The sequence below is a fragment of the Fulmarus glacialis genome, unplaced genomic scaffold, assembly GCF_000690835.1.
Source record: "Fulmarus glacialis isolate BGI_N327 unplaced genomic scaffold, ASM69083v1 scaffold13854, whole genome shotgun sequence".
NCBI classification, from domain to species: Eukaryota; Metazoa; Chordata; class Aves; order Procellariiformes; family Procellariidae; genus Fulmarus; species Fulmarus glacialis.
In genome coordinates, this window is record NW_009210018.1 from 1 (window position 1) to 72,089 (window position 72,089).

The 72,089-nt window shown below is 39.8% G+C and overlaps 1 protein-coding gene across 1 annotated transcript; it reads right to left on the reverse strand.

Moving 5' to 3' along the window:
• Positions 1-1,741: 1,741 nt before the first annotated feature.
• LOC104069572 (CD166 antigen) lies at positions 1,742-17,456 on the reverse strand (the record flags this gene model as incomplete). The annotated part of the gene is made up of 7 exons (XM_009577038.1): positions 17,331-17,456; positions 14,338-14,557; positions 10,222-10,286; positions 9,695-9,782; positions 8,664-8,846; positions 3,613-3,740; positions 1,742-1,871 (listed from the first exon to the last, which is right to left on the reverse strand). Coding segments are annotated over exons 1-7 (868 nt in total), but the record flags the coding sequence as incomplete, so codon positions are not given.
• Between the last annotated feature and the right edge of the window lie 54,633 nt (positions 17,457-72,089).

Genomic DNA, 72,089 nt, shown 5'->3' on the forward strand with positions numbered 1-72,089 from the left:
AAAAATATGTAAGTACAGTAGACTCAGAAAGCACTAAAAATCAGGGGGTTATGCTGAAAAATTAACATGAAGTAAGCAACTGAAAAATGGAGGAGGCTATTACAAAGTATCTATGCATTTTATGATTTTTTCACAGGAGTTGCCCTCACAAGAAAACATGCTGCAGAAATGCTTTAGACCAGCATAAGACAAGACACCAAAGTAACTTTAAGACAGATTGTCACACAGCTACAAAGGTCTGGGCATTCAGGAAATTACAGAACCACTCCAGGCCACTGTGCCTCACTAAGCAAAGGCTTTATTGCAGATAGAGGTGTTTAAGAAAAACAAAACAAAATGAACCCTAAGTGAAGCGAAGCAGTAGGGTACTAGGTTGTACCTGTGAGTTCAGAGTAGCTGCACTAGCTGCCAATACTGGAAAGACTTCTGTCAAGAAAATACATGCTTCTCTCGTGTAGTAAAGCTGTTCTGACATGCAGACAAAATAGCAGAGAAAGGAAAACTGGCTTGTTATAAATAACTTGGAGCTGAGGAAGCCATTCTTTAGAGTAACTATTTATGGAAGTACAAGTAGACATGCAATCCACTTGGAGTAAAATAAAAGGGTCAGTTATACCACAGCAAACTACCTTTGATATTGGGCAGCTAGCAGCAGTAGTACAGAGCTCTCTTCAGATCTTACACACCCCGACTCTTAGCAAAGAGAAGGGGTGGGTAGGAAAATAGCAGATGACCTTATTAAATGCAAAATATTCATTAAATGGAATAATGGAATAATTCCACAAAAAATGAAAACAAACAAAACCAAACCAAAGTATAGGAACATCAAGTTTCTTTTTACGTAGTATAACTACTCTGGAAGCCTTTAAACTTCATTAAAATCCATCATGTCCTTCTGAACCTGTAAACTATTAAAGGTATTTATGCTACTGGGAAGGCTACAGACTATCAATGTTTGTAGGGGAAACCTAGTACCATTGGACTGGGTCTCATTTCACAGCCTGTGATAGTATAGCAAAGTTTGAAAGAGTTCCTGCTCTTGTTTTCTCACATAAAGAGATTAAAAGCAACTATTGAAAAGCAACTGTTGCTTCAATGGTTCAGCCAGTTCAATGGCTGCTTTTAAAGTGGTGCTGATAAAGTGTGAGTAAATACTGTAGTATTTATCCAGCTAAAGAAACTTTGCTGAGCTCTGTAGCTCTCATGATTCTGGGAAAAGTGAAAAAAGCAACTTGTCCGACGTGAATTCCTAAGTCTCTTCTCTAGACTCCTTACATGTTAACCTCATTGAGATAAGATGAAAGGATATTAGACTAACGTGAATTTGGCTCCGAAGAACGACCTTCAGTGATACCAATGTGGGCCAGTTTGTGTGTTTGAGTACATTCTAAGGCACAGCTGGAGCAGAGTAATTTGCCATATATATGTCCACATGAGTGAAACATAAAATACCAGAATTTTCACTGTATGTGACAGTGCAAGAATATCATATACTATACAAAGGTTATAAAGTGAACCTGTATCTAAGCCAATGAATTGAGAAAGTTAAGGTTTTCAAACAGAAATACATGAGAAAAAGTAAAAACAAATGACCTGACACTACTTTAAACGAAATACATCATTCAGTTCTCCTGTAGGTTAATTGGACTAATCTACCTAAGTAAAGCAGAGAGAGACCATCCCAGAAGGTGCAAGATAGGTTTGTATCCTAACTGGGAGTGCAAAAAATGCAATGACTTACAGTGCACAGTGATGGTGGTTGAGTCCATCATGCTTTTGTCAGTCAGAGAGCACTTGTATTCTCCTGTTGCATTTCGTCTCACATCTGTCATTATGTAAGTATCTGAGCTTCTTATACCTTCTGCTTCTCCCTGTGGATGGAAAATAAAACATTTATTGTATATGGGCATGCTAAAAACATTCATTTCTGTTGAGTTTTTTTATTATTATAAGCATCTGAAATACTCCAAAATATGTATAGACACAGCATCATTGAAGTGTAGTTGCCTACTAATAATGTTAAGGTTTATTTCCTGCATGACAGCATATTTTTAGAAAACACCTACAATTAAAAGCTTACTCTTTAATGACTAACTTATTTTAAGAGGACATTAAAATACAAAATCTGAAATTTTAGCAGAAAGAAAATGGGAAGAAAGCAAAAGACTGAAACAGTCTACAAATAAGAGCGTCAGAGAAATCACAACAGCAAAACAAGTTGTCTTTCTAAATCTGTATCTGAAATGATATATTCAGTTTAGGAAAAATCATGAAATGAAGTGTGCTGCATTAGATGTTTTTAAACAGTACAAGCAAACTTTGCTCTACCCATATCACGGTATGAAGCCTGTAAGGGTATACACTGACTTACATGCAGTTACCTGCAGAAACTTGTGTTTTGAATTAGCCAGAAAGTGTTGCTTTCTGGCTGTCCAGTTCCCCAGTTTCCACCTGACTACAACTGACTGACTTAGATCAGCTTTGAAACAAGCACAGAATGAAACCCTAATTCGTATCTCTTAATCCAGAAAGAGATTTACCAGGGTTGTCACGACACCCCTAAGTCTTGCAAAGAAACCACCAATTCCAGCTCTCCTTGAGAGAAAGGACTAGTATTATCAGGCAGCAGGGAAACTGAAGACAAGACAAACTGGGGTGTTTAGCTCACTCACTGTGATCCTGGAGCAAGGAGAGATCTTTTCCCTGGCATACAGTGAGTTCCTAGGGTGACTCACTGAACCTAAATGTCTGTTCTGAGATAAGAGGACTTCAGCTCCTAGTTTCCCTTGCTGCTCTTCAGCAATTCAAACATGCCAGGAGTCCAAAGTAGATGAAGATTACGTTCAAAGGGCGACATGCAGTTTTTGAAATACCTGAAAGCAGGCCACTGCTTTTGGCCTCTCTCAAGATCAGCTCTGCTCACTACTGCAGCAGGAACAAAAAAGGGATATAAAATAGGAGAGAGAGAAGCAGGACATGGGAAGCAGGACGAGGAATCTCAGACTATAAAGCCACATCTGTCTGTGGATTTCACCAATATTAAGAAGATTAATGGAACCAAAGCCTTTATTTTTTGCAATTTGCATCTTATACATTTGACAGATTTGTCCTACACTTTCTCCTGTGCTGTTGCACAGGTGTTGTTACGCCACCAAACAATTAATTAATTAATTAAAAGACATGAAGATTCATCTGTGAAAGTCCAAAAAAAGCTGAATTAACTTCCTGTACTTTAATTGCTGGATCTTTGGCTGTTATGACAATAGGTGAGGTGATTTTATTCAAGGTGCTAAACCCCTTTTGTCAAAACTGCTTCTTATCAAAATATCTGATGTTGGGAAATGAAGCCTAACAATTTTTAGTAGGTCCAAACCCCAAAGAACTTTGGGCCGGGTGGGGGGAAGGAGAGGTTCTTTCAAAATTTTTTGCCAACTCGGCTGAGGCGTTCTCAGAGAGTCTGATGTAATGGCCAATGTCTATCATCAGTTTTAGTCACATGGAATTCCTTCCTTCATTTGTTATAAAATCACGTATAACTGACACATAGCAATGTCTGTAGAAAGGGATGATACAGAATATTTCACGATGCAGTGACAGCGAGGCAGGACTTACTGGAATGTAAAACAGAAACTCCTGCGGAGGAGGGTTGCCATTTCCTGAGCACTTCAGAGTGATGTTATCGCCTTCTTTAATGGTACCACTATGTGACAGCACTTGAATAGTCACCTTCTCTGTTGGATCTGTGAAAATAATGTACACATTTAATAGCTTCTGCAAAAAAACAGACAGTGACATTATACCTATGATATTCATGGCCGAAGAGTATGCCATTTTATCATCAAGCAGGTATTTGCATGTGTAGATCTTTTTATAAAAGAGCTGAAGTTAATCACACTTTCTGTATTTTTGCAAATGAAGTAAGTGCAAAGAAGTCATATGATATAAAATTCATTCTTCTTCACCAAAATACATGTAACTGAAACAGCAATGATTACAACCATATCACGTGCTTAAAAGAAAAAAACCCTGATCAGTATGAACAGTTTCATGGTGTGATTTCATTATGAGGGATTAACTTCTCCTCTGTGAAGCTCGCTATTTGGAGGACTGCAGCAATCAGAAAAACAACTGACGCTCTCAACGCCTTGCGTTAGTACTAGATAATAGCCTTCTTGCATTAAAAAGAAAGAAATATGAACTAAGCGACTATGTTCAGCCTATTCTATATGCTGATCACTACAGGCTTTCAGAAAGATGAATTTGGTGAACATAATAGGACCCTTAGCATAGTCAACAGAACTGTAAATGTAACATACTTCTGTCATGTTCAGTGAAGTTGAACTATAACTTACATTTCACTTTGGTAATTTTTTTAAGGCAAAGACTATTCTTTCTAAGTAGAAGCCTAAATATAATTTTTCAAAACCAAAGTAAAATGAACAAAATTAAAGGAAATAATATGGGCAGATAAGTCTCACTGTTTTAATTTCAATGAATAAATAAAATTCTACCAAAGATGCCAGTCTTGCATTAAGACATAGTACAGTGCTCCTTATCAGACACTAAAAAATTCTACACAGCAGAGAAAGCCTTGCCTGACAGTTGATTTTTGGGTGTTTAGTGAAGTGTGTGCTCTGCAGCCCTTCTGACCCTTAAGGCATTCATCATGTCTGTCTTCTGCTATGGGATTTCTCAATAACAGGAGCTGCATTCTGCTGTGGCCTCTCGATGACTGAGAGCCCTAACACGGCTTCTCACTCCTCACAGGAGTGGTGGCACTGGGCTTCAACAAGCCACATCCTCCCTCCTTCAGATGCAATAGCCTCGGCTCCCTTCCATGTCCAAACAGCTTCCAGCTCAACACCTTCAGACCTGAAGTACAACTTTGCCTGCTTAGGAAAGGGAAGTCCAGCATCTCTGCTGGTGTGGAATAGAACAGATGCGATGAAGTAGCCGGCCAGGAATCACATGCATGCCTCTTGGTGGCTGCTGGGCCAAAAAACCCAGTTTCAGGGGCTGTCTGGTGAGCTAGCCTGCTGCAGAAGCTTGTCTCTCCCTCCGTCAAGTTTATGTGAAGGTGAACAAACGTGAAAAAGTTTTCATGAAGGATGTCTAGATATACCCTGAAATTGTTTAGGCTTTGTCTCAGGACTGAAAAGGGATGAATTACAATGAGAAAGACTTTAGGACTTTAATTTGGAACAAGTTTTCCCACACAGATGAACTGAACTCGATTAAAAATGGACACAATTAAACAAGAATGACACTCTTGCAAACCACCATACTTTCCTGTGGGAATATCTTACCCTTCTATCTACTGCAATCAACCAGGAGAAAATTTTTAATTTCATTCTCTAAACTGGAAAAGAAAAATAGATCTACAGAAGTAAATAGCAAATGACTAATTAAATTGTTCTCTAAGCTGAACAGGTCACCCTTCTGAGGAAGACACAACCTGATGACTGGAAGACACAGTGTTCAACGCAATGCTGAGTGCTGCTTAGCGTGAGTAACGTGCTCCCCTGCTTTCACTAATAAACAGGAGTAGCCTAGTGAAGGTACATCTTGCCTCTCCATGGCACATATCCCTGGCTTGGCCCATCTTACCTTGTGTTTTTGGAAACCTGAGACTTTGTATCCGCTTTCTGCAAGAGCAAAATTCTGGGAGCCAGCACCAAAAGGCAGTTATTTAGTAAATGAATGCTGCTATCCCAGACCCTCCATGGCCACAACTGACATAATTCTGCATAATTTCAAGAAAAATACCAATCAATGCTGGAAGCAGCATGAGTACAATGTGTCTTTGAGTCTAATCTGTTATGTAAAGGAATTTATCCATAACAAGACAGACGCTTAGCAACAGGGCATGATTGGAAAGTTTGCCTGACAAACATTATCTTTTTTACACTGATTAATGCTGAGCAGAGCCCAACACAACTGGAGTCTAGACAATTTAGATATCTGAGATACCATCTAACCATCCAGCTCCAGGAGTTCTCTTGCATTACTCATGCTACTTTTGGTAGCTTGCTTGCTACAGCTGCAAACCAGAGCCCACAGGTAAGTACTGATAACTACTCCTAGATGAGCTAAGTTATCCATTTCCAACTACCACCCAGCTCGGCAGGAGCTAATTCACTCGTCTTCTTATACTACGTTACAGTGGCTGGCTGTTTCCAGGATGACAATTAGCTATTAAACACTTGAGTACTAGAGACTGCACTAACCCAGAGCTAAAAAAAACAGTAAAACATTTCTTAAATCCTGACTGAACAGGTCTTTAAAAAAATCTTGTGCAGGCATAGTTCTAAGCTCTCCCCATTTCTTTATGATAAATGGGTAAGTCGCAAGGAATCTCACTAGATACCAGAATGAACAGCAGGTCTTCTTTATTTTTTTCTACTTGTTTCAGAGATGCAAAACATGATAGTTTTGACAGCCCATCTGAAAAAAAAAAAGGCTGAAAGAAAGACTTCAATTTCTTAGAGTTGGAGTCTGCCATTTTTTTAATCTGCATTACATTTGACTCATAAAAAAATCACATTTATTAGAAAGAAACTAATTAGGATCACTGAACCAAATTAAAAAACAAAAACAAACCAGACATGTCATTATCATCAACTAATATCAGTCAAGAAATCCATCTGTTGAAGCTTTGGATGTCTGTTAATAAAGAGTTTCAAAAATTCATTTGGAGATGTGTTTGAGCAGAGTAAGGAATTGAAGTTACAGCAAATGAAAATACTCAGAAAGGAAATTGGATAACCCCATACTCTAAAGCCAAACAAAGTTGATACTTGAGGCCTTTTCAGTGCTGAAGGGTGTGCCTGCCTCCCACTGTTGGCTAATTAGCAATACAATGATACCCATCTCTGGAGGAAGAACTACCTTAATTAAATTGTGTGTTACTAGACCAGGATTAAAAGAGCTAGTCTAGCAAACATTAAATCTTTAATACGGAGTGCACGTGATATCTGGCGCGTGACTATTCTACAGTGCTGTGCAGCCTTCTTTTTCCTTCACGTTGGGTAGTTCTTAATTGCAAGTGCACGTAGTACACGCATCACAGAAATCTGCAAGAGCCTCATCCTCAACAGGTGAAGTAGCCTAATGCATGAAAGTGGTGGCAGAATGGCGACAGCAGAGCATCTCTTGGCAAGTAACAGCAACAAGTGCTTTCTGGTCATTACACTTTTGTGACACTACTGTGAAATCTGCCATTCACAGTACGAGTTATTGACGGTCATGGGGCTCCACAGATGACAGAAAAAAACCCCAGTGAAATTTGGTACCCAACTTTAAAGCAAAACAAAAAACTAAAAAAAAAACCCTCTTGCTTTAAAGTGAGGGGATAGGTGTCTGCAGGCTTGAGATCTCTATGTTATTTCCAAGGATAATGGTTACTGTCCCAGACGTTTTTTCCTCCATTAGTTCTGCCGGTTGTCATTCTGGAGAAACAGCTGGTGAAAATAAGGCCTTAATTTACTCCGGCTTCTCTAGGTGAAAACAATGAGCAACTGCTCCAAGGTTTGATTTGATTTGACCAAGGTCAAAACTGATCCCCTACTCTGCTGCTCAACAAACTTCCCCTGTGAAGAAGCAACTAATCATCTAGGTAGAACATACCCTGCCACTTCAAGCCTGCAGCTTTCGTTTTCAAGGCAATGGAGCACACCTGCTAGCTGGAGAAATCCAGGCCTTATAATTTTCTTCGTATTCAACTGGATTACAGAGTTGTCACACAATGTATACTAAGACCCAATTAGATGTCTGGACTGCATACTTGGACCCTATCATTCCCAAAATAGGGACTTCTCGTTTATAAGCTGAGGTAATACTTGAAGTGTACAGAAAGATAACACCTGACTGGATATCTTGCAGATCTTCTTCTGTTCCTCTTCATTTTGCTATGACCTGTTGCCTTCTACAGGCCTTCAGAAGTGTCATTTCACAAGACTTTGAAATGCCTCTTCTCCCCTCTCTAACTGCTACCACCCCCTCTGACCTTTCCCTGCCAACTGCCTGTTTTGTTTATTCAAAGGAGAATTACAATTTCCACATCAGTCAGTAACACAGTAAGGGAGTTGCTTTAGGACTTAGGCCAACTAGAAGTAATTTCTTACACCAGTTCTCTACTCAAAAGTCTACCAATATTCAAATGACACATTTTAAATGTAAAAATCTGCATCTTACAGCTGTAGAGAAGCTACTGCATTTTGTGCACGGCAGTCCGCCAGCATTAACTGTTTGGTGCCGACTCTGCAAAAATGAAAAACATTTGAGTATACTAAAAAGTATATTGTGTATTTATTGCATATTTCAGGGGGCACAGACAGTCACTCTGATCAACCACTCTAACTTCTGTTAAAGTTCTGAAAAGCCTATTTCACTGTAACTTTTTGTGGATACCACTTTCCTCTTGTCAATGCAAGCTTGATATTCAGTATTCTACTGTTAGAAGGAAAGAATTCTCAGGTAAACCTGAAGGTAAGTAAAAATTACACAGACACTGTACTCGGACCTTCTTGCTACAAACCAACTTTGAAGAAACCATCTCGACAGCCAAGCAGCAATGTCTCTGTAATTTTGTAATCTGTCTCTGATTTTGCTTTTTCCCCATGAGGTAGACTTTGTATAGCAATAGACGTTTTTTAATAACTTACAGTGAACATCGAAGACAACTGGTTCAGACTCTATTGTTTTCTGGCCAGATGGTCCATAATATGTCACAATGCAAGAAAACCTGGCATTTGCATCTTCCTTTGTTGGCATGTACTGAAGAGATGATGTCATGGTGAAGAGTCCAGTTGATCTGTCCACAATCTTTTGCAAATTTATGACCACAACTGAAAAGGAAATACTGCTTCAGTGTCACACAGACAGAATTTGCAACCTTTTTCCTACATTTTGTTGCCTGCTCTGTATTTATTATCAGGCTGCAAACATGCAAGCAACATGACAAATTACCCGAGAGACTCTACGAACAGTTTTCCTTCAGTGTTGCCACTGACGTATACCAGGAACGTTTTATCAACAACATGCTCCTAACATACTGTACATTTAAAATAAAAAAAAAAAACAAACCTAATTGCAAACTGGTCGGGTTTTTTAATATAAATCTCAGCTTACTTTGTAAGCCAGAAAGAAGGCCTCAAAAATGCTGGCAAAAACAATTTTTAGGATCACATTTATCACTTAATTTTGTAAGCATTCTCTATTTTCTGGAAGGTAAAATATTGTGGTCTGATCAGCCTGTCAAAATCAAAGTTGAAAGGGAGGGGGAAAAAAAATGTTTTTCCTAAATATCCTGGAGAGTAAATACCTGTATAAGGAGACAGTGATCTACACGGTCTAAAACACAGTATTGGACAGGTGTGAAACTGGGACAGTTAATACCTTATAAGAAGTTGGGTATTAGATACAGGTTTCTACTAGCTACATAGGCTCAGAATAACTTTCCAATAGCATTAACAAAGACAACCTTCCACCCCATGATACGGTTTTAAAGCTGGAACCGAAAGAGAGATATTATAAGGTGTAGCTTGGGTGTCCTTCCAGTTTCATCTTTCCATGTGAGTAGTCTTCCTCAAAGGAACAATACGTTAGACTAAAGCAGAGCAACTCTTATAAGCACAGCTCTTCACACATGCACCTCTCTGTGGACTCAGGGACATTGGCCATTACTGAAACGTACCTTCTTCCACGGGCTGCAAAACTCTCCCATTTTTGTACCACGTAACATTGCCTTCGGGATAACTATCTCGTGCGACGCACTCCCCGAGCTGCAAAACAGATAGGAATTATCCACCGTTTTTCTCCACTATGTTTTAGTATAATTCTATTTTCGCTTATGCTGCTTTGGCTAAAAATTTCTAGAAAGTTTAAAAATGCTTAACCCCAACCATTTTTCTTAAATAGGACAAATCCCATCAGTGAGGCTTAGGTACAATTTGGAAGAGGGTTCGGTGATGGGTCTAAGATCAGGATGGCCCTTGCTTGCAGAATCAGGCAGGGCTAATACTGTGGCAAGTAGTGGCAAGGGAACTACTCTGTGCTCAGCCTGGCTATAGACCACTATCTCTCACAGGCAGGTGTGCACGTACAAACGCATGTACACGCACCCTCTCTGAGCCTCAGTCCATCACCTTTCTCCATCTTGATCGTAAAAGGACTTCAGGCAGCTGTCAGGCACATAACTTTGAGGGAGAATACTGCTCTTACCATTTGTAGCTTCTCTGTTTCCAAGAAGTCTGCTTGATGTAAGATTTCTGGTTGAGAAGGTTGTTCTAAAATACAAATAGGATGAAAGTACTAGTGAAGGGAGCAAAACCAGCTGTTTGAAAAACAGAAGGTTACTAAAAGATACATGATCTTTGAGACTAAATAGAACAATCTGGCCTGGTATAGTCCTACCTACACTTTGCCATTAGAAGAAGAAAAAGCGAGATACTTCTACCTCAATATTAGCAAATGGATTGAAAAGGAAAAAACATCATCTTAAAACGTGTCATACTTTCCATTATGAATTCCATGCTTTCTAGCAATATATATTTTAGCCAGGCAGACTAGTTCAGCACCTGGGAGGAGAGAACCTGATCTGATCTATCTGATTTATATGATACACATGCTGGAGAAGGAACTAGTGGTACAGAAACTATAGCAACAGAAAAGTAGCTTTACTGTGAATATTACTGTAGCTGTCACGTTATAAAGGAACAAATTCAACTTAATCATTATTCTAATGTTTATTTTTCCTAACTGGGTTGTTATATTTAACAAATTTAGATGATAGAGATAGGTGTAATTACTTTAACTGATTCTGAGTTAGTTATGACTCTCTCTCAAAAAAACCCCTTTTTCTTCAGTGCCAGTATGTCTTCTTATTTACTTTTATTATGGTAGATGGACCTCTTAGCTTGCCAAAGTGGAGGATCTATCAGTGTTTCCATCATAAAAAACTACTTTCTAGAGACTATATAACTTGTCTGTTAAAATAGTTTGGCCTGAAGCCCGGAATGCAAATTTTTATCTCCAAAAGAGACAGTTTTCCCCACAATTTTAAAAGAAGATGGGGGGTGGGGTGGGGTGTCAATGTCAAAGAAAGCCTCTGCACCGTAGCTACACTGCTTAAATAAGACTACACATTATACACTTTTACAGACCGAAACATCCTTAACCATGCCAGCTTACAGAACCTGTTTTCCAAAGCAAGCTCCCCCTGAAATAATGCATGTCAGTAATCCCAGCCCAAAGTGAACTTCACACCATCTTGCCAAAATCTCAGAACACTGATGAAGTTACTAATGTGCAGGTGTATTGCTCCTGCTGTCGCAAAGATAGCGAGCCTACATGTTTCCACAATAATCCATTTGCTCTGTGTGCGTGTGCACGCATGTGTGTGCGCGCGTTTGTGTGCAAACAAATGCATAGATATTCTTCGCTTGGAAGACTACGCCAGGATGGAACAACAGCACAAAAGGGAAATGAAAGGCAATAAAAGAAGCTATTCATTTGACATTTTCAAACAACTTTGCTTGTGGCAAAAAACCAAAAAACAAACAAAACAGTCAAAGCTATACACCAAGACTATCAGAATTTCTTCAAAGGGCTAACAAAGATTTTTTTTTTTTTTTAAATATATGCATGTTTATTTCTCTTTTGTTAGTTTTAAAGGAAAAAGGTTAACCTATTTTCTGTAAGAACCTGTCAAGGACAAAGCATTTTCATGTCAGTTCAAGCAAATTAGGTTTTACAAGACTATTAACAGGCCTTCTGGTTCAGATTTTCGAGTCCCATAAACAGGCATAGTTGGCTGCCTGTCACGGTCACCATTTGATCAAACCACAAACCACACCACCTTCCCCCACCTCAGCTTTGCGTCCTTTCATCTCTCATCTCCCCCAGGAGCAGTTCGGGAAGACCTACTCTCTGCTTTGGACTCCCCCCGCCCCCCGCAATGCTCCTACCGAGGGAAGGGGAGGACCTCCTGCTCCGTGGCCCCTGTAGGGCTCTCCCTGCTTTGAGTGCTCTGGTGACCGAGCAGATGCTCCAGTTGAGAGGCCGCCACCTGCTCTCCCAGAGCAGCCTCCGATCCCCACAGCCGCAGCATGTCCACTAAGGTAATTCACTATAAAAGACTTATTTGGCATTTACTAGCTCAGCATCTGAAGTGAGAAGAAATTTTAAACTTGGCAACAGCAGAGCCCACTTTGGTGGGTTTGCAACTTCAGCACACTGCTTATCTCTCAGCTTAAGAGCTTGCCAGAGTACTTTGCAACTCTATATAGGCCCTATAATAGGGGGGAAAAGAGCTCACTGCCTGCAAACGCCAAGCATCGGTGTAGCAGGACAGCAGCTCCTGTCCGCTGGGCTGCTCCGCTTTGGAAACTGGCCATTTAATTCCAGAAAAAAGATGCTGACAGGATCCATCTGGAAAGCTGGTAGAACTTGTTTGAGTAGTCCAGCAAGTGAGACTAGCAGGTGGTACCTGTGCAATGAGCCATTTCAGCTCGTTAGTTCTGAGTTAATCAGGTAGCACAGCTGAGGATGTGACAAGCTCCAGTGAAACCCAGCTTCAGTCATGACTTCTGGGATACAGCTGAGTTTCAGGTACACAAGACTTCTGGTTTATGAGGGTTCACACTGCTGCAGCCTAGCTATGTACCTGTGATTCAACGAGCTAGAAACTCCACTGGTTACATAAATGAAGCTTGCAGGCTACTCTTAACTCTGTCGTAATTAGAACAAGCGAGCAAGCAAGCAATAATAAAAAATGAAACCCTAAAAACCAGACTCAAGGAAGTTAAATGCCAAGAAACATTAAGAGAACCCTAAATAAAGTTGTGAACTGAAAATGAAAAACTGCAAAGGTAATTTTTTCTTGCAGTGCTAAGTCGGCCATATTACATGAGTGGCATCCTCTATTCTTATCTTCCTTAGGAAACAGAAGCTTTCTCTATTAGTATTAATGCATACAACAAAACATACGAGCTGTGCGCCATGGCTGAGTTAGCATTGTGTTAATATTTAGTACAGAACACAGTAATTCAAGCAGTTAGCATTTCGTTTCACCATATACCACTGTCTCATCTACATATTTACTGCGGTGTGATAAGTAAACATGATAATTCTTTATCATTTCTTTTGAAGCGCTGTGTTTACTATGCGTGCTCTGAGCACGCTCCTCCCTGTTGTCACTAATTCGACTGTTCTTGCAGTCAAATCGAAAGCGAAACGAGGGAAAAGAATTACTGTTGACTCCTAATCTAGCTTCAAACTCATTTATGCCACTGACAAACTTCTGCCTAGACACGACTGACGACTCCCTGACACCTTCTCCCTGAGAGAAGAGTAAGGGTGCCCTTCCAAAACATGAATTCATGTTTTTCAAGCAGAAGTGTGATCCGTTTGAAACTGCGCATCCCTGCAAGCAACACGCTCCCACAATAGAGACTTACTTTGACTGTGTAAATCTGCATGTGAAGAGCAACAAAGACCACAAAAAGCCATACAAAAACATGAAGCTGAGGAAGATATCCACTGCATTTACAAATGCTAACCTTAGCCTCAGCAGACCTGCGCCCCTAAAAAGGAGTAACGGACGCCTCCGCAAGCGGAGTCAGGGCTTGAGGGATTACGTCTGCTCTGGATCAGCGCCAGGAAGAGGCCAGGTTTGCCCATGCTCTTGTGCAAGCTCAGAGCAGGACTGCGCCTCAGAGCACTGGGGTTCGCACTGCGGATCAGCCTTGCAATCGGCTTGTAGCAGTATCAAACGCTAATAAACTTTGGTGCGCTCTAAAACAGAACTGCAGACTGGTCTTTCTCCTGATAGTTCAGCGGGGGACAAAATAAGCTTTTGGGGCTAGCAACTCGTTTTCCAGCCTCTCGCTTGCTCACTCACAGTTCATGCCGTTGCATACTAGCTGCTCGGAGCTGGTTTAAACCTCTCCACTGATCTAATCCTGCAGACCGCACACAGTTAATGCTTCCCTCCTGCAGAAAAATTCGCTCGGAGAACAAATGGAAAATAATCAGTGCTAATTTTACATTTTTCATTTCCAAGGCCAAATGACATCACATAAGTGAGTCATTATCAAAGCCTAAAATTCTCTTTGAGCCAGCACTTATCATGAATAAACTGCAAGTGCAGGCAGTCCTGTTATATAAATGCCACCAGTAGATTACATTTTTGAAAGCTGCAGAAATTTGCTAGTCTTAGTAATTTACTCAGCCAAACTTACTTTCTTGGTTTTAATCTTTCCCTTAAACAAAAGTTTCCATAATTTACGATTCAGATGCTGATGAATGTTAACGGTAGTAACAACTAGATTTACTTACTGAAGACTTTAACTATCGTTGGCTCTTCGGAAACATCATCTTCTGTAACTAGCATACATACAAATCTCTTCTCATCACTGATTCTTGCATTCTTGATGGATAATGTATAGTTTTCTGAGAGACTCAACCTGTCTCTGTAGTCTGGTACATCATCATACTGTACATTTTTTTTTGTTGATGATCTGAAGGCAATAAATACTGGAGATCCATTTGGCATTTCCTATAATAAAAGGATAAACACCTCTATTTTGCATAAACACTCATTTAAAAGTGCCTGAAGATTTGCAATTGGTACAAGCCCATAATTTAAAAAAATCTGAAAACTACACCAGATGGCTTTTTTCCTGATTAATTTCTGCTGTATAAACAAGAAATTGTTTAACTGTAACACAAGAGGTAGTTTAAGACTGCTGTGGTACACATTGAGAATATAATCAGTAGAAATAATTTCAATCCTTTGGCTCAATCTCAGCATGGCATAGGACTTTCTCTGATGAAGGCTGGTGGTTCTGGCACCACCTGCCTCTGTGTGTATTAAAAAGTATTTGAAATAGAAGCATTTGTGAGCTAGGCTCAAAAGCTTCAGTTTCCCTTTTTTCATGATCGTTTTACATATTCATATTGTTTGTCTGGGATATTCAGACTTCATTCCAAATGCAGGATTTAATCAGGCATAACTGCCTATTTTATTCTAAATTAGTTTTCAGCGGGTTTTTTTTTTTTCCCCCTTTGTTTTTAAAGGACCCAAGAGCTTGTGGCATGGGAGTATACATACAATCAAATATTGTTATTTATGCATCTCAGGAAAATCTGCAAAATACCATTTTCTAGACATCCTCCTTATATGAATAAGTATGCAGTTGCCATCCTAAGAAGGAATACAAAGTTGACAGCCTTGCACAAACCTACCATATCAAGAATTTATTTTTATGAGAGACAAAGTTACAGGCTGAGTTCTGCAGGATTTCATTCCCCGCCCCCGAGCAGGGACAGACACTGTCTGCCTTTAAATAAAGTGAGGTAAAAGGTTGACTCCATTACATTCAGTATTGTGCTGGGGGCTGGAAGAGATTTTCCTTCCCTTTTATCCCGTGCACCTTGCAGCACTGATGCGAGTAGTGTCCCCAGCACAATACCTCAGCTTGACTGCAGAGCCCACAAAAGCATGATGATGCTGTGACAAGAGATGAGTCGTGTCAGAGCCCGGCAGGGAGCAGGAGGCAACAGCTAATATGAAGTTTAAATTCCCTTATAGTCTTTCTCCCTCTCCCACTTTTAACTCTCGGATTACTCCAGATGTCTGTCACACAGGAAATAAAGCTTTGCCTTGACTCGATACACGCAAAGTTGGCTGTCAAGTGCAAACGAGCTCTTAACTCTGCAGGCTTACCTAGCACGCGAGCACGCACAGGTAGACGCTGAAGGGAGCAACACCTGCTCCTGCCACGGTGCAAGTCTCCTAGTGCCCCCGGGCTCCCACGAGCAACCCGAATTGCCACTCCCAAGGCAGCAGAGCAGAAAACGCAGTTCCTCCTTCTTCCAATGAAATAATCACCCAACCAAAAAAACCTAAACCAAATCCTTCCCCTGCTAAAAACAAGTGTCACCATGCTGGGAGCTGCCCTGGGAGAATGGGTATCACTTTCACTTGCTTGTGTGGGTTGTGTCAACAATTTCATACAAGAGCAATTGGACAGGCTTTTCTGCATGTTAGGTTTCATGTCCCTTTCCATTTAGGAGAAGCTATAACGTCTCCATTTGCGTCTTGGTACTTGTCCAAGATGAGCAATCCGAATGCACCGGAAAGAGATAATGCATTTCTTTTCCTCAAAATAGCCTTGCATCTTCATACAGACAGACTTCTTCCCAAGAAAAGTCAGCAGACTAAAAAGCACATTGCAAAACATAGGCCCTGCATCTTCTGAATGCTTGTATGAAACAATTTCACTGTCCCTTTTAGGGAAAGGTCCTCCACAGACTTCTGACTTCATTTCCCAAAACATGTTTGTGGAGCAGGAACTCTTGAGTGGATGAGGGCTGCAAAAGCTGCAAACTTCCAGATCCAAGGGAAGGAGCCAGGGGGGGATTATGAAACACCCCCAGCGGCAGACCAGTTTGCTGTAAAATAGGGAGGTGGATGCCATTTAAAAAGAGAGAGAGAGAGAACTATGTAATTTTAAATCCACTGTCAGAGTAAACATCACCTATTATTGCTGGTAACATTTTGGTTTGAGCACGAGAGGAGATTTAGATGAACTTCACGGTAGCAGGAAAACCAGTTGTCCTGATGTCAGTCTCAGAAGCAAAAGGGATTTGGTATCCTGGTGGTTTCTTCCACATATGCTTCCAGGCTTCATTTGACTTTCATACGCTTATTCTCCTTTTGGCCCTGAATACCGATCGCATACAGGAGAAGCACATCCTGCGGTGTTCCTACTGCAGGCTGAGCGAGACAACCAGGAGAGCACTGGCATTTTTGCCTCTGTTCTCCACGTGCCAGAAGTGGCAGAGTGAAACCACCAGCAACTCTGCTAAGGTCAGCTCTGCCCTCTTCTTCGCTATGCATTAAACACATTGAAGCATGAAACACTATTGAGTGGCTGTCAGATCAACCAGCGCTGGGGACAGTGCTTTCCCAGGGATGAAGCACGCCCTGCTTCAGGCAGCCCGTTTCAAAAGTATTCAAACGTACAACTATGGCTCTGTCAAGTGAGTGAGACGCCACTGGGTAACACGCCAGATCCCTAATACAGGTTGGCAGAGAACTCCCGAATAATTATTTCTCTTGAACAATGAGATTAATTCCTCAAACCTCTAATCTATGCTTGGCAGAAATTATGCAGATTGGAATCTTGCAGTCTTACAAATACAGGAACGAATGTCTTCGTATCTGAGGCAGAAATCCTATCGATTGGAGTCTTGTAATCTCACACACAAAAAATACACATCATCTTATACCAGCTCTAATAAATGTAAAGGTAAGCTATACTTACATATTTCCATTTTCCAAACATAAGACCATCTGGTACTTCTAGACGACAAGGCATAGTAATAGTATCTCCATATACTGCATTTACTGTGTACAATCCCAGAGCTGGAGGAGAAACAGAAAGAGAGGAAACAATTTTAAGCGTTTTCTTGAATTCCCATATGCTAGCTAATGTTTGGTTCACAGCTATTACAAAAGCAAAGCCACATCCTTTGGAAATGGGTATTTTCCAGCATGTAGGATTTATCCCCAAACCTCTGACAAAACAGGATTCCTGTCACTAAATTTGTTTACTTAAACATTATGACCTTTTCGGACCCATGTTTTCTGCTGCAGTCAGTGGGAGCCAAGTGGATTTTCAAACAGGATTGCACCTGCTCAACTGGATGAACATGTACACTACCATCAGTATCCACAGCTATCAAACTTAAAACTTGAAAAGGAAAATCCCTAAACCTTTATTTTCTTCATCTGAAAAACCAGCCACTTCTGCCTGGAGAGCTTATGTTGCAATGTAGCATTGTGAGAAGGCCAGCACACAAGTGATATTCTGACTGCTGCACTACATAAACGCTTAGAAAAGAAAGAAAGTGAGTGTTATTTAAGTGCTGGGTTCCCTTAAAACTGGGAAACAAACTAGCCTGCACATTTAGATTTTGGAAAAATGAAGCGAAATCCTTCTATGAATTATTTAAGAATAGCTTTTTTGAAAACCTCAGCACAATGTTATCGTACTAACGCATACAAATTTACAGAACAAAACTGACCCACTTATTTTCATTGTCCAAAACATGTGAATTGAACAAAACCAACAGACCCTAAAGTGATGTAATGTTAAAACGCAAAGAAGTTTGAAGGGGAAGATGTTACAACTCGGTGCATTTGCTGTAACGCAACTTTGCTTTGCGCCTATTTTCCATAGTTCCCCCTGCTCTCGGTGATGCTTGTTGCTCCTTGCACTGGAGGGAGGTTTTGCCTCTGGTGCTTGCCCAGTGTCACTGAGCAAGTGCACTGGCTGTCTGCTCTCACCCACACGTCTGCGGCTTTTGTCAGGTTCTTCTGCCCAGAGACTCAGGATGTCCCCCTTTGCTCTCCCTTCATTTGCAACCGGAGCTACCAAATCAAAGGCTTGCTGCGAAAGAAACCTTATTCAGGAGAACAGTAGGATGCTGGTGATATAGCCAGGGCCGCAGAAACACCCAGGCTTCTAGAGACATTCGTTTTTCCAGAGATTCAGCCCTTCTTGTTAGAGCTGGAAAAAGCAAACCTGTTCCCGTGCACCCCCAAAAGACCAGAGCCACAGGCCCCTCATCTTTTCCCGAGTCCTGAGATAGCCACTGGGACGACCTGACAATTCTCTTGCTTTCTGCATGTGTGCACTCTATAGGGAGGTTTTCCCGAGGGTTTTTTTTTTTTCTTTAAACAAAATCATGTATTTTCAAAGAGCTAAACACTGAATTCCTTGCCTACAATTTAAATTAGAAAGACTCCAGAGCATTTTTCTCAGGTGAGGACTTCAGAGGTCACTGGTAGCACCAGCTCATATTTATCATTTGTATCACAGTTAGGTACATCATTCACACTTTAAGGATTGCACGCTCCAACTTGCTGTATGGTATACGAAGACCAGCTGTTTTCTAAATGACAATAGCAGTTGGTCCACTAGATGGTGCTGAGTAAGTGCAAGCTCTGAAAATGAAACAAAATTTTTGTTGAAGAAATCGGCTAACTTCAATTTTATGGAAATAGGACCAACGTTTTATGAAATCAAACTATAAATGGAAGTAAACTTCAAAGCTGGAACAAATTTTTCCCGTGGCCCTCTCTTGCACTCATCCTCATTCTGATCTCCAGGAGGGGGACAACAAACTTTGGCTTTGCAAGTTTGATCCCAGTTTTCATTTCTGCTAGAGCTAGAAAAAACAGTCCTTTCTGGTTCCTCTCTCCCACGGGTGCAAAATTACAAGAGACTTGCAAATATATATTCAGTTAGTAAGCTGGTTAGTACCCGTTCAAATTCCAGTCAAGTGTCATTCAGTAATTTAAATTCTGTAATGGTATTTTGCATCACATGGAAAAACAGAAACTGCTCCTCCTGCTAGGAGATATTCCTGGTCATTAGGGGAAAACAAAATGACCCTGTGGGATCCGTAATGTTGTTCTCTCCTAGACACCTGCTTAACACCTGCAAGTTGCTAAAGTAACAAGTATATGCTACCAAAGACTAGACACACAGCCTCAGGTGTGTGAATGAAACTGTTCCTGGAACGGGTTCACATTTAGCATTTGGAGCAGGTAACTGATGAATGGCCTGATAAAGAGAAAGACTGGCCTCTGATTTGAGAAGAACTTTCACCTGAAAGGCACTCCTCAAGATGGACACCCCCCCCCAAATCATGTCTTGCCATAAATTCTGCCTAAACTAAAATCATACAGTTTTCTAGGAATTTGTTAACACCGAACCAGAAAGACATAGGTTTTACTTTAAATACAAACAAATGGTCCTTACAAGAATACAGAAGGTCATGCTGTAAAATTTTCTCCTTCCACTTCTGTAGCAACAAATCTAGGACATTTAAGGAGTGCAAACTAGTTGAATAACTGCAAACTTTCACTGCAGAAACTGCAGTAATCTCCGCAAAACAACTTTGCAAACTTATACATTTAAGAAAAAGCACCTCAACAAATTTGGAAATTCCTCTCTCTGTTGCTATATTTGTAAAATGGTGGGATGAAAAAGAAAATAGAAGAAAATGATTGCTTAACTATATGACAGTTCAAGGCCCTCGTACCTCATTAACTGCAGGAGGGCACAAAAGCAACTGTAGGGAGTAACACTGCAAGAAGTCACCGGACATCACGCCCTGCCTCGCTGTATTTCTGAGGCACTTTTCTGGAGCTCCTTAAGAGCTCAGCTCCCCTACATGATTTTCAGTTGTCACTTTCTAAAACTGAGCCAGCGCTGTTAATTAACAACACTAATTCAGAGGCAGGATCTCATCCCGTGCATGCCGGGAGAAGCTCTACTTGAACTAGCTATGAATTACACCTGTATACCAGGTTAATCCAGCTCACTTTCCTTCCATGTCTTTACATACAGGTTTGAGCAGGCTGAGATTTAACCCAGTTCCCCCTGTTAGATCCAGTCCTGAAGAAACTCTGAACCAGATTAAACCCTTCCACGCAGGTTCGATCACGGGAAGAAAGCAGCAGCATCACGAGGTATTATGACTCAGAAAGATCCCAGCAGGACACTGCTAAATTGAGATGGCATTTACTGTTGATGCCATTAATTACAGTACTTTCCACACCACCATGGCAGTGCTAACTGGCACCCTTCTTCATCCCCCCTCAAAAAAAAGGGAAAGAACCAAACCGTATCCACATATTTGGGTGACAAAACAAAAAGACTAACTGGCTTAAAGGCAGAGGAGGTGCCTGTTGTTATTTTAGATCCTTACCAAAAGTATAGGATGCAGGTCATAATTTGGACTAATTATTCTTTTTAAATGAACAGGGTCATATAAGAGGAATGGATAGAAGGTGAATATCTAAAAATCAGGATGCTGATGTTTTTCCAAGGAAACAACAAAAGCTGTAGGAAGGGTGTGGAAAGTAGCCATGTTTTCCACCTCTACCTTCCATTTGAAATACTTTGAATATTTCAATATTTTTCTTGCCACAAACACCTTTTTAAGTGCTTAAGAACAATGTTTTTGTGACAAATGTAAAAGAGACCAAGGGCTGTTCAGACCCTTTAGATGCAAGATCCACTGGAGACTATGTATCTGAAAACTATGACTAGCAGAGGTACTGCCCAAAACTCATCTTCACCGGCTTGCTCGGCTGCCTCATAGCACAACTTACTTCCAGTTACTAAAGCAATGGAAAACCGGGCAGCTGAGTCTCCCTCAATACCCCGGAGTTCACCGATTTAAATTATGTTTTACATCTACAAAAATGTCCTGTATTTTCCTTTTGCACCTATTGTTTTACTGATGATGCTCCTGCCCCAATAGGTTCCGCAATGATGCTTTCTATTACATTTTCTGGACCCAAAGAGCAAGGTCTCATTACCAGAGAACAGCAGGACACGCTGGCCACTATGGTTCTTTGTAGCAATCATCAGCAGCAGCAGGCAGGGGAGGTCAATTAGCAGCTTCTGGAATGGAAGTGTCCAAACCCACTATTAAGTCTATTTAGCACCTACTTCGGAAACTGTAAGTTAGGTTTGGCACTCCAAATCTTTACTTGAGGCTTTGGCCCTTCCATCTTATCTTCAGGTAGCCTAGATTAGCTTGTACGTAATAGGTGGTGGGAGGCTAAAAAGCTCTGTCTAATGAAAAAATATTTTATTAAGTTGCTTGTTACCAGCTCTGAAGTAGCAACAGGAGGATTTTTCTTTCTGCCCTCCCCACCACTTCCTAAAGGGATTTCAGCTATATAGGCATACACACAGGTCCTCTTGAGCATCCATTTAGGTACCAGCCAGGAAACGTCAGCATTTCACAAAAACAATAGGCCCAGGTGCCATTTTTTCAACAAGCTCAACCTTGTGATCCAGCTCACTCTACTGAAAACAAGCCTCTCCACATGAGTTACTACAGGCACTCTCACGCACAGCTCACACAGACGTGCCCTTGGTCATTAATCTCCTGATACAGCACAGAAAACACAAGATACACTTCAGGATGTCAAAAGACTGGTTAAAGCAAGCAAAAAAAAAGTCTTGCATTATCAAAATTCATGCATATGACAGCCCCCGTTTCAGTTTGGTGGCTACGATCATTCCTTGTTTCATATGCTGGGCATCAAAATAGGGAAGCAGGGCAAACACTTCCAAGAGAATTCAAACATTGATTATCTTCATCGTACAAATATGATTAAAAACAAGAGTGTGTGTTTGTGGATATGTTAGCTGATACAGGTTATATAAACAGTATATTGTTTCTTATCTCTACCTGTTTAAATAGTGAAACAAATCCACACGTGGGTGACTAGGACTTCAAAAGGACTACTAGTTACAAGAGAATCATCAATATTATCCAAGAGGGAAACTAACTGCAGATAAACATATCCAACAGTATTTAATGTAACATACACTTGTAAAACAACATAACAGAACTTGCTGAAGGGTTTCTTCTACTTTATCACAGTATTCTTTCAATGAGTTTTAAACCCTGAATAATATTAAAGCGCAGGCAATTTTAACACCAAAGGAAAAAAATTCTTTATCATCTTCTAAGTACTGATGCAACGGACAGCAATTACCCTTTGGAATCATCACTGCTAACTTGAGCTTTTTGAAGATGAGAAGTAACTGAATGGGAATGCACATTCGGGGGTTGGTGGGTTTTTTTTTTTTGGTAACTCAAAACATGGTTGCGACTCTGGAAGATGTTGAGTTCCTTTTAACAAGCTGGTCAAAGAAACACCTACTTAACTCCAAAGACACAAGTAGTCAAACCCACACAAACAGGAGCACTTATGTGCTTAACGCTGATTTTGGCAAGTACTCAGGCAGATTAGGGAGATGGGGCTTGGCACCCAGCAACATCAAGGCATCAGGCAGTATGTATCAGGAAACGGGCAGGGTATTTAAAGCTAAAGAGATACTGACCAGAGAGCAGGCATTAAATGCCAGCAGAATTCAGCTATCACCACCCTACAAGAAGCATTGTGCTTGTTTAAAACACACAGAGTTTCTCCTTATGAATGAGGAAAAAATCCTGAAACATGTCAGCACTTCAGAAACCCTCTCTCCTATGAACACTAACAACTAATATGCTCCTACTCCTTTCTAATTCCATATAAAACAAGTGTTTTTCTTATCAGTACAAAGAAATGAGCTATAATTAGAAACTAGCTAGGATGACCTGTCCCATCCGACCAAGGCTGCACAGGCTCTATCACCTTATCAATAAATAAATCCTCAGCCCCCTCCTCCATCTCTGGTCTAAAGGATGGAGGTCAATGCATGCTTCTCACTGGTGTTTTGCTCTATAGATCAGCCAGTCGTGCACTGCATGGGATGCACAGTTTTGCTACACATGCATATAGCTTGGCTTTCTACGTAACCCTAAGTGCGAGCTCAAGGCTGGGACCTCCATGAGTTTAAGTCCAAAATCCCACAGAGCACTTTAACCACAGCCTTCAAACTCCTACAACATGACCAAATAAAACTCTGGGTGCCGAATGCCTGTTCACAAACCAGACTACCCAACGGTGTTTATTTCACTGAGGGCTATTTCTGCTCTAAGATTTCAAGACATCCAGCTGTTTCAGCATTTTGGGGACTATTTTCCCCACTTCCCACAGCAAAACACAGCTTTCGCAGCTGTACGTTCCCTTCTTATAAGCTTTGCTTTTAGCTTGATTTGGAACGATTTTAGCACAAGCTTTTGAAAAGATTGAGAGAAATTTCAATCTGCAAGGCAGAGGTCTTAGAAAGTTCTGTCCTTCCAAGAACAGATGGTTTTGTAGTAGATGCTACAGCGCGTAGTTCACAGGGGTTATCATTACTGTAAGCTTTACCCTAGGGAGGTTCACACTGGAGCACTTTTCTGAACATTTTCTATCATCATCACTGCTAAAGGAGTACACTGGAGCACATACAGAAGAAAAGCTTCTTCAGTCTGAATGTACCAAAACACCTAGATTGCATCTAAATAACGATGACTAATAACCTTTTGTCAGTTTAGGAACTTCAAATGTTATATATAGAGCAATAATCATGACAGTAATCATAGTCATCAAAATTTTCTAGGATTTTTGATAGGTATGCAAAAGAAACTTGAACATAGTCATACTCCTTTAAAATTAGAATGTCCATCATTAAATGCATTATCGTTGTCACTTAAAGTAAAAGATACTGCTTTCCAAGTCAGCAAAGCTTTCAAACTACATAAAAAAGCTGTTCCTAGCATTAACTTCTGCAAAGCTTGAGACCAAATGAGCACTTCAAAGCTCAGTAACTGATGCAAAATGCTACCGCAAAATGAATTACTGGTGTCAGCACATCAACCTTCCTACCTTCCCATCTCAGCCTCTGTTCCAATACCCAGCTCCAAGAAGACAAAGGAAACTGCTAAGACCAATAGCTCTGAAATTGGACCAGCAAAGCTCTGGTTTGCTTGGCAGCAGTAAGCGCATCTCTGCTTTTAATCCGGTCCCTTTTAAATCAGGAAGGCTCCAAAATCTACTAAAGAACTGGAAGGAAAACCCATGAAAGCCACCAGTGCCTTTGTACCGCATGGGCTTTGTTACAGCAAAATTTTCCTTTCAAAGGGAAAGTCCTAAGCTTCTTTCCACAAACCACCGCCCCAAAACATCACCTGTGATTTCAATGGCCTTCTAATCACACTGTTTTATGGAAACCCTAGCTTTTGGCTCAGAATTGCGTAACTCTATTTCTGGATTCGGTGCTAATCCAAAACCAGTCAGATTTGTTTTGCAGGCTGACTTGCAGGTTTAAATTTTCAAGTCCTTTGAGCAAATCTTATAGGTTTTAAAAAGTTACATATTTACTGGTGTGGCTGTAAGGAGGAAAAACCACAAATATTTACAAATAGGACTTAGGGAAAAAACATCTTAAAAATGCGTGAATTAGTATAAGGCTAGCAGAGACAATGTTTCCACAAGATCTGGGTGGAACCACGACAAAAGGCATGTTCACCATTGGCAAGTTGTGGTCAGCATCAGAAAACCCAGTTGTGTTTTTTATGAGCACTGTACAGTGGGAAAAAAGCTATCTTTCCTACAGTTGATGCTGCAGCTGAAAGGCCACTGATCATTTACTTTGATGCAAATTTTTACAAAACATTGCTTAGGATAGTTCTCATAATTCAGAGGAAGAGATAAGATGGCCAACATATCTACTTATAAATACTTCTGTTCAAGATGATTAAAGGAACTATGATTAATTTTTTTTTTTTAAACATACTGGAAAATTTAAAATAATTTATTAAAATAGTTACCAACATATGGTATGATTTTTTATAAACAGTCTGGCACACCTGTCAGGGAAGCGAGTTGTAGCTTACTAAAGTTTGATGATACAAACTATCTGCCAAGAGATGAGCAGCAAACGTGGGAAAACAGTTTCTGAGTCAATACTGCAATGAGTTTCAACTTTAAAGGGTATACCTAATTAGGCAAAACGGGATCAACAAAGCCTTTGTAGCTTGGTGAAACACCTCTCCCTCTTTCTGAGGGAGCAGCCTCTGGCTGCTCCTGCAGCGTATTTCTGTTACGCTTCTCAGTTGCCCTTCCAAAGCACTTTTCCATTTGCTAAAACTACTCCTATTGTTTATCTTCTTGTTATGCTAGTCAGCAATGCTGCTGTGTATCCAATAGCTTAAAGGGACTTGAAAGTTTCTATTAAGTCAGATAAAACCTGTAGCTCAAAAATAATTATCTAAAATCCCCTACTATATTTTCCTATGAATCCTTTTGTCCTTTTTTTAAAAAAGTCAATAGACAGCATACTAAAAAAAGAGCTGGCCCTCTTGCTTTTTCATAACGGGATATTGGGAGTGTGGATCAATACACCCCACAAGCTAATAGTGCAAAAAACCCACATAATTTATACATAAATGCTGAATAAAAGGCTAAAGAGCATATGTTTTTCATATTAGACCTGTAAGAGATTCTGTGTTGGTACTCTAAGCAAGAGTATATTGCCCTGTCATCCTAGATTTTAAGTCAACGGCAAGTTGGCAATGCACCGAAAAAGGAGGCTATTAGACCTGTAAGATATTCTGTGTTGGTACTCTAAGTAAGAGTATATCGCCCTGTCATCCTAGATTTTAAGTCAATGGCAAGTTGGCAATGCACCGAAAAAGGAGGCTGAAATTTTGCCACTTGTACCCTTCCCTTTGCGCGTGCTGCTGCTTCACTGCGGCAAGAGCGAAGCTGGGAAATGGGGCTGCAATCATGGTGGCACTGGAGTAAAGACGGCAAAGGAGGCCCAAACCTGCCGGCTCCTTCCAGGGGCGCCTGGAAGCACACAGTCTGTTTCTCATAGGGTGAGACACTTGGGCTCCCTTCCTAACACAGCCATTAACCTCTTCCCATCAGCCTGCGCAGGATTAAACCAAAGAGAAGAAGCAACCACAAGACAAGGAGGTGGTCACTGCATCCTACTTGGTCAACTGCTGTTTCTGGGAAGGGGCAATCACAGCAACATGTTAAGACTTCACTGTGTCCACCATTTAACAAAAAACTGCACCTGAGTCCCGGACCCAGGGTGCTCCACTCCAACTATGGAAAACACAGGAGAGAAAAAAAAAAAAAAAAATCTTTTCTTTCACACACATTATGGTCCACATATGCTAGTAAAGTATATGTTAGCTCTTCTATATACAACTACCCCTTTAGCTCGTAAGTAAGTACATCCCTTTAGATTTTGGTCTGTGAAGATCCACATAAGCAGATAAAGAGGACAAAGAGCAGATGGACCTTCCATATACAGTTGTTTTGGAGTTAGGCACTATCTAAGAAACGTATGCCTTTTTGATCTATGCTCCAACTCTTGCACCAAAACAGAGGAAAAATAGTTCAAGCAAGCCCCTAGCTTTGGAAAAGCAGCCAGTAAGCAGCATTTTCTTCCCCCTGGCATTGGCCAGATGCAAGGAAGCACACAAAGGCTACAGTATCATAGGAAAGTCTGACCCTGAATCCACCTACTCCCAATCAAACACACGGAAGGGCTCCATGGCCACACTGGCAGAGCCAAGAGAAGCATTGAAGCTACTTGGTTTTCCTCACTTGCTTTCTGCACCTTTTCTACTTTCACTTAGTGAAAATTGCGTCGTTAACATACCTAAGGCTTGGCAGTGCAGTAACAGATAGGAATTATCCATACCTCCCACTACGAAGGTAAACAAAAATACTGAATTTCTTGGTAAGTGAAAACTTAGTAACATTTTATATTTTACAAAAAATGTACTTCCCCAAACATGTATACATTTCTTCAAGCATGAAGGAGTCTCAAGAGAAAAATTAAGGTATCAGAAAGCAAATCAGAGGATCATTTTGCAATGTATGAGGCAAAAAAAAAAAAAAAGAAAAATCACTGATCTAGTTAAAAGTAAATAAATGCAATGGAAAAAAATTAGGAATTAGGAAAAGCAAGGTAACACAAAAAATTAAAAAAAATAATGTAGTTAAATCAATGCCACCACAGTCCTCCTATGCAAACAAATCTCAACAACAGATACTGTTCTAACCACTTTCCTCTTGTGAGTTGTCTGCATTCTGCCTGCAGTCCTCCTTATTGGAAGGGGCGCTTCCCTTCTGCCTGTCTAGGATCCTTCCAAGTTGAAAATTAGTGCCTGATAGTTTTCAATAATGTAATTTTTTTAACCATGCTTGTTGTTCCTCTACTTCAAATAATGATTTGCTCTGTAAAGTAATCCTAAAACAAAGAAAAAGGTCAGATTTCTACTATTCAGTATGTTCCAGATCTGCAAACCTCACCCTCTCCATTACCTGCACATTCACCTGGGCATTTGCTTACTCATGCAAAACTATCCTAAGGTTCAGCTTCCCAGCTTCTGCTGCGGGCTTGCTACCTGCTATCAGCATTCCCCCCTGCAGCAAACGGCGTTTCCAGCAAGCAGAGAAGAATCCATGTGGAGAAGGCATCATTTTTGCTTCTCTTTCTTTATCAGTGCTCTGAACCATTTGCAGAAGCTCCAGCTGTATTCCTGTAATAATCCCACACAGCCCAATAAATAAGAAATAAAATATCTGGTGAATGCAAGTTTAATTGGCAACTTGCAGAAGTGCACCAACGCAGCTTCCACTGACACTGTCAAGAAAGACACCCGAAATCGTGCATCCAACACTGTGTATCACGGAAACATGTTCTTCCTACCTGCCCTTCATCAAGTCTGCGGGGTCCACAGCTAATTAACAGGAGTATCCCGCCACACTTCCATACTGCAGTCACACTTACCAGATCTGCTGCTTGGTGGTTTTAGCAGTGTTTATTCCCAAAGAAACCAGCTAGATTTCACCAACAGAGCGAACCACAACCTGCAACTGTAATGTGTGCAGAGTATTATTTTCAGTAAATGAGCTTCATTTACTTGTGGTGAAACCATGAGCTAATCACTTAAAAAAAAAAAAAAAAAAAAAAAAGCGCCTTACAGAAGTCACAACTTTAAAGGGCATAGATGAAGGACAGATTTATCCTTCCGTAACGCTGAGTGGGTGGAAAAAGCTGTACACGCTTTCAACAGAAAATGTCCAGCCCTTCCAAATTAGGGAAGTAGATTGGTAAATGGAAAGCATCAGCGTTATGTGCCATCAGGTGGCTCCGGTTGGATGGACACCCCCCCAGCTGATGATAGGCTTTTGGCTGCTCCGTCTGTTTTCCAACTGCGTTCCCGACTGATAAGGGCGAGGACGAAGCAACGCAGATGAGATGAATATAGCTTCCCCGAATCATCAACAGGTCTTTGTTACCTGGAGACAAGACCCATCATTTCACTGATGGCACAATAACATAGGTGTGAGGGGGGAAAAGCTCATTGAAAGTATAATGCTATAAATCCTTATGATTTATGCTAAAATAAGTGACTGACAGCTCCTTTGAGGCTCTCTTTAGGTTTAATGGGCTCCTTACAGACATGGCTTTTTAAATTTCACAAATGCCTGTAGCCAGCCCTGGTCCTGGTATACTGGCAACTGTAGGAGGATGAGCTGAAGCAGATGTGCACTTTCACCAATGGGAGAAATCAGCATCACCTTCGTTTCTGGAAGTTTCGTCTTTGCCTGCCTTTCTTAAGAAGTATGCTGAAAATTAACAGGTGTGTCAGCAGCATAAACTGCAAACTATATATAAAAAGAAAGAGTTAACATTACACAGACACTTATGCAATGGTGAAACATAGACACACGGATATGGAAATATCTAAGGCTGGTGTGACTTCAGTGCCCATCATTTCTACTTGTGGATATTACTGACATGTGTGATGGTATGAAACACTGCCAAATATCAGGGTCTGTTTCCACCTCATATGTATTTACGTATGTATGTGCATATATAAGCTAGCATCTGATGTGCTATTACTTTTCTTCTTTGCATGAATTCTTTATTGTTTTTACAAAAAAACCCCATTGCTTAAAATAATGCTGCATACATAAAACAATGCTGGAAAGGACCACACAACTGCAGCTCAAATCTGGTGGATAGGCTCACAGCTTGCAATGATTTTCCAATAAAATATAAACATTAGAACATATAGGTACTGTCCAGTCATTGAACAAATTGCTGCAAGTCTCAGCTGCCCTCTGGAGAAAACCAAGAAGGGTTAGAAAATGCAAAGTATGGTTCCCATTCATTTTTTAAATTAATACACGAGTTACTTTCTAGAATTTTACACTGTAGGCATTGCTTTCTGCAAATACACTGTTGGTATAAAGTTTAAAAGCAGCAGCATACTTTGTAAGCCCTATCTGTAGTCCCAAAAAGGGTACCAAAGAGTTACTGTAAGTGTGTGCAAACAGAAGCAATACAGAAGTTCAATCTTTCAAATCTTTATGCACATATTTATCTTCAAAAACAACTAGTCCCACAGCATGAGGACCAAGGCACAAAACATCAGCATTACTACTAGAAAACAGTTATGCTGACTAGGCTTCCCCCCCTATCATTATACATACTGTGGTAGCTTCCTGAAAGTCCAGGACCCCCTTTATAAGAGGCACAATCAACCGACTGCTCAGGGACCCAACCCAGCTCAACCTTCAGTGGAGCACTTCAGGACGCCCGTGGAGCCACTGTTACTTCCAGAGCGTAACCCCTGCTCAGCGAGCCCCCCGACCCCAGGCATGCAGCACATACCTCTGCTACAAATAAAACCTGGTACGTGGTTTGCAGGAACAGAGAAACTTTGACTACACTACAGTGGCTTTAGGGAATGCGTTCACTACATGCCAATCGTTTCGACATAGTCCTGAACAGCAGTATCAGAAACAATAGCAGCTGCACAGACTTGGATACTTGTAATTTTAGATTTCGATGTGAATGGTTGAGTAAACAGCAAATCCTTCAGAGTAGCCCACCTCAGTTAGATGCGTGGCTTCCAGCGCAGAGTGGCCACACTTACGCTGTCATTGAAATTCTCTGTAAACACATACCTCATCATGAAAGACGTCCGCTTTCTCTAAATACCTGTCAGAAACTCTTTGTGGAGAAAGCAATCGTGTTTTAGTTAGCAGGACAGCTTCTGCAGTGCATTATGCCCTTGTAAACTACATTAATGCCCAGCTACACTTTTAAGTACGGTTCAACATGCTGGTTTGACCTACATATTTGGGCCATAATTACCAATTTCCTTATCTAGGTGCTGCTGCCGCCCATATCACCACTCCTCCCTGTGCAGGAACACAGAAGACAGGTCTCCCGAGTTGTTATTTTGATTTGTGACAGGAGCTTTTACCTGTGCACTGCTAGTTATCCATTTTTTGACAATAACCATGTACTCAGAGCCTTACCATTTTGCAACAACCGTCAAAGACAAGGTGTTTGCTACATAGGCCATATGTTGGCCAAGCACACAAGCTACTGCAATGCCAGGCTGAAGCAGATCACCTACTGAAGGGCAGAGCCTTTGTGTGCATCTTTATACCACAGCACTGCAAAGTGAACGAGAGGTACCTTACTTCCTTCCTAAGAGCCATCTTGTGTTTTCTGCAGACGAACAGCATTTGCACAGGGCCCGGCGAGGAACTGCTTCAGCTTTTGGTAAGTTAAAAGCATCCCCGAGGCAGTCAGTCACAAGTCGTCCTGCTGTGCTGTGGCTCTCCAAGCCATCGTTCCCAAAGGGGCTCCTGGAGCACCCACTACCTACAGCCCTTCCTAACCACTCCTCTGGGTCCAGAGGAGTGCGACTGTGCTGGATATTTGGCAGAAAACACTTCTGAAATAGAAAAACAATCTCACAGCTACTTCCAGTCATCTCTTAGTGTCAGGAGGGGTGCTAGGATGGCTTGGGGGGGGCAATGGATCTGGCCCCCAAAGTCAAACATTTGTTCATTTTGTCTTTTGTGAGGAAGCAGAATGATTTTTAATAGTCCCCAGCTTCTGCAAAAACATGCACGTTTTTAATTAGCACACATATTTAAAAAAATGCTCCTAATTATTCTGAAGAAATCCTGAAAACTAATTATTGTTCTGGAATCCTTTTTCCTTTTTGGAGCCAGATGGTGCCATCCCTAAAATACCAAGGCTAGAGAATTATTTATGTGAGCTTTGACCATGTCTGAACAGCTCAGGGAATGATGTATGTTTTTAATGCCCTGATACTGACAACAAGCCTTTTTACTCTAAATTAATGGGAAACAAATGTCGCACGGTGAAGATAAAAGTGACTTTGCGAAGTTTTATTCTTTAGAAGTTGCCTTTTTTAAGAGACCAGGGTCCTTGCAGAAATGTCAGTATTGGCTTGCCTGACAGAACGGAGGGATGCCATGGCACGTGCATGTCCTCGTGACGTGTGTAGTACGGGTTGTGTGTGCATGGGGGGAAATCAATAGTATTTGGGATAACGTATCTAATTTCGGTCTTAATTGGGTCTCGCCAAAAAAAACCAACCCACCCCAAAACCCCGCAATACAAAACCAAACAACTAACCAGAATAACCCAAGCCACCCTCCAGCAAAGTAGCTACTGCCTTTAGTTTCTCATAGGGACAAATCAGTTTTTTAGGTTGATTTGCTTTGTTTAACTTTTTTATATGCTTTTTTTTCCTTAAATGCATTTGATAGGCAAATTTAGTCTGAAAGATAGATGTTGACAGCCTAAACCAAATCCACAGAATTAAGTGACAGCAGTGAAGGGGCTGGGTTTTGAGACCCGATGCAGCCTCCGGGTGTAGCCCCCCTGAAACAGGGCTTCAGCGCACCCCCTGCTCACCAGCCGGTCCCCGGTCGTTCCTTCCTGCCAGAGCAGGATGGGGACCTTCGAACAGGAACCCACAGCTTCTGTGCATGAGGGCTGTGAACCTGGACCTTCAGAAACAGCGCTCAAAAGTATCCTTTTAAAAGAAGTCAGTAAGAGCCTAAAAATCTCAGACTTCCCACTTACAGATTACTGTTTTCACCAATGGATCTGCACGCAGTTTCCCATGGACGTAACCGCTATCATACTTGTTTTAAAACAGCAAAGCAAAGGTCCGCAGACACACAACGCCTTGCCCACCGTGGGTGAGGAAGGCTGCCAGCTGCGGCAGAGCCGGGACAGGTAGGAAGAAGCCATGGACAGTTGGCACAAAGAAGCTTTGAATCGGGTGACAGACCACCAGTCTGCAGAGTTGTAACAGGGTTTCTGCAGCACCATTCACATTACACCCTTGGCATTAACGCAAGACACCGTTTAATAAGCATTATGCCTCTGCTTTGAGGCTGAAATACCAACAAGTCCCTAAAAGTAGCTTCACGCCTGAACCTGCCTTCTGTGCAGCAACAGCTGCTCCAAGAATTATTTTTCCTCTCTAGACAGTCCATATAAGTATCTGAAATTGGCTGCTGCAGTATTGAAATGAGTCCAACATAAAATTAATATCCATCATAGCTACTTAAAAAAATCCCTCAATATATTAAGCACTCTACAATCAAAACAAGGCACCTTAAATCAGCCTGAATGCATCTGAGTAGGTTTTCATTATCTAGATTTATCTTAGGTACATGTCATTTCTTTCTCATTAAATTGCAATATCAGTCATTTTGTACATATAAAATATTAGAACATATTTTCTTCTCAAAATGACCAAAATGTGATAAAAGCCCACACAATACTTCCCTTGCCTTGATGTTTTCAAGAGAGTACCATATGGCTTGTCTGAATCCCTCAACAAGAGGTTTCCTGAATTCAAAACTAATTTGATTTGGCAGCTCCGTCTTTAGAAAATGTGAATTCCCATAACATATTTTAAATTATATTCTAACAAAACATCGTTTTCTTTTCATAAGTATGAGCAAGCTTTTACACATTCTTCATTTTCATTGTAAAGGAAAATTCTTCGGCTTTTAGAATTGGCAGTAGTACTGTTTTCAAACATTGTATCTCTGCACATTATTAATAAAGTAATATTTCACAGGTGCCTCCATGCCTCCCCTATATCTCACTATATTAGGCACTCCAAAGATCTGGAGTATATGGTAATCTCTTTCTTAAACAGCCGTGCAATCTAAGTAAGAAAGAAAAGCAAAGGAGGAGAAGAGCCTTATTGAAAACACTCTTCTTCTACAGGGAAGCTGCAGCTCAAAGCTCCCGTGACTGGCGGAGGCCAGGCAGGCAGCATTTGGCAAGATGGTTACTTTGGGTTGGGTTCTCCACAGTCCTGCTACAGAAGACCATCCTTCTTAGGACTTGTCTCACAGACCAACCAAAGTAAGAAAATCAACAACTAAAGGCTTTTCTGAAGAAATCAGCTTACGGGCCCAAATGAAATGCAGCAAAATATTCTGGTTTTGTCCTGGATTTCGCACCAGGCTGAGATCACTTCTTTATTTCTCAGGATAGATACAATAGCTACAACAGAAATTGCTGTTTAGTTACACTTCAGAGAACAAAGCAGTTTGTCATCATAGGATGCTTCTGTACTCCTAAAAAATAACTGGAACACAGTTAGTACGATACACCTTCTCTAGGGCTGTGTTAGAGGCTTTTCCTTCCACCTAAGGAAAACGAAGCTCGCGTGATTGTGGTGCTCATGGGTACCCACACAGGAAGACAACGGGTAAAGAACTTGACAATTTTCATTAAAGTTTCACAGGGAAATAGGACATACTTCATATCCAGAAGTGTCGTGAAGCCGGGGGGGCGGGGAATAGCGGCCAGCTGAGAAAAAGGCTGCAAAACAAGCTTAAATTGACAGGCTACCACAGCATCCACCCTACAGAGAAGTCTGCAAGGCTTCCAGGAGGAGACAAGCTTCCATGGGAACCTCCACCGGCTTCATCTCCGGAGGACAGACCGATGGGCATGAAGCCATGGAAAAAATAGCCGTTATTAGCTCTACTGCCCCTCATTTACTTAGTTACCTCCCTGCACCTCTGTTTTCAGTCGTTTCTGTGGAGAAGGGTAACCTGGCACCAGCCATCAGGCTGCACAGACGTAGCTCTCAGGGAGGCAGGCACCCGGGAATGTCACTCCCAGTGTAATGGACAGACAGCAGGAAGATACAAGGGAGCACCAACCCCCTCCCCAGTACCTGAAGAAGTTGTCCAGCTGAAATGATCCTTAACAGACAAGGTGAGCTACGATTGTAGACGTGTTTTTCTATCCCCAGCTATTAAGGGACAAGATAGTGGTATACTGTTCTAGCAGAAGAATCACTTCACTAAAGATATTATTTGAAAAGCAGGAAAACATAAGGAAAAAAGGTCTTCCACCCCAAAAATGACATTCAGGGAACTCAGAGGGTGCAGCAGATTTGCTCTATCAAGGCACAATCCTAACTAATCTTACAGAAGCAATTCTAATTAGGCAGGAAATGAAGAACGGTTCCTTTCAGGCTGGCTGAAAGAACGGTGGATTGATTTAAATCAAATCACTGATTTTAATCATGGATTTAAATCAGCCAAGCAGGACACCTTGATTTAGCTCATCAACTTTAATCTTGTACTTTTTACTTTTTTCCTAATGAAAGCTCATTCATTTTGTTAAGATAATGCAGGGAATTGTAAAAAGCGCACACTTTATGTTAAAATGGATTAAAATTTTTATTCTCACTCAACACTGATGACTTGTGACTATAAAGCTTGAGCTAACTAATTTTTTAACAGAGTTCAAAAGCATGACTTTTAAAAATCATTGAAATTTGGAAGCTCATACGTGAAACACATTGAAAATTATTTTAGAGATTGTAATAAATTTAGGCCTTGATAAATATAAAGGATTTCTGCTTCGTTTTCTTCTAAAACTATTTAGGCAAAACACCCCAAACTTGCAACATCATAGACTTTTATCTATTTGTGTCAAAAAACATTAGAGCCCAATAAAAGGTAATGCATTACATTATTTAGGAAAACCTATTGATAGTATGAAACCTGGTATTACCTAGCATTCTCTTAAAAAAAAAAAAAAAGTAAAAAGCTGTCAAGATACTACTGTGGCCTCTGTTAATAAGGAAAAAAAAAAAAAAAAAAGAAGAAAATGTTGGTGCTGGGATCACAACACTGAACTATTCAGAGTATTTGGAATATGAGATAGAAATCCCAATTAGATGCTACCCAGAAAAAAAAAGATTCATAATGTGGGGAAAAATAATCCAAAGCAAGTGTCAGCAGAAAGGAAAAGAACACGTATGGACAGCACTCGTGCTGGAAAACACCCGGAGGTGACAGAAGAGCAGAGCAGATTTCATGTGTAGGTACTTGTAATACAATGTGGCAGCAGTGTAGGCAACAACAAAGTGTATTAATAACAATGAAAAAAGAGACACAAAAATGATTTAAGGAATGTTTCAGGAGGGTGGGCTGACAGACACGTTCTATCTGGTACGCCCAAGCCATTACCGGCGTACAACATTAGTGTTTCATTCAATATTGTTTCCCTTTCTTCCTTTATTTAGAGCCTTGCCAGAGACAAAAGTTGTCAGAAAACTCTCATTTTGTACCAACACACACCAAAACATACTTCTCCATATAAAACTCTGCAAACCAAATACGAAGTTACATGAGCTAAATACAAGACAAAAGTGCACAAATCTTGTAGCTGCGTAATATCTCATTTTAATTGTACGTACAATTCTGACTGTTTTTGTTAGGGAGAAGTTCTCGGCGAAAAATGTCACTTTTAATTCTTCTGAGCTACTATTTAAGTCTTCACCAGAGTGCTAAGGCTCTGCTAAAAATGAGCAATGAAAAAATGGTGACGCTTTATTCATTAGTCCCGCCCTCAGTAGGCATTCAAAGTTGCGGACTCAGAGCTGCTTATTTCCATGTCAATGTCTTAAGCGCCTTTCCCTCCTCCCCTTAGCTCTGCAAGGCTTTAACAGAAAGATGGGGATGGAGCCCATTCTGAATCATTGGGAGCCAAAGCAAACCTAAGCAAAACTTACAATCCCCCACAAAAGATTAAGTATGTTTGATTTGCTCAGCCATATTCTGCCTCAGCAATCTCTGAGGATAATTTTTCCCCTTTTACTGACAATGTTTCTGAATAAGAAAAGATTTACATTTGAATTTGAAATGTTAAGATAACTTTGCCATACTTTTCCTCACAAACTGCAGGAACCCGAAGCACACAAGTAATAAGAACAGTCAATCCAGAAGGAACATTCACAAGAAAAATAAACAAGCTACGGTGGGTAAATGATGAAGATTTAACAAAAACTCCAGATTATTGGCCTTCGGCGTACACGTGTCAGACAAATTAAAGTACAGCTTAAAAGGCAATGCAGAATTTCTTCTGTTTTACGATTAGGAGCTTCAGCTATTTAGCTCTGTGTATTTGCTTGGGAGATAATTTTCTAAGGGCCAAGCTACATAATCTATGCGCTAGCGGGACTCTAGATAATTGAAGTTATCTACTTGCAGCTCCAAGAGGTTAATAGAAGAACACAGCTGTGAGTTGATTTGTTGGATACTACGGCCTTGGAGGGTTGAAGACTATGCAGACATGCAAAGCAGAAAAGCTTTGCAACATCTTCAGTAGGTCCACTTTTCACATTAACAGCAGCATGTAACTGTGGCAAAAGAAACACTCTCCAAAATCATGGGTATGATGCCACCAAGTTAAGAGTGAAAGTGGTGGCACTAGGGACAAAATAAGCTGTATGAACTACAAACAGTGCTAGTATATTAGTCTGTAAGTGTCTTTTCCGCACTAACTCTTCTTCCCTGCATCCCTCTCCCCCAGTAGGATTAGACAGTGCAATTTATACCATGGACCAGACATGGTTTTGAATGCTGGATTTGTTTACGTCACCCTCCAAAGTTATAAAACAAGTTCATGTAATTTGGTGTGGATGATTCAACCTCGGTTTCCCCTTCCAGCAGAAGGGGGAGAGAGAGGACAGAAAAGCTCTCTCGATTTCAGCACTTCACTTTCTCCATTCAGTCTTCACACCTGCATCTTTTAAAATTATAGGTTTCAACTGAAAGTAAATACTCAATGCATTCAAAAATATTGAAAAAAACCCATACTATCTATCCTAAGAGAGCTTCCATAAATCACACTATTAGAGCAGGACAATGAAACTGGTTCAAATGCTATTTCTCATGGCACTGAAGACACCTCATGAGATACTCTATCATCTCATCTTACATAAAAATTTATCATACAAACAGGGGAAAAAAAAAATCAGAATGCACACCTACACCCCTTATGAACCTCAGCCTGTACAAGCTCCTCTGACAGTAGGAAAGCTGCACAGTCTTACAGCTGATGAATGGATCTTGTAATTCATGTGTTTATTTTTTGAAAATCATTAAGCTTGCTAAAATTATCTTCTAAAGAGAAAAAACATCAAACCTTTTGGTAACCAATAAAACCCCAAAAGATAAAGAGCATCTATTTAGTAAAATAATAGCTATTCCAGCTGGTTTTGGCATACTTAGGTGGATACACCTATGCTAGGTACTGTAGTCAGTGCAAACCGAAGACTTTTCCCATTTTCCATCACAGCCAGAACTGCTATGTGTAGTCACTTATCATATGAGAAACACATGCCTAGGAATAATTACTGAAAAATACCTTACTCTGTACTTTTCACCAGATATTACTTTGCAGATTAATGCAAAGCATAAAAGCTAATGATAAGATAAACTACGGATTTAGCTGTTTTCTCTTCGGAAGGACACTTGCTATGTGCTGGCACACCTGTTTCCCTGCCTCTTCCTTATTTCTTCTATTCATCTATCAAAGAAACAAACCCACTCTTGTCTTCTGGATACAGCCACTGGAGAGGAGTGAAGTGTGTATTAACAAGCAGCCTTTTGGCTCTGTCATATTCAAAGGAGCAATACGCTAAAGATAACACTCCTACGATCTTCTTTTCTACCTAACTTCATGCTGTAATTTTAACGAAGAACACATTTAAACAGGTATCTTCAGTCCTACGGCATTTTAATCCTAGGTAAATTATTTTTTAAACGTCTACATATTTATGCATTAAAACCTGAATCTAACAACAAAGGAGTCTTCTGAATAATTCTTTCCCCAGAATTATGGTTCATTACCTTAACTTGTGGTTTGTCTTTCATCAAACACAGAATGCATCATTTCTTATCGTCATTCTTTACAGAGGATATGCCATCTTAAACAGAGTTTACACTCTTCCGTGATAACAGTTGCTTCTAAACAAGCAGATACAATTTATTTCCATTTATAACTTGTTTTGCTGGTTAGAAAAAAAAAAATTCCATATGAAAGAAGCTGCATAAATGTGAAATTATATTAAAGCACTCATTACTTCTAGCAGGAAAAACAAAAACAAACCAAAAAGAAAATTCAAGTAGAGCTTATTAGCATTATTCTGAATATTTCAGGCCAAATACTAGATCTTTGATAGTTGATTTTTGCCTAAAGAAAAATATTTTTAATTATAAGATTTATACATTCAGTTTTAAAACAAATGCGTGTGTAATCTTTTTCAGATGTTGAAGTTCTAGCTATCATCTTTCTGGAGGGATAACTTTAAAATTTATATCCGGTATGAGCTGGAGCCAACATATCTGATTTAAAAATAAAGTTACATTGCAAATAGTAAGTTCAACCTTTCATGGATATATGAGATACATTCCCAGATTTTGAATGATTTAAATATACATGCCATTAAGCATACTCTTCCTTCCCTGGTTACAAAATTTATAAGCTTACTATCCTGAAAAACAAAGTGTTGCAAAGACTTGAAAATTTAAATTTTGGCATATTTCAGTACTTATGGGCTGGAAACCTAACAGCACTTATGTGTATTCTGTAACTTGCTTTTGCTACTGTTGAAAAACCACATTTGTGACCATGTTGTGACTTTTCGCCTCCTTGCCACCAGTCTAAAACAAGAGAAGAGATCCAATTCAGCTGGTCCGGGGCAACTGGTCTGGCAAATGGAAATTATGATTTACGAAGATCTTAATGCAATTCTGCAGAACCCTACATATAACTAAACAGAGGCCTATAAAGATGTCAAATCTCTGATCTGTTAGGATTCATTATTCTTTCAGCTACAAATTCCTGTAAGATATCATGGAAGGGGGAATAAAATAATATGAAAGATTTAAACCAGCAGATGAATATGGGACTCATCAAAACATTAAGAAGCTGTGTATGCACTCTACTGAAAAAACCCACAACATTTGAGATAGAGATTTTATATTTAGGGTTTCCAGAAAGAGAAAGGGAGTTACACGTAGGGTATGTATGTACCTACACACCTGTTCATGTTTACGTACAATCACACTATAAATACAAACTGATTGCACTGGAAAATCGCCTTTTCTATCTCACACTCACATAGAATCATAGAATCATTAAGGTTGGAAAAGACCTCTAAGATCATCAAGTCCAACCGTTAACCCACCACCACCATGCCCACTAAACCATGTCCCTAAGCGCCTCATCTACACGTCTTTTAAATACTTCCAGGGTTGGTGACTCCACCACCTCCCTGGGCAGCCTGTTCCAAGGCCTGACCACTCTTTCAGTAAAGAAGTTTTTCCTAATGTCCGGTCTAAACCTCCCTTGGCGCAACTTGAGGCCATTTCCTCTCGTCCTATCGCTGGTTACTTGGGAGAAGAGACCAACCCCCACCTCGCTACCACCTCCTTTCAGGTAGTTGTAGAGCGCGATGAGGTCTCCCCTCAGCCTCCTCTTCTCCAGGCTAAACAGCCCCAGTTCCCTCAGCCGCTCCTCATAAGACTTGTTCTCTAGACCCTTCACCAGCTTCGTTGCCCTTCTCTGGACATGCTCCAGCACCTCAGTGTCCTTCTTGTAGTGTGGGGCCCAAAACTGAACACAGTATTCGAGGTGCTGCCTCATATTAGTGAAGCTCCAAACACAAGAAGGAAAAAACAGGTGAGTGAACTCATTACAATCTCTTGAGATTTCAGCCTCCGAGTTCCCCCTCTTTAAATGCATGAAGAGAAGATGAAATGCAATAGTTGTGGCTTGGGTTCTGATCTCAGTTGCAGCTGCATAAATCGCTGAAATTTAAGAGTTATTCCAGATCCATACTAGAGCAACTGGCTCTACATTTTTAATGTTGTTCACGTACATTTTTAAAATCATAGTGGGAATTTTTTTTATGGCCACCAAAACAAAACATTGAAAGCCAATTATTTCAAATCCGTATGTCCTTGCCTCCCTCCCTGCTCAAGCCAGTAAACCCACCACAGCATTATCTTCCACGCTGCTTCTAAATTAATTGTCTTAAATGCACCAGTCAGTTTTCATGTAAAGCAGGGAGAAAGACTTTATGTAACCCAAATACCTTAATTTGAAGGATTTACTGCTAGGAAAATTATGTTCTATACTAGAATAACAAGCAGAGTATCAACAGCAAGCCACCACCAATCTATGAATATTACAGAAAGGAAGGTCTTTTAGCTAAAGATCTGAACAAGGAACAAGGACACTCATATTCTTGTTCTGCCACCAAAAAATAAATCATTGTGCACGCAGCACTTGGGGCAAAATGCTTTCAGACATTTTTGTGTGTGTGATTAAATAATAATACATTCTATTAAAAAAAAAAAAAATCATTATTCTGTTAGTACAATAGAATGATCTAACACTTGATTACTGATATGCAATTCAGGCTTTCATGAAATATCTAGTTTTAAACTCTGCTAGGTTAAACACTGAGGTTGCATACTTGATAAATGATGACAAACTATTCTGGCATAAAGGCAAATACTTGTATTTCACTACTGTAAAACAATTACTGATTTTCTATATCATTAGAGTTTCAGTATGAAGGGCACGATAAAATCAACTCATAACAAACCATCCATAAAGTAGTCCCAAGTTAACATGCAGAAAACAGCATAACCCCAAAATTAAAAGCTTAGCAGTAGAATCGTGACACCCACGGTGTGCCACATAAATAAAGGGGAAACAAAAAAATAGAAATAAAAGAAGTCTTGTGTGAGAAGTAATGTTTTAATAGGGTTAGGAAAATGGTGAAGCTCCTCAACAGGGAATCTCTTTGCTACATTTAAGCAACTAACTTTTTAATTGCTATCCATGAAGAGTTTGCCACAGCTCAGTACCTCTACCTAATGCAGTCACCTGTGTCTTAGGTCTGTCTGCTTTTGACTGCACACACTTCAGATCCTGTGCATGTCATCTGGCAAAATTTCCAGTTAGGAGAACAGCTCTTTATACAGCCCAGTAGGTTCGTAGAAGAGTAGCTCAATGGTTAAGACTCAAGATCTTCCTTCACAGCTCGCCTACTGTACTCACAGTTCTTCCTACCTACAGGGGTTTTAGTTATCCAAACAACATATGGAGTTAAAAGATTACTAAGCTATATAAGGAAAATTAAAAAAAACCCAAATGCTAAGTATCTTACAATAAGAAATTTAGGTGAACAAAGACACACCACCAATTCTTATTTACAGTGAGAGTCTTTCTAAAATACGGCTGAAATTCGCAAAGATAACTCTGCCTTCATCTGGCTATTTGTTTACTTTTTTTGAAGTACATTCACATCTAACCCAGGTGCCCAAGCTAGAAGACGGAAGGTGGGCAGCAGTTTTCTCGTCCAACATTCTCCTCAGACGCATATAGTGCACTTAGTTATATTTATTGGTTATTGAATGTTGGCTTTACCTATAGATCATGAAGCAGGGTGGACCTGTCCTGTAACATCCTTCAAGATCAAAATGAACTCTAAAACAAGCTGGTTTTAGAACATAATGTCTATCTAAACATATACAATAAATAACTTGCTAATGTCCACATGCTTTGGGAACAAAAGAAATCTTGACCAACAAATGCATTTTTGCACAAAGTTTTCTCCTACCTTCAGTCTTTCCCAAGTAACTCGCACGACACTCTGTTCAGCCCCTTTCAGATTAATGAATTACTTGTTTCACAACAAACTAAAAGAGATATAAGTGATTTTGTTGACCTTTGCCAAAACAGGCCAAGAGATTCAAGGTTTAAGATGGAACAATGCAGGAAGCAATGTCAGAGGCCCAGGTCCACCAAGGCGCGTCAGGTTTTACCCAACCCCAACCCTTTGTTATTGGATTACAGCACACGTGCTCCTTCGGCTGATTTGTATTTCCACTCTAGGGATATATACTCCAGGAGCAGCTGCCTCTGAAGTAATCATGAAACATGCTATTTAATCCAGCTTCTAATGGGCGTTGCAAAATAACCTCCTGCCAATGCACGGTTAGTATAAAAATTCACCAATTTCCACAGAAAAATCTGAAATTGGTCTGATAGTGACAACTCTGCGAGACTTTTCTCGGAGAGAAATGCTAATGTCAGCATTACATATCTGGGGAATAAATAAACCGAACAAACAGAATAATAATTTTTTGAGTGATTCTTTAAGTCATTCTATATGTATTGTAAGTTGAAATATGAATTTATAAACGGCTTCTGAGATTCTAACCTCTAGCTTTAGTCGCAATCAGTAAAAAAAAAATTGGTATAATTTGGCGCGCAACTGTGAAAACAAAAAGCCATTTTCTGTTTTGGAAAAACAAACCAGATTTTGCTTTCAGCTCATTCTTCATGAAGTGTGAAGTGGGAAGAAGCAGCTTTAAACTGCTGCTTGTAAGTGTCACTTGGAGGCATGGCTACTTAGAAAATTAAATCCATAATACATTATATTACAAATGCAATTGCAGGTCTCCTAGGTATTAACCTCATGTTCTAAACACAATTTAATTTGACTGGGCTGCCTGTCACAAAACTACTGAAAGCAAGATTTCATAACTTTTCCACTATGGCACATTGATCAGTTCTTCTAACAACTCATTGCTATTCCACATATACATAAAATCTCTGTGTGCAAATATCAGAATTACTCCTCTTTAGTTGCTTTTATATTTTGTTCAAAAATTGTGACAGCAAAAAGCAGTCAACAGAGTACGCATTAAAACATAGATATAATCTACTTGATTTTATAGAGATGTCAGCATATTTTTTGATCCGTTATTACAGATTTGCAATCTTTCATATTGCTCAGATAAAAGAGACTACAATTTCTCTCTGCATTTCAAATGTTGGCATTATTAGGGCTTCTATTATAGCGGCACAAAGCAACCTGAAGGCTCAGCCTCCACCGTACCAGGCGCTACACATCTCTGGAGGCAGACTGCCACAAACACCTTGCAAAACAAGCAAATAGCAGAGGGAAAAGATGAAAAAACAGTCCTTCTTCCGTCTCTCCTCCCTACACCCTCCCTGCCCTTAAAGTAGCCATGGAAAGTAGGATCCAGTGAGCAGATGCCAATCTGCTTTCAAAGTGCAGAGCTGTACCGCGGAGCTGGGACTGGCACGCCAAGCACCACTGCTACTGGGCTCCTTGGTTTGCCAAGAGACCTCACATCGCGCGCATGCTGTTGCAGAACAGGTCACACCTGCTTCTCACAAGCAGTCTCACCTGCAGATAGGAAGCTGGAAACCTCACTCTTTAAGATGGTCTTCCTCAAGTCAAGGCATGAAATTGTGGAAAGGGGCAGACCCACCTATTACAAGGGGCCAGAGACTGAAATCACTTTCTCCAACAAGATTAACCCAGGAATTAAATTCTAAATATGCCGTTTCTGTGGTACCTTTGTTGGTTGGTTTGTTGTAAGTTATGAAAAGGCATCTTGAGGGAAATGGCAGGGCGTAAGAGGCAAGGACAGCTTTCTGCCTAGGGACAGCATATTTCACAGATTCAAGAGATCTTAAAACCCGTTATGTTCAGGGGTTGCAGCCACAAGCTCTGCAACGGCGCAGAGGCTGGCTCTGGAGGACCCCAGTCAGACAAAACGGACACTATGAGCAATAGCTATTTCATGCTTCTCTAAGTCTGGCTTACACAAATGACACCTCCCTGTAAGGTCTCCTGTTAGCAAACTCCCATAGATGCTACCACCAAGGGCTGCTGAAAAATGAAGCGTTAGGAAGGATGCACAATCTGCATCCTTTGGTGCAGGATGATCAACCGTAAGCAAGTGATTCAACAGAACACCCAGTGATGTAGTGTTCTGCTCTACAGGTCTGAACACTTACCACAGGTATCTACACTATTTCTAGGCCACATTCGTCTCAACTTTATGCTTTCAATCTGAAAAGTGTGCAAAAAGGGAAGCACTGTTGGTAAAGCTGCTCCTAGACAGTAACTTTATTCTTTTTTAATACAGAGGAATAAGTAAAAGTAGCAGAAACTACAGAACAGTAAGCCTTAATAAGCCACAGATATATTTTAATTCAGTTAATTATTAACAAAGAACATTTATAAATCAGACTCCTAAAAAACGTTAATACAATCAGAGATACATTTCTGTACAAGCATGACAGCACAGCCATTAACATAAATTTAGAGAGTCAGTATTGCTTTTTGGGTGATCAAAGTGACATATAATGGAGAAATCTTGAAGTTGCCCCTCAATCACACTCTGCGAAGGTATCCAGCTCAGCATCCCAAGGTTAAGCACAACCAATTGCACAGCTACTTATGATTATTATGTCTTTACACAACAAAACATTCCCCAAAATTCCGTTGTCATGGATAAGTGAAATTCTGCAATCTGGTGCAAACCTACAGAATTAATGTATTTAGAGATAGAAAAAAACCAAACAAAAATCCATCCCAAGTTCGCAAATTCAAAGCTGCAAGTTGTCAAAATAAACAAACAATTTTTTCTTACTATCTGAAGATATCTCAGGTTCCTAGAATGACAGAAAACAAAACCGTTCTACACATTTAGAAATTACATTTTTTGAATCAAAACTTTTGAACAAGGATTTGTAATAAGATATTTAAAATCTAGTTTAACCTTATCTTCAGCTTGCTCCAGGAATTTAGGCCCCTCATCTTCGAAAACAAGCCAAATGGAGCCTGCTGAAGAGCACAGGCCCTTTGGTGTATGTCAGACAGACACATGTGCTGTAAATTAAAAGCATCTTCCCCAGCTTTTGAAAGGTGTCATCAGGCATCTCCCCATCCACCGCAGGATCCACAAGACAAGTTGTTGATAGCTACAATTCCCACACTTCCCTCACGGTTCTCTTTTTTCCTGCCCAGTTGCAGAAAATTGTAGAGCGCCAAGTGTTCCTCTTTGTGTGCATAAAACAAAAGTTCAGGATATAACTCAGCCTGCATTTCTCCAGCTAAAAAACTACCCTGAATTGGACTCATCTCCATCTGGAAGGAACACATGACAGGACATTACGAGGAAAAAGACTCACACAGGACTCATTATAGACCCAAACCATGTGCTTTTTCACTAATGTCAGTCTCTCCACATAATCTCACTGCACTCTAAAAACTGAGTATTACAAAGATAAGCTGCCTAAACACTTTTTTTTTTCGCTATTAAGCATGCCTGAAGTCCTCCATGTCACATTAAACAGTCTTGTAGTCTAAGGTCCATCACACAATTTTTAAAAGGAACAAAGTAATAAATTATTTCTTTACTCCACTTAGCTGTATTTGTTGTCACGTCTGCCAGGAGCTCCATTAACGCTCCCAGTGCTCCTTTGGTTTTCCACTTGTTGCTTGCAGGCCTAAAATGCTAACAGTAATGTGCTCCGAAAAGCTAGCTCTTGCCAAGTACAGAAGCAGCACTCCCAATTCTTCTGGTGTGCATCACTTATAGCTTTGTTTTATACTGAGTTTTTTGCAAAAGGTGGGAATGCAAAGAAGCATGAGCAGAAAGTTAGTCAAAAATACATCTTTAGGATTAGCCAGCTCTGGGTAGATACGTACCCACCCTGCACCTGAAGATGCCTCAGAATCACAGACTCGTAGAAAAGTCTGGGTTGAAGGGGGCTTTGGAGATCATCTAGCCCAACCTTCTGTTCAAAGGAGGGCCCAGATCACGTTATTCATGGCTGTGTCAAGCCAATTCGTAAATATTTACAGTGAAATACTACGTTTTTATCTAATTCTCCTTTTTAAATTAGGTAACAAGCGTAAGAAGAACACTCAAATACCAGACGGGTGTTGACTTTAATGGAGGCCTTTAATTTTGACTGATTTTCATTTATTAAGTCTTTTCACTTAAGGAATGACAACTTCTAATATAATTTCAAAACAGAAAGTAAAAGCAAGGTTAAAAAGTTGCTTCAAAACCACCCAATATCCTCCTGCTCTAGAGTTTTATAATAACACGGAGATAACACCACCGGTAAAGACGCAGCTCCACAGGCTTGAGCAAAGCATCCTAGAGACCCTGTATTCCAGGTGCCATTTGGTGCAAAACCCAAGCCACTGCACTGTTTTCCAGCTGGAGACAGAAAGAAGCTGCTGAGCTGTTTTATAATTATTGTGAGACAGTGGAGACGGTACTTGAATACCTCTTTTGGGTTAGACTTGGGTCTGTCTACAGCTTGCTGACATCAATCAACTTCAGTGAATGGTGGATCAGATCCATACCTGAGAATTTAAGCAATTTAATAAAGGCTTTGTCAATCTCAAAGTTTGTTCAAGAAGCAGCTGGCCATTAACTGAAGAGGACAGGTTGTTCTTTTAAACTTGTAAGGCTCTCCACAACAAACATTTTAGGTCCTTAATCTACAGTTAGGGTTAATCTGTTTTAGCAATTTCCTAATCAGCTAAAATGCACCGGATATTGATGAGAATGAAAGCAGAACACAGCCTTGATTAACAGAAGGGCAAATTAACTTTTCATCTGAATCCTGGGACACTAGAAAAAGAACAGTTGGGAGAAGTAGGAAAATTTGTCTCCTGAGGAGTAAGGAAAGATGTGAAACAGTAACTCTCCGAGCAGAACAAATAACTACAGGAAAGGCACTTAGAAAGAGAAGAATAACAACCAATCAAGACTGGAGGGCTCAAAGGGTGGTTCCATTAAGAAACTCCACGTCAGATTAAGACCACAGGGAAGAAAGATCTTCTGAACGTCAGTTGTGTTAAAAGGAGTATTTTAAAAAAAAAAGAAGACACAAGAAAGAAATGTGACTTCAGGTTGTGAAAGCAGGCTTTTTTCCTCCCAAACTCTGCCTGATTGCTAAAATAGGTGCTATTTGCACGTTAAGTAGCCACCTCTACCGATTTTATCAAAGACTTTTAGTGGGAAACCAGGATCACCATCTACTTGTTAGGAAGAATTATGCCAGTAGTGTAAGAGATGCCTGGACCGCCAGCCTCCAAAACAGAGCAACAACTGGGAGGGTAGTTCATCTGTTGAGGTTGTGATTAACTATTCTGAACTTGATGCTGGGTCGCAAGAGAAATAGACTCTGCAGCCAAAAGATGAAGTCAAGAACTTAACAATTGATCGTGAAAGAAATCGTTCTCTAGCACATATGCAGATGCAATCTATACCATCAAGTGTGTATGAAGAAATGCCTCACTTCAATTGCTGTCAAAACCTATCACTAGCCATAGCATCTATTATGCTAAGAAGTAATATTTCTTGTAACATGATCTGCAACAAATCAAATGAAACACATCTCCAAAATAACTGGAGATGAAACACATGGAAATGAAACACATCTCCAAAAACGTTGATTTACTATTTAAGTAATGTCACTCTAGAGTAATCTGAAATTTGCTGTTCTTGTTACTCAAGGTTCCTCTCATAAATATCACTGAAAGAAGCAGATACAAACATAGCATCGGCAAGAAAAATATCAGTAAAAAAGGTGAGGAAGTAGAAGCAACCAAATAACAAGAGGTTAGATGGCAAAAAAACTTAACTGATGAATTTTTAACTGAATTGAATGTGATTCAATACTAAACACTGGCAAAATTAACAGGTCCCATGAAGAACTGTTTCATGTTATAAAATCAAATTCCAAAGAACACTGAAAAAACTTAAGAACCCTAATTTCTTCTGACTCCATTAAATCACTGAATACTTTGAGGATCTTAAGCTTCCTAATCTGTAAATAGACTTTTGGGTACTATAAAACATTACAAAATTCTGTATTAAGTTTTTTTAGAAAATTATCGAAACCAGCATATTTTGTGTATCTGTCAAAACTGTGGTTTAGTAAGCTGGGTTGTGAATGTTGTTGTCTGTGTGTTTTAGCAATGTCAAAATCCTCTTTTTCTTTTTTAGCATACAAATGAATTCTGATTCATGAACTTCTTGAGCTGTACAAATAAGTTGTTTCTACCAGTTTCTGAAGCATACAGAAAATCTACAACAAAAATGCAGCTGAACACACTACCACTCTTGCCGTTTCTATTCATGCTGTAAAATTGCCATTTCAGCTCCTCAACAACTGCTTTAAGCTACACCCCCACTTTTATCCCTTTAAAAGGTAAATATTATTAGGGCTAAGTATGCATTTCAAAAATTTCACTGATTTTTTGTATGCTGATGTAAGGCTTACCAACTAATTTGTAATCAAAACACAGAGAGTCATGAACTCATAAACTCAGGATATTTATCGCACTGTATTTTTGTAACCCCCAACAGAACCATCTATAGCCATTTTCTTACTCTAAGAAAATTAATAGAGCAGTAATCTCAGGTATGACTAATCTCACCTAACTGTAATTACCTTCAGTATGGGCTTTTATATCACTCCAGCATCACCTTTATGCTCAGATGAGAGCAAAAGGCACTTCTAGGGAACCAGTAATGAATAGTCTTCCTTACAGTGAATCATGCCCTCTTTACTGTGAACAAACACTGCTTAAACAGCTGGCTCAGATGTACACGTCCCCAAGGGTCAGACAAATTCCTGTGACTATTGTACTCAAACTATTTGTAAAAAAACCCGGCAAAAAACCCCAAACAGACAACAGTCATTATAAAGAAGTTCTCAACAGAAGCTGACAGTCAAATACACTGTGCATAGGCTTGCAACTGTTCCCAGTCCTGCCTCGACAGTACCATTTACACACCCGAAGCTACCAAGAGTCCTCCCTACAGAGCAGGGCTATCCAGTGAATCCACGCTCGCCACTGCTCCGGGTCTCCTCGTGCAGCAGACCTCCTCCCTTAGCCGTGCAATCAAGTGACTTTGGGTATCCGAGGAGGTCCACATACACAAAATAACAACACACTATTATGGAGCGTGAAAGACCGTTCACGTATTTATCAAGTTTTGGTTCACATGCTTGCAAAAAAGCATCCTCATTTCTACCACACCGGTACAAATACTCACGCTGATTTTGTAGAGACTGAATGTAGAGACTCTTCACTTGTTTGCAAGCTGAAATGCTGAATACGCAGTTTCAGTATTTTACAATTTTTGCAGACAAAAAGTAAAGGTTTCTAGTAAAAATGCTGACATTAACTTGCTGCAAGTGCTACCAATATCTTTAAAGTTATACAACTAGAAAAAGAAAATACACATTTGCAAAATCATGTAATAGATCAGTGTTGAGAGTATTACTTTTCACAGATAACGTAAGTGATGGATTTTTTTCCCCAAAGACCAGCAGATATTTCACAGACATTGAATACAGAAGAGAACACTACACAGGCATTTCATCTAGTGATGAAATGTGTTTAGAAGATGTAACAATGACACCAACGTATAAAACTTCATGTCATTGAGACATCCATGTATAGCAACCTACATATAGATTCTCTAGATATCTCAGTTAGAAACCTACATAATTTTTGAAAGATATCATTATTACCGTAAGTCACCAAGATAAAAAAGATGTGCAATGGTTTATGTTACTTCTTCAAATTAATTTAATAGCTTCAATTAATAATAACTAGAATTAGTAACACAATTTTGCTGTTACCAAATAGCAAACAAATTTCCTAGTGAACTTTTGTGACACTGCCGATTTGGCTCTTACAATAAGTAAATAAATGCTGTAAAGTAAATGAGAAAAAAATCTGTTTATAGTTTTAAGACTGCAACACTTAAGAACTTGTGAACAGCTGATTTTTCAAAGGAAAGTCTGTTCCTGTGAGAAAGATAGGATTAACAAAACAAGTCCTTTCTCCTATTCACTGCCCTCCATCACAGGAAAAAAGGTAGTATCTTTTTGTCTATAACTCACAGAAAGGACAGAGACAGTTTCTGTTTCAAAGGAAGAATCCCAAATTTTTCTCACTTGTTTTCAAAGTTTATCTAGGAACATTTTGGTGAGACTAGCAATTTCAACAAAATAGTTTAATATTTTTATCTGTTTCTATCTACCATCCCAAGCAACATAGTCATCCTCCACACGTTCTCCCTTAATCATTGTAAGCTGCTATTCCTTATCTTTTACAGAGCTGTGGGCTCTTTGTGATTTCTTCATGATCTTCTCTTCCTGATCTAAACTCTCTTTCCAATACACGATTTTTCAAATTTCCCAGCATTTCTTCAAGAAAAGATCACCCTAATTGATTATGACTGAAGACTATCTCCCAAAGAGGTGAAGAGCCGAGGGAACTTGCTTTGAGACACAGCCAAGAAACTTCTAGTTTCAATGCTTAAATGCGCTATCATCTCTCTCAGACTGATGTCTGTTTGTAGCAGATCCTTTTTTGCAGACTGCGCTAACGCAACACCTGAGCACATGTTTGTTTTGCTCGTGAATCAGTATTACTCGAATCAGCATCCTTTGCCCTTCGGGAGGGGAGGGGGGAATAGGATCTGCATTATTTACTACCCAGCTATTTTGCCTCCTCAGAATATCAAGATTAGATATTTGGATGGATATCTATCTGCTCTACTGAACAGGGCAATTAGCTGAGACCTACTGATTTGGGGGATGCTTACAGGAATTTCATCTTCTCACATATCTGCATGGACTGACTGACTATCGTCACTGATATCAGCAACTTGATGAACTTTATTAACCAATATGTGACCTTTCAAAGGGAAGGATAAATGCTGCCATTCTTTTTCTTTGGTGAGATCACAAAAGTAACGTATAGAAATTATTGTCTTTCCCCCCCATATAAACAAGGATAACTTATGTGGTACCATGCGTTGTCAACTCTGTTTAACCTGATGGTAGAGAATAATACTGCTGGGATTGAAAATGGATTTTTTACATGCCCTGACCTATGTCTGCATTTTCCTCCTACAACGAAAGAAGTAACAATTAAGATTATTCAAGCATAAGCTATACTGCCATCCAAGAATCAAGGTTGGGAAAAATCAGAGTTGGTGCAGATTATATCAACACACTGTATTAAGTTCGCTGGACATGTACTCTCTCCAGAGTTTTATTTCCTTCTGCCCTATACCTTTGCAGTCATTTTGTGAGAACTGCGTGCAAGCCAAGAGCAAACAAATCCTTGTTACAACCACTGTATTTTACATCCCTTCTGCAGTATGAAAGCTGTCTCTGTAAGGTACGTGACGACTGTAAAGGTTTAGGGGTGTGACTCTACCCTGGCTGTCTTCCACAGCCTCATTCAGAACTGAAATTCAGTAGTTGAGGTGCAGCATAAAAGCAGTTTCTCCCAGAAGGGTTAGAAGCTCAGAGAGGAGTTGGATGTCTCTTCTGTGTCTTGGACGAATCTCAAGTGCACAACAGAAGACAATCACAAAGACCGACAGATTGGGGTAGAATTGGTTTGCATAGGCTTTTGTTTTTTTACCGGGTAGATAACTGTTTTGTAGCCAAATCTTTATGGTCATTAAAATCAAACATTTTATTTCAAAATCAAGATACATGCTCTTGAACATGAAATGAGAGCAAACAGACCAGAGGCTAACTCTGCCACTCCCCTGCCCTTCAATTGCAGTACCGTGGAAAATGCTTAAGGAAGTCAGAGGAGAGAAGAGGCAGTACTCTATGGAGACTTGGGACATGATAAGGGTTGTCTTCCCTTATCGTAAGAACTCTGGACTATAAGAAGTCTAACTTTATGTGGCAATTTAAAAAAAAAATGCTTTGAGGAAATTGTAAGTGCATTGGTTGCTCCCTGAGAGATGCCAAAAAGCAAATTAAGAAAAAACACTGCATACTTACTGGCTCACTAATACGTGATCCGGGCAGAATTAATTTTCTCACGCAATGGGACTACCTGAGTTATCAGTTCTCCAGGAGACAGATGTCCAAAAGCCCTAAGGGTCTCCTGCTGGTAAACTTCAAAAGCATAACTAATCCTGGCTCTGTTTCTGGTCAGGAAGCACCTACCCTCTTTGCTCTATCTGCGAGAAGATAGAGGAAAAGCATTAGCTCGTCTGGTCACGGAAGCATCAAGGAGCTTCAGTGGGAAGTCCTTTATTCCCAGTCTTGCTTTCCTACTCTTTATATCATATTGACCTACCTGCTACTCTTCTCTTCTCTGTAGATGAGCCCAGGCCATGCTTCCTTGCCATAAAGTTTCCAAAACTAGAGTGGGAAAGGCAAGCAAAACCAGACAGCTCATCCGGCCACATTCCCTCTTCCTCCTGCCCTTTGGTCTCCCCAGACAACAAACTAGGCGCTCTGAACAAAATGAAAGCCGGTAAGTTTTCTGTAGATGTCTCTGTTCCACCCACCAAAAGCACACACACATTCATTCAAAGCAGAGGACAAGGCCAGAAGTTTCACCTGATCTAGAAACTAGCTCTGGAGAGATTAGTCTTAATTAATTACATCCTGCTTTATAAATCCAGCAGACAACATGACACATGTGCTACACTGGTTTCGATGATGCTGGAGAAAACGAATTAGCTGACAAAGAGGAAAAAATTGCCTTTTCACCCTTTTTCCATTTGAAATTAATTGCAAAAAGTGTACCAGCGTACTGTAAAAATGCTGAAGTCAATATAAAAATTGTACACGTAAGGACCCCCATGTATTTGATATATATTTCATACCATTTTATTTTTAAATAACAAAGATTTTTTGAATGCACCAGTTTACGGGCATTTTTGCTACATCTGTATAAGCTACCTAGAAAGAGCAGTATTACCATTTCCATTTTTCAGGCACAGAAGCCGAACAAAGTAAAAGAGAAAAATCAACTGTTTAACAGAGGTTTGAGCTTAGAGAGTCTGGACTTCATATCCAACAGAGTAACAAGCTTGCAGCCAAACACGGAACGTTAAAGGTCATATCAGACCACAGTTCAGGGTGTTTATGTGGCGGGTCATAGCCCGCCAGACACACAAACATTTCTGCAAAGATCTCAGGTCACCGGCCTGACATCAGTGGGATCGGCAAGCAGGGAAGGGAGGTGTGACTGAAGGACCTTAGAAGCGCCAGGCTACGCACCGCAGGGAGGCAGCATCTCTCGGCAGCCTGGGTAGCCCCAGCTCTTCCCATTTCCAAAGCAGCTGGGAGAGGAACGCAAATGGTGACTCTCTCTGTTTGTAATTATCAAAAGCTAAGTGTAAGGATGTTACTTAACAGACTGAAATTCGTAAGGTGAAGGTAATGGGACCTGACTGCACTGCACTAATTCGGGCACTTATCAGGTCCTTTAACTTCACACTGTTTCAAATGGAGTAAGCCATTCATTGCTTTCTAAATAGGCACAGTAGTTAGCCCACAGTGTGTGAGTGAAACTTCATTCCAACAAGGAGAAACAAAATGACAACCCAGAATATTTAGTTAACCGGTCCAGATCACATAACCCTGCGATTAAAGCCCAAGAATTTGAGAACACAGGCTTACATATTTTTGATAAACTACAGATCTCTGAAAGCAAGGCTGGTATAAGACTCTTTGGACTATACATGTCCATGTGGCAATAAATCCATTTATGGTGACAAATTAGTTTTCCAACTTACGCTGCTGAGCCCTCAGGAAAATCTTGCTCCAGTCATTCAAAATTACCATGACTCAGCTTTGGCAGATGTTTAGCAATGAAGTACGACACTTGGTACCTCATTTCGATGTTGAGTCCAGATGAGAGTGGGATGTAGCAACCGAAATACACAACTTCTTCAAAGCGATACCCCTGAACAATAAGGTAAAAATGACTGGCACCAGTTTACAGAACGTTGAGTACTATTGTCTTTAGCGATGATATTTCTTATTGCCAACAACTTCTCAGGAAAATCCTGAAATAACAAAAGTTTCAGGGGTGGGAATCGAACAATTGAAAAATTACAAATTTGCAACTAAGACCTGTCAAGCTTTCTAGCATAGAGATGTTCAAACTCTACCCTCTAAACTATTTTTGCCCAAAGAAGAAAAGTCCAAGAACAGAAGTCTCTCATCACGAACCCACAGTAAAAAATACACCAAAGAAACAGGCAATTCAGTGTACTTTTTTTTTCTTTAGAAGGACAAAGCACATGATACCTGCCAGCATAATGGCTTATTTCAATGAAACTACTTACTATTTGTCAGTGAAAGTAAGGGCTTTTAAAGACCCTGCAGACTAAATACATCAAAAGGCATATACGGTTTTCCTTATATTGATGTTTTCACACAATGTTGTTGGAGGGAGGTACAAAGAAGTCATGGCTGGCTAGGAGAGACAACATTACGATTATACATTCATATGTAAAATAGAGGCCACACCGAAAAAGATCAACAATTCAGAGCATTCTGCTGACAAAACACAACTGTCTTACATAGTATATAGGTATACACAGTATGCATGAGTTCTCCACCTTGTCTGCTTTAAACGATTCAAGTGACCTGGCCTAAGTCATTCCTTTTCTGAAAAATGCACAGCTGAGAAATGGTTCCTGATAAACGGGGAAAAAAAAATGCTGAACAGTAAGTTCTAGTGCTTTGCATTGTCATTCATACTAAACTGCCTTTTTATGAAAGTGGACTTGTCTATATTGAGAATCCAAGAGTCACATTACAGCTCTCTGCACAGAGCGTACCCTTGGAGGTTTGATTTCAAAAGCCAGACATCGTATTGTATATTCCCTGCTGACAAGAAGTCAGTCAGAGCCTATTACATCACTCTTCAAAGAGTGGTAAAGCAAATGCAGGAAAATCCCTGAAGTGATCTGATAAATGATTTTGTTAGTTAATTTGGCACCAGTGTGTCTGGTACCTAATACTTGTGATACACAGCCTACCAAGTACACCGTATTAGATTCCTGCTATTTTGTGTCAACAAGAAACGTATGCTGTGACACAGGCCTTTGTAGTAAAGTATGGGAGGAGAGAAAAGTCAGAAGGGAACACAATACATTTCCCAAATACATAAGGAAATCACTGAATCGTGCTGGGATTGTACATTGCTAACAGGCTGCCATTCACAATTCAATATTACTAACTCCAAGCATATCACGTTGCACCAGCATTACCTAGTTTTCAAGCGCAATTTACTATTGGACAAACCCCCCAAGCCGGAGTTTCAAAAGATCTTTTTCTCCTCTTACAATACATTTCACGTAATCTTCATGTGTATTCAATATCAAGACTGCGAATGAAGAAGGGAAGCAAAGGAAGGACAACAATCCAGAGATTAACCTATTTCACGGAATCATCAGAGTAATTCAGGTTGGACAGGATCCCTGGAGGTCTCCAGTCCAGCTCCCTGCTCAAAGCAGGGTCAGCCACGAGATCACATCAGGCTGCTCAAGGCTTTATTCAGGCAGATCTTTAAAACCTCCAAGGATGGAGCCCGCACAACCTCTCCAGGCAACCTGCTCCTTCCCAGTGAAACTTCCTTACCCTCCCAGTGAAAGTTTTTGTTTTCTTCACAGTCCCGTTTCAATTTAAGACCACCATCTTTCATTCTCCCCCTCTGAACCTCAGTACTGAGCCTAGCTGTCTTTTCTGTAACCTCCTCATAGGGAGGAGGCTGCTGCAGGTGCCCCTAAAGCCACCTCTCCTCCAGGCTGCACAAGCCCCAGTCCCTCAGCCCCTCCTCATACGGCAGGCCCCCCACCGCAATTGCTCCAGTTTATCTGTGTCTGTCTTGTATTGGCAGGCCCAAAAATCAGATGCAGTATTTCAGGTGTAGTCTAGTGAGTACCAAGTAAAGGGAATAACCACCTCACTTGAGCTGGTGCTATTCTCCTGTTAACGCAGCCCAGGATACTGTTTGCCCTCTACTTCAAGGGCACACTGCTAGCTTGTGGTCAGCTTGTCTATCAAGACCTCTGAGAGACCCTGGTGAAAACTGAGGGAAAGAAGGCTCTGAGGACTTCTTATCTGTGTCCATTGTCACTGAATCACCGGTCCTGTTCAGCTACAGGTCCACATTTTCCTTGTTTATTCTTTTACTGCTCATGCAGTGGCAGAAGCTTGTCTTGTTGCCCCTGAATGTCCCTTTCCACTTTCAGCTCCAGCTGAGCTTTGGCTTTCCTAACACAATCACTATGTGCCTGTACAACATTTCTGAATTCCTCCTTTGTAGCCTGCCCCTGTTCCCACCTCGCCAATACTGCTCTTTCAAACTGAAGCTCAGTTGTGATCTATATACTTGTTTCCCTGAATAACAGGTAGAAACATTTTCACGCTTGGAGGAGGGGGGGATGTCAGCCTTAAGGACTTGCCAGGTCACTTGAGATACCCTCAAGATCTTGAGCTCCATCATTTCATGGTTGCTACAGTCATTGATTACATCACCAACCAGTTTCTCCTTGTTCATGAGCCACAGATCAGGAAATGACTACCCCTAGCTGGTCCATTAGCATCCATGCTAAAAAAAACATAATTCTAAGTCTACTTCAATATCAATTTTATAATTCTAAAGTATTAAATCTTGTGTAAATGATGGATTTGTGAAAAATGCATTTAAGCTGCCTCTAGACTTTAAAGTCTTTTAGCATTTGAGTGATTTGTTTTAGCTACTTTGCTCAGTCATATATTTGGGGCCATAAGAATTCAGATACAGAGCTGCATTAGATAGCAGCGGTCACTGTATCCAGGCTTACGGCAGTAATGAGCCTTCCAATGTCTTGAGATTAGTCCACGTATTAGAAAAATAATGTAATATGAACTTCCAGACTAAGAAATAGTTCGGTATTGAAGCTTACGGCAAAGTACAGAGAAATAAAGATTAAGCTGAAAAATACTACCATCAGTATTTCACCTCTTTTTACTTAGTTTATCTAAAGCAACCAGATGCATGCAATGAATAAAACAGTCTACTTTGCAGCATCTCAGGGAGTATTAGAAAAATACATAGTTGAGTACAGAAGTTAAATATTGGCAGAGGGAATCCCACATTTGAATATATAGTAGTTTTGTAGGTCATGCTAAACCCAAAAGAACAAACACAAAACGTGACCAATTCTTTTTATTAAATAGCACACTTTTGAATGAGGAAGGGTAAAGGAGATTATTTCTTTCACAGGTAAAGCATTCTATAACTAGTTTACTATTAGCAAAAGGTTCCCCCCCCGTCCTCTAGACAGCATTGGGGTTTTGTGCAAGAAAGAGCAACCTTTCTACTCCAGCCCAATCTAACTGTCAGGTACAAGGAGTAACACTGGTCTTTTTTAGCAGTGCCATCCTCGATACTTTTTTTGGATGAGGCTTCCATTTAACATATTCAGCTGTAGCTGATGTAGATGACTGTCTGCTAGGAAGAAGACAGATGACCCCTGTGTATTACCCTGTGAGGGAGCTGCATTGATTTTGCAATACCACCTTTTCAATGTTTCAGTTCACGGTCTGGCATTTTTGTCAGTACTGCCACTTATTTCTCATTCTCTTTCTGTGAAGAATTCACACCTATCATCCCACTGGATGAAAGCCATAATGGGTTTTGCTCACCTACAATAAACGCTGTCATATACGGAGGCTAGTGTCCTATGGAAACAAAGTCTATGTAATCATACTGAGCTGTGTACCTCTCCATCGGTCCCTAATTACTTTGCCCTGAAAATATCTCAAAGTTGATACACAGCTACCAGTCACAAGGCTGTTAAGTGCTTACAATTTTCTCACTTAACAGGGAAGAGGACTATATTAAGCCCATATCCATTTTAATTTGTTCCCCTCTGCAGAAATGAAGCCATGTCTGGCTGATTCTCCCTGGAAGTGGGTAAGGGTTATCATGGAAAGGACCTCAGGTTTTCAGCAGTTTGAGGAGGTAGAAGACAGGTGTGGGATAAACAATATGAAGGCGTAGGAAAACAGATTTCATTACTTCTTCTGTCTGCAGATGAACACATTGGATTGGGAATATGTGTTAACTAGTATATTTTAACCAACATGATCAAGATCCACAGTAGCATGTCCTGAATTGTAACATCTGGGAAAGATCGTCCTTGACAAATATAACTGGAAAATTTCTGTAAGAGAACTCTATGGGAGATCAAATGGAAAGAGGAAGTGATATTTATTTACTGTATCTGTAAGTTGATTTTATCCTCTCCATTCTCTCACAAATTTCATTCACTCACAGTTCTTGCAATTGCAGACTTGGAAGTACCAAGGCACATGTGTCCAAGTGGTCTGGTCAGGATTTCTTGTGTGCAACACGGATAATACGGGATGCTGGCTATAAAGTCCTTCTTCTGTCACCAGTTCGGGCCAACATTTGCTACAGCACCATCCTTTGCTTCAAGATGTTGGTTACTTCAGCCTCCATAAATCTTAGGAGGGGTTGTTGCTCATTGTTCATTTCTCCTTGTTTGTTTAAAATATATATTTGCTTTTCCCTCATGAGCTAACAGGAAAGGGAAAAAAAAAAAAATCACTGAGGTGATATGCTGCAACTTCATTGTCATCGTCCTGTTGCCAGCAAAAGACACTGAGTTCTGAGTAGTCATCTATGTTGTGGTTTTATCAGAGTGCAAGTCCTCTGGTCTGGATGTGTTCTTCAATTTTACTACTAGAAATGGTGGGGCAGTATCCCCAAACTGTGTCTGTTGTTATCAAGACAGGCCGTTCTTACAGTCCTCATCCTGCTCTTTCTTTTGGCACTTTCACAGAAACACATACACGTACATCCAGCACTTCCACTTGTACTTCATTCATACAATCTTCATAAATTTAATCAAATTCAAAGTATTAAGACTGAAATGTGCAATTTTCCTTCCAAGTTCACATAACTGTTACGAGGTAATTAAGACTTGTCACTTTTGAAACCCCTATTTGTTGCATTCATGGTATTTTCAAGGTCTGAATAACATTGTAGGTGTGCAAGGCTTAACTTTGACAGATGGCTTCTTTGTAAAACCCCAGAACTTACATCTTCACTCTCTCCTAGGTACCCGCTGAAGGACTTTAAAATCTCTTTCACACAGATCCAATACCCAAAAATGCATCAATACCTGCATTTACAGTAATTACCTGCACTGCCAACATGAAACCCCTCCATGCTTACTAGATCTGTAGGTAGCTTTTCCGTGTCTAGAAAAGGTTAAAAAAAAAAACAAAAACAAAACCAATCCTCAGATTGTCAATGTTAATGAAATAAACAACTATCATAACTGATTCCACTTTGATCTTTACCTTGTACTGATACTTAATAAACATATGATGATCAGTAAACTTGAAAAGACCTACGATCATAGTTAAGGCACAAAACCCTTCCAGCATTTATATGACACATTGTTTCCATGTATTTTGTCTATTTTTTAGAACTGCCTCTAGAACTTTCACCTAGACCCAGAAAGGCTGATTAGTTCAATTAAGCTAATAAAGAGAAAAAATAAAGCATACCTCAACCTTCACTTGACATTAACAAAAGTGTTTACATGGCACAGTTCCTGGCTTTCCCAGCCAGCAGAGCCTCTGCAACACAACCTATTAATTAAACAGTGCCTAGAAGTTAACACTGAAGGTTACTGATTAATTGTATGTTAGAGCTGTCTAATCAAGTACTCAAGGCAACAAACAAATACAAAGACAAATTATACACTGATTAACACAATTATTTATAGCTTTATTTTTAACTGCTTGCTTGCCACACAGCAGACTTCAACCTGAATAAACAAGGAGGGAGGGTGATCAGGATCACTTACTGTGTTTCCCAGCTGGCTATTATGGCTGTTTTTCCTTGAAATGAAATATATTATTATAAATTCTACTTTGTGTATGGCCATCACATAGGCATATATGCTGAATGAGCAGCCATACAACATTCATTTATCATGTATTTTTGAGTGCTACTGCTTGCTAATGCATGTCTCCAAGGGCTTAAATTCAGCACCGCAAGCAGCTGCTAGCCTTCGTTAAGGGAAAGCAAACAATCTACTCTAAACACTACAGCCTTATAAGAGGACAAGATTCAGACCCAGAGATGATCAACAGCTTTTTCCTCTAATTCACAAGCTCTTCTTCTGCCTAACAGCAAATCTCTCATTTCAGGGACCTTCGCTTCCATGTTTGAATTTCCAATCCCAAAACTGCAACGCTTCTCCATCTGGTAAGGCTATTTTCATGGCGTCCTCTAAATCATCACCTAACTAATTTTTCTGACAATATCAAGAGATGAATACTAAAATGTGCCCTCACTCCATAGTTCCTGTGTTGTCCATATACATCACAAAATAAATCTTTTCCTTGTAAGCATTGGGGCAAGTTTATTTACCCTTATCATGGTTCAGATAGGTCTTTTGAAGAAAATGCTTCAGAAAAGGTTCTGAAAGAAGGAAACTCCAGAATCATTCTTATTTTCCCCCAAGTCACTGAAAACAGAAGTTTGCCTCCTGCAGAAATGTCATCAGTTCTCCTCCCAGATCTGCCAACCATGTCTGATTGATATCAAGAAGTCAATGAGAAGACTGCCCCTTTTATGTCCACCACCCACCTCCTTCCTCTGGAGAGAAGAAAAGAAAAAAAAAAAAAAAAAAAAAAAATCTGTGCCTCACAGAAGGCAACAATTACTGAGAAAGTCCAATGGCTTTTACCCATCCCCTGGTACTTTCCCTGGGATTTCCACTGTGCCACAGAAAGATTCATTAGTCATTTTAATGGGCAGACTATTTAATTAGTCTGCTCTAAATACAGTCAGCACAACAGTCCAAGTACATATGTTTATTCTTGTCCTGCACTTCTCTTTTGTTATAAGCCATTGTATATCCAATATAACTACAATCAAATCTGCCATTAAACAACTTCTCAACTACGAGTGAGACAGTTCAAACCTTCCCTCTGTACCTAAACAGACCCATTTCCCATCTATATTACACTAGTTTTAAAGGACTCCCAGCCACAAGTCTGGTTTAAGACAAGAGGCTTAAGGCCGAGGCAGCTAACCCTGTGTCCTCTAATTACACATCTTCCACAGCTTCCAATAAGATCCACAGCGAGCTATGAATCTCCCTTTTTCTGTAGAGTTGGTTTGTGTGAGATCTGACAGCTCCAGCATGCTCATCTTCCCCCTCCCCCAAATAACTGCTATTTGAAGCTGCTCAGGGGGGCTGAAAATACAACAGCCTCAGGAAGAGTGGATCAGCATGAAGTAAAAGAGAAGGTCAAAGGCTGATTGATGTCACCACTGAATATTGTAATAAAATATTAAGATTTAGTCAATTTACATTGACAAAAGTCATGAATTTCATGCTAGTGCCATGGTCTATTTTTTTTTTCCATGTTAAAATTACCTTTAGAATTTCTCTTTGCCTTTTTTTTTTTTAAATCTGGTTGCAATTACAATCAATCAAGAACAACCAACCCCATCCCTTATTTCCTGAATTATGGATTCCGTGACATCAGTATAAATTATACATTCAAAAAATCTGTCTTTCCTTGTTTCCAAAAGTGGTTAATTATGTAACATTGGAGAACTGTCTTTCGGAAGCCTAATTTTCATAAGAATCTTTAAATGTGCAATAGCTTGTTTCCTTTAGAAAACAATTTTCACACAGCAGAACAGAACAGTGGGAACACCCAAAGAATACTGAACTTCATTCGTGTATTTACCAACCTTGTAAAGATGGACCTCACGCTTATGTACCAACAACATTTCTCCATCCACGAACTCTCAAACCCACTGTTTGACCCATGTGAGCACAGATCTCTTCAGCACCCTGGGTTTTCAAGTGTTACATGGGAGTGTGTCCCCTCTCATGAAATTTTAGATTAAATCGAACCTGGAACACCTGCTCTGCACATGCTAACACGCAACATGCTAAAGCAGGCAGCCTACCTTCAATGACTGGTACCACTCACTAATACAAAATGTATTTTATTAGCCAAAAGGCAGGCAACAGCTACTTGTAAAAGATGTTGGGTGGCCGTCACTGTTACAACAGAAATGTATCAATCCTCTGCTATTAAAAAAAAAATTTCACTATGTTTGCTTCAAGTCCAGATGCAAGGATTATATGTTGGGTTTTTTTTTTCCCTTACTTTTTCTCCCAGATTGATTTAGCATAGGCATTTAGTCTCTTACACTGTTAGTGTAGTGGCTATTGTTGTACTGCAAGTTTAACTGGTTTCCTTAATTTTGACACAGAAAGGTAAGCTAATTTTATAGTAATCAAACCACTTGCTTCTTCCTTTAGTTACATAACAATTTTTATTCCAGGTCTTTAAAGCTAAGGAAAAGAGAACATTGTCACTTATCATTCAGATTTCTGTGGCTAATAATAGTGTCTACCACCTTCTCCCATCTTTTCCATGGTGCTGGACCGTGCTGTGGTGTTGCAACACCACAATCCTTCCATTTAACTTTCCACTTTTTTGTCACACAGTATTTCCAAAAACTAAAAGTAAATGGGCTTCAGGTAATCATTCAAACTGTTCGCACAACCAAGGCACTTTTAAAAGCCTATACTAATATGCCCTACAGCTGATGAAAGTTCTCATAGCATACATGCCAAACCAACAGCACCATAAAACAGCCAGGGAAGAGTTCACAGCTTCAGCAAACGATACCCAGATACTGCAGAAGTGTACACCTTCAGTCAGGAGACTGAGTTTAGAGCAGAGCGCTTTCCTCTGTCAGTACAACTGCTGGAAAATGCGTCAGATAATATGCTTCAGCTCATTTCTATTTCAAATGCTAGTGACACTCGGAGGTTTCAAAGCACTTTTTAAGGGCTTCTTTCCTAGGGGGCATTGCACTCCTGGTGAAACAACTGAAGGAGTGCTTTTGATATGGGTAACCGCAAATCTCCATGTATTTTTCCATTCCAGGGACAGAATGACTCTGAGCTCTTGAGCTAACTCGTTCAACTGACTTGCCTTAGATTTCCCCAGCAAACCTGTCTGGACAAGCATGTAACAAGAGACAAGTTGTATATGCATTTTATGATGCATGAAGACAGAGCTGTGCAGAAAGCATTAAGCAGATGTACATTGCTTCTTGACTAAATATCTGAAAAGGTTATTATCCCTGTAGCGCATAATCAGGAAAAAAAAAAAAACCCATAGGTAAAATAATTCCCAGCTTAGGGGTTTTGTATTAAGAAGATGGCCTGGTATTTAAGAACCAACACAAGGCACAGCGTAAGTAATCTCAACAACCTTAGCAGTACACACAGACTCTTCACAATCCTCATTTGAGAGGCAGCAATGAAGTTGTCACTGTTCTTCAACAAAGCCATACCTTCTTAATAGTCTCTAATGGCAAAGCCCATACACTAAATCCAAGAAACATTCACAATGACATTCACATGGATCAAAAGGCAAAATTTTGTGTAAGGCTGTTTATGCTAAAGCATTTAAGTTTTGACGTTTCCACACAGGAATTTCAAAAGAGCATATCTGTGGGTGTTTTTTGATGGATTATGTATCATAAAGAGCAGAGCGTTGTTAAGAAAAAGCTACAGGTGAGCTCAAGGTTTGTGTTTTTCATTAACCAAAAATGACCTGAAACTTAAAATTATTGAATTCAGTGTACTGTAACCTGGCACTACCCTCATAACCTTCCTCCTACAATAACAGATCTAATTATGTCTTGATATGAAATTTAGTTACTTTAAAATACCCTTTGAACACAAAGTTAGCTTCATTGTTATCCTTATTGTATCATCACTAAATTGCACCTGTGCAAGTGCCTAAGTGCTCTAATTGTAGGTTTATAGGATGAATGCCTCAGAAAGTAACTATCTGAACTACATAAAAATGATTAGGGCAATTACTCTTGGGTAAAAACGTTTAACACAATGTCAAAACCATACAGCGTTTGCATATTTGTTAAGTACGCTGTTCCTGTTGTTGCCTACAACTGTCTTCCATCCAAACAGTGAGGTTACCATCAAGGAAAACAGAAGAGTCTTCTAGTCCCCTCCCCCCCACCTTTTTTCCCCTCCCCTTCTTCTAATGCTGGTACTAGACTCCCACTACAAGTTAGAAGGCATTTGCAATTTGCAAAATAACTTGTAAACAGGAGTTGTAGGAAAAACCAAAAAACGTGGCATCTCCTGTGATGGTGGGTAAAAATCATAACAAAAATCCTGCTATTCCCAACAGAATATGCTTCAGTTTGAACTTTGACCTAAGTATTTATGAGTGAGGAACTTCTGTTCATCAAGGAAACCTTTGCAAAGCTCTTAATGCCCTAGGTAAGAGGCATGTTTATGAGAAAACTGTGTTGTTTACATCTTTAGAAATATTTTAACTTTGTCTAGGATTTTCCTTTTCTTTTTTCTGTTAACAGGATTGTATACTGATGGGTCTCTATGAACAAAAAGCAGCATTCTACAACAATGTCACTATTGCAAGCAAACACCAGAAAGCTCATACACTTCTATTTAGCGGTCACACTGAGAATTCAGAACCTCACCCTGTTTTTTAGCAAAAAGTTTTTCCTGAATAGTTTTTCCTTACTGTTCAGGCGTGTGAGGTTAAATACTTGAATGGGGTCACAAGGCGATATCCAAACTAGATAGCCTAAAAACACTGGGTCTGCAAAGGTAAAATTAATTTCTAGTTAAATCTTTTGAACACTAAAAGTTTCTATTTCAGAACAGCTTAATGGAGAGACATACTCCTCCATTTGCTCCCCAGATGTAACCCCTCTAACAATAAATAAGGATGGGGTGGGGTAACATCACGCAGGCTACGTCTACACCAGCGAGCTAAGCAGAGCAGGGGCACAGGCTCCCCATGCCTACGGCTGTTCGGTGGTTTCGCACGTGCTCCAGCACAACATGGCCACGCCAAGGCACAATTCAGGCAAAACTGCACCGGCCGGACTTCACTCCCGGCAGGACGTTTGGCTCTTGGATGTGCACCGTGTTCTACCACCTGCCCTTTCCACCGGCTAGTATGGATGCTGCAACAGGAGGGAGCGCAGGGAGACTACAGACGACTGCAACAACCCTAACCGGGGCCAGCGGGAAGAAGCAGAAAGGCAGATGGCAGAAACACCGTGACTCTAGGGAAAGGAGGAGAATAAGGAAGAAGGGGAAAGGAGGGGAACTGCTGGATAAGAGAGCTCAAACATTTAGTCTTTGAGATTAAAGATCATTAACAGCCTCTCCCCCTTCCCCACCTCTGCACACTAATGCTTTAATCCAGTTTTCAGGGGGGAAAAAATAAAAAAAAAAAAAAAAAATCTTACAGACTTTTACTCATGGTCGTATCCGGGTCTTTGAGTTTTAAAATGGAAAAATAGGTGTTATCCAATTAGAGAACACTACCATAGCAACCCTCTATTTTTCATGTGAATACGAAATGGCTTAGGTTCTGGTTAATTCAGACTTGGGATGGGAGGAGTTAATAAAGAAAAAACAAAGCTGTGAAATTTAGATGCACTGAACCACACTTTTTACAATAAACCATAAACTAAACCTGCATATTTACTTTGCAATTTAAATTAACTGCTTCGTAAGTACAACAGTGAGAACTTCTTAGCAAGACCACTTTATCCTTTGTGTATTCCCATAAGTAGGGCTTATCGAACTTCTAGACTTGGCATAAATTAATAAAGAGAAGATTTACAGGCTTAAGAGATTTTTTTTTTCCAATTTTTACAGACTTGATAATAATTGTACTTCACTTTTTAGTACATGACATTTTTATTTATGGTTTTTTTTTTTTTACAACACAATTAAAAAAAGGGAAATACAAAATACTTTACCGGGCTGAGATTAAAAAATCAGAAGTATCAAAGGAGCTAAGTAACCCAAAAATTTAATCTGTGACCCCACATTTTCTAGAATTATACAAAATTGCCAGCACGTTCCAACACTCAGTTCACATATTACTACCTTTAAATGTTTAACAATTCCAATTAAATGTTACATTGCTTGAGTGCTTCTCTTTGTAGCTCTACTAATTACTGTACACTTTTTAACAAGGGAATCACAAAAAACACATTCACAGCTTTATCAAACAGTGAGAACTCTCAGACCTACCTTAACTTGAATCATACGGGGAAAAAACAAGTTTGTTTATTACCAATCTGTATTTCTTAATAAACACAGCACTTTCATATACTTGTAAGTAGCCAATTGCTATCACACACAGAATTATAGTGACTAAACCCAGATTGAAAATGCTAAACTAGGAAGGCTCCCTCCTCAGTGCTTGGACTAGCCCATGCCATTACGCAATAATTCTCATTTCAGGTATTATGTAGAAAGGCACCCAGAATTTGTTCAGAGCAACAACATGAATATATATTTAAAGTTTTACCATGCTAGTTTACATGAAGTCAATCATCAAGAAGCACACAAGAATGTATTCCAGAGCATGTTTTGCATCACAAAACAAACTGCTAAATGCAAATTTTACTTTTGCTCAAATCATAAGATTATGTTAAACAAATGGTTTAGCCATATAAAGTCCTCTGCCAGGTTTCTTCTGGAGTCAAGTAAAGTTGAATGGCATTTCACTATGGTTAACATCAAAAAGAACAGATCTATTGTCCAAATAGATGGTTATGCACACCATCACAGCTACACTATAAAATCATAGTTCCTTTTAAGAAAGTCAGCCCCAGTTTAAATGGTGGTTTTGCTTTTGTTTTTTATTTTGGTGGAGGGTTCTTAACATGTGGCAGGAGAGTTTAAATCCAAGATTTATTTACAGCTTGTAAATTTAACAAAAAAACACGTGGGACAGAAAAGTTAGCGGGAGCAAGAGCAGCATTTTATCGTGCTGGAAGCCCAGCAACAGTGTCTGAGAGTTTGCTCCCCTATTTCTGTGCTACAAGTGACATCCCTCACTATGCAAAGATTTTGCTCCAGTCCATCTGACTCTGGCCAATAGAGGACACAAGCTGTCACACTTTTGCACCAGAAAAGCTGCTTCTATGTAAAAGAAAGTGTTTCTCTGTTGGTTTCTGCCTCAAAGTTCACCGGATTCTAGATGCGCTCATTTTCAGAGAGAAAAAAAAAAAAATCTCCCCATCTTTTACTGCTACCCTGCCCTTCAAAAGGGCTAATCACTTCTGCAGTCATCATCAGCCACACAGCCATATACTCTGCAAGGTAGGTAACAACGCTGACTAATAAATGAAGACTGATGAAATTCTGAGGGTAACATTTCCAAGAAGAATTTCACTAATCAAATTAGGCATTGCACACATAGATGAGATTTTATTTTAATCACTCTTACCCATTTGCATTCTAAAACTCAATTTTTTTGCACAGCCTTAGAGAAGTGAAGCCACCAGTAGTTACTGGGAACCCTAGAAGAATAGAGACATAAAATATGTTAAGTCACAGCTTCTCAAATGTTCTGCAGGGTTATCAGGAGCCACTATTCACGTTCTTGCTCTCTTTTTTTTTTTTTTTTTTAAAAAAAAAAACACCACCAGAATTTTTCTGGCTTTCAGCACATTCTGCCCAAGAAAGCCAGTAGGCTCTTTAAGTACTTGTCAATCTCAGCTTCTTTTGTTTATCTTGTGTATGTATGTGCTAAGAAAAATACTGGAACACCAATAATGGCAAAAATACCTAGAATCAGCCTGATTTATCACAGGTATGTAGCTAAAAAAACCCAAACAAACCCCCTAACTATAGCCAAAGTTGTGCATTTCTTAACACAAGGAGCTTAGGTGACACAAGCCAGAATTCCTTGTCTTTGTCCAAGGTCACAGCTCATCCCTAAGGAAACTCCCCTGCAAGAACACACAAGGACACATCCTCAGAAGGAAAACGCACAAGGAAATGCTGAGATACACAAATATCTCCTCGCTAGCCAGATGTTATGTGCCTTCTTTCCTCTCTTGCTAATTCTAAAGTCATTCACCAGGTAGAACTGGCCACTGCAACCCCCATTCAGTCCGATATAGATGTCGAGGGATCAGACCACATGTCTTTCGGAAGACTGCAAGTGTACACCTGTAATCTTCTCCCCCCTCACAATTTTTCATTGACCTAACTTTTAAGGCTTCAAGTACTTTCATTCATAGCACACAGTATACTTGTTATATTTGCATACCAGTGTCCATTTCCTCTATTCAAAAATTTATATTTTACTTTTATAATAAAAAAGGAGAAATTGTCTATTGAGAAAAAAATTACATTTCACTGCTTTGGTCATTGCTCAGAAAAGACCCATTCAGATTTGGTATCTTTCACCACACTAATATTTTAGACTGTACTAGAGAATTCAAAATGCATTTGTAACCTAAGCACACACCATTTTTAGAAAGCTATAAAACTTAACCTTTGTAGGATATGAATAGTGCTTCACAATAGCTTTTAAAATGGCTATTAAAACTTCACACTTCAGATAAAAAACAGTCTAACGCTTTGGATCCTGACATTGCCTTTATACAAGGGATTTCTTCCTGCTACTCAACTGTGTGGAAAAAAACCAAACCAAACAAAACACCTATATTCTAAAGATTACATCTTTGGACTTTCAAAAAGTAATCTAAGCAACTCCTGAATTTGAAGTCTGCCCAAAAAAAAAAAAACCACAACAAAAAACAAACTCTCCAGCAGTAAGAAAATAACTTTACCTAATTCCTGCCTTCTCTGCTCACTAGTAGAGATGGATGTCAATTAATTAAGACTTTAGTGGTGTTTTTAATTTTACGAAAAGCTTTTTCTGCAATTTTCAGATGGCAGAGAAGGAAATATCCTCCCATTCCTTCATCGGTTTGGAACAGCATCCAAAAATTAGTCTTTGCCTACCCACTGAGAAGAGATTAGAAAAAATTAAGTGAACAGGGATTTCTTCTGATACAGTTGTGGGCTAGACTTCCAAAAGCTTTCTGTTTATAAAGCACAGCCTAGACAATTAACTGACACTGAATCAATAGATCAGAAAACCACAGCAAACTGTTAATCTAATACTGGCTACAATAAGTTGCTCATTTTTTAGGTCAGACCACGTTTCCATATGGGAACATACAGGGTCCTTGGGCTCTCCTAGGGTCAAAAAAGCCTCCGCAATGTATTGTCAGTGTAGTGAACAAGGGATCATGCTTTTCTCTTCATACAGAAAAGCAATCCAAAAAAAAAAAAAAAAAAATCAAGGCATAGGGCTCATGCCTCCAAGGATCTTGCCTTCCAGCAGAAATCTCTTTACTCATGTCAGATTCATGCAAGCATGCTGCACACCACAGCCATAATCCACAATTTAGAAACAAGAACACACAGAAGATTTGAAAGGTGTTGGCACACACAGAAGGTTTGAAAGAGAGGAGCTACGGCCAGGCAGTAACTGTTTCATGCTTTGATAATTGTTTAAGCAGAAGCCAATTCTAGAAGTAAACACCCCCCAATCAAATTTGCTGGTTTTGCTAAATGAAAGGAAAAAAAACCCCCAAACCACCCAAAATCCCCCACTACCCACCAATTTTTTACAGGCCCATTACAAAGAATATCAACCACTAAATAGGTAAAAGCATGCACTTTTATTTCTCCCTCAACTCTTGGGGATGTTTCAGATGCTCAGGTTCAGTTTCTTCGGCCAGCTGGAGAAACGCTAGCACATCACAGTAGCAAGTCCAGCTGCAAGACCAGAAAGCCACAAGAAGCCATGACCCTCTCAGTCTCTCTCATTGACATGCTGTTTCTGTAAGAAAATTACTTCTCTAGGAGTTGACACATGTAGGCTCCACTTCTGCTGCAGCAAACATGCATTACAAATATACATGGCATAGCTGTTCAGATCCCCATCTCTAACCCTCAGGTCAGGTACTGGCCAAGGGGACTGAAGACTCGCCTCTCCAGTTCCTCAGAATATAAAATCAGGTCTCCATGCCAAACAGCAATTGCCCTAATTGCCAAGCTGAGTGTCTCCAGCTGCTTTGCAAAGTCATTTATTTTGGTTTTGCTCACATTACTAAATGTTTCATTTCTAGTACATCAGGTTTTATTTTCATGAAAGATTCTAACTTTTTTTTTAGTTTCTGGGTTAGACGGCTGAAGTCCAAAGTCTTCATCCGCGCAGATACATTCCCTTTAGCAGACAGATCTCTAACCCGATTGCGTTACGTATGCTTTCTGCCAGCTTTATTTGATCACTTTATCTGTCCTTTCCTTCCATGTCCCTCCCACACAAGGTGGGAGTGGGAAAAAGGCAGCAAGACATTCTATTTATTCTTGTAACAGTCTCTTCCCACACAACCATAACAACACAATTTATAATTTCAGTATTTGAGCAAGACTTCTCCAAAAATTCTTGCAATCATGTTAAACATGAAAGAGATGTCCAGTTTCAGCCCTTCAGGTTATTAAGCTCTATTTGAACACAATTTTGGAATCTAATTACATTAACATTACATTTATTTTACAGCTAGATGTCATTTCAGTATAAACCCCATCTTTCCTTCTTCTCTTGAAGATTTACTTCAGCATAAGGAAAAATGCCAGAACCGAATTTTTCAGCTAGCCCCAAAACCTGAAAAGTCATATTACACAGCTCATGTTATAGCTCAATGTCTGAATGTAAAATACAGAGATTTAAGGATTTTTTTTTTTCCTTGATAGCCTATCCTTCCGACTTTTTTCCTTAAACTGTTAGTGGGAAAAACAAAATCATCCCCCACACCATATAGTTTTTACTCATGAAGAATGATATTTACCATTTCCCAGGAAAGTCAGTGCAGCAATTTTCAAAACACTTCTACGCTTCTTCAGGGTTATCTTTATTATTTAAAAAAAACCCCACACCAAGCCAATACAAAGCTAAACTGAATAAACAAGTTAAAATAAACGAGTTTAGCACTTCAGGACTGCACATTATCTGCTTTATAAGAGAAATACTACATGCATAGGCTATCACTTCCTGCTACTGCAGGAAACTGCCTTTCACAACCAAGGAGGCTGAGATTTCAGCAGGCCCAGCCATCATTGGTTGCCTTATATTTTATCACCTCACCACCAATTTCCTTCTGCTGGGGAGAAATTAATACAAAAGCAAGACATTCTACTTATCTTGTTTTATCTTCCGTATTGCTTTGTCTTACAAAAAAACAAGAGTTTTGATTGCTAACTCCAAAGTCAAACATCAAACTCCAAAGCCTTACAACACTGTTACAGTACTGTTTGGGGTTTGTTGGTTTTTTTGTTTTTGGTTTTTTTTTTGTTTGTTTTGTTTTGTTTTTTGTTGGTTTTGTTGTTGTTGTTGTTGTTGTGGGGTTTTTTTGGTTTTTTTAGAAATCCAGAAGAAGAAATTATTTCCTCTGCAATTTACTATGTCACTAAAACAGCCAGAGTCAACTAATGTTTAGTACAAATAATATATGGTAACAAATATTTTGCAATAAACTATAGACAGGCAAACCTAAAGCTAGCATGAGTCTCATTACAATGCCATTTTTGAAAGTTAAGTCTAGCTGCGTGTCACTCCAAAGAATTATGCATATTCGCCATTTAAATCAATTAGCAGACAGGATTTTTTTTCTCCCCCTCCTTTTTCATTTTATCACTGCATTTACACTAACTGTGTGGGTAGCGGCAAGAAACGACACATGTTAAGAAAAGGAAAGCCATTAGTCCTAATTTTGTAATTACAAGGGAGTAGACCCTG